The sequence below is a fragment of the Rutidosis leptorrhynchoides genome, chromosome 4 (genome assembly GCF_046630445.1).
Source record: "Rutidosis leptorrhynchoides isolate AG116_Rl617_1_P2 chromosome 4, CSIRO_AGI_Rlap_v1, whole genome shotgun sequence".
NCBI classification, from domain to species: domain Eukaryota; kingdom Viridiplantae; phylum Streptophyta; class Magnoliopsida; order Asterales; family Asteraceae; genus Rutidosis; species Rutidosis leptorrhynchoides.
Window position 1 is genome coordinate 356,997,594 of NC_092336.1, and position 72,089 is coordinate 357,069,682.

The 72,089-nt window shown below is 36.4% G+C and overlaps 1 long non-coding RNA gene across 1 annotated transcript; it reads left to right on the forward strand.

Moving 5' to 3' along the window:
* Positions 1-33,829: 33,829 nt before the first annotated feature.
* LOC139844530 (uncharacterized) lies at positions 33,830-35,942 on the forward strand. The gene is made up of 4 exons (XR_011757997.1): positions 33,830-34,263; positions 34,491-34,606; positions 35,127-35,191; positions 35,319-35,942. It is a non-coding gene; the product is annotated as an uncharacterized lncRNA (long non-coding RNA).
* Positions 35,943-72,089: the final 36,147 nt, after the last annotated feature.

Below are 72,089 nucleotides of genomic sequence, written 5' to 3' on the forward strand. Positions count from 1 at the left end.
GCAGGAGAGTGAGTTCACGCAGGAAGGAGATGAAGGGAGAGATAGATATTATGAATGTATCTTTTACATTTATACTTATATATTTATATATATATAATTCTAATGTTAGTAAATGGAAACACAAACAGCAATATTAATAATATAATATTAATAATTAATATCTCCTAAAGATTTAGAACATGTATGGAATGATTTCATTATAAGAACAGTAAAATTCAATCAGTGATTGGATTCTTAAATCAAACTTTCTGTTACATGTTTCATCAATTGTAGAAATCAATACTTTTAATATTAATATAATTATAAAACTATTAATGGAATCAATTAAAGTGAAATAGTATTTCAATTAGCCACATTAGTGAAAAGTTGCAAGTTGATAAAGATAGATAGATGGATTCGGTACTGATGACAGTAATAAGCATATCACCTATAAACTTACAAATACAGTGATTTTAATAATTAATAATAATAATACAATAATAATTATAATAATATTAAAAATAAAACGTGTGAATTAGATAATAATTCTACCGACAGTTTTCACGGACTGAAGTATCGTACCCGGTTGATACTCAGGGGCGGATAAAAGTATTCAGAAAAATCTCATATTTCTAAATTAACTATATTTATTTATTTTGATCATTATGGTATAAAATTCGATCATTAATTTATTAAATAAAAATTACATCAACTGTCCCTCTCAATTCTGGGTAAAATATAAAAAGTTCTAAAATTTAACAAACAGCTCCTAAATACATTTTTATTAAGACTAAAATTTATAGAACTCATTTTCGTATCACCGTTTATTTTAAAATTACATAAGTTTGAATTTAACTTGCTTAATATCAATCTGAACAACAAACGAGCATTAAAATCAGTTAATATTTATTTTTAATATACTTTATTTATATATAGAGATATATTTTAAATAATAATTATTATAATATCCTATTTTTATTTTATTAATTTTTAATAGCTACAACATATAATACTTCAAATTATATTTTGAATTATTATTTATATATACATACACACATATCTATTTACAATTAATTGTTCGTGAATCGTCGAGAACAGTCGAAGGGTAATTGAATATATGAAACAGTTCAAAATTTCTGAGATTCATCATTACAGACTTTGCTTATCGTGTCGGAAACATATAAAGATTAAGTTTAAATTTGGTCAGAAATTCCCGGGTCATCACACCGCTGTCGCATACTTAAATAAGGACGAGATTTGGAGTCCATGCTTGTATGATATTGTGTAAAAACTGCATTCAAGAAACTTATTTTGTTGTAACATATTTGTATTGTAAACCATTATGTAATGGTCGTGTGTAAACATGATATTTTAGATTATCATTATTTGATAATCTACGTAAAGCTTTTTAAACCTTTATTGATAAAATAAAGGTTATGGTTTGTTTTAAAACGAATGCAGTCTTTGAAAAACGTCTCATATAGAGGTCAAAACCTCGCAACGAAATCAATTAATATGGAACGTTTTTAATCAATAAGAACGGGATATTTCAGTTGGTATCCGAGCGTTGGTCTTACAGAACCAGAATTTTGCATTAGTGTGTCTTATTGAGTTTGTTAGGATGCATTAGTGAGTCTGGACTTCGACCGTGTTTACTTGAAAAATGATTGCTTAACAAATTTTGTTGGAAACTATATATTTTTAACATGTGAATATTATGTGATATATTAATCTCTTAACGCGTTTGATATTATGTGATAGATCTCTACCTCTAGAACAAGTCCCATTGACTCACCTAATAATAATGAAGAGTCAAATGTAAATTGGAATGATTCGTGGACTGATTCACAAGTTCCCGAAGAGGAACCGGAAGAAGAGTCGGAACCGGAAGAAGAATCGGAACCGGAAGAAGAATCGGAACCGGATGAAGAAATAGAACTGGTGGGGGAAATAATAAAACGGTTAAGTAAAAGAAAATCCTCAACCAACCGACCAAGGTTAATTATGGTCAATGGTGTTTCCGCCAAGGAAGCAAAATATTGGGAGGATTACCAATTCTCCGATGAATCGGATTCCGACGAGAATTCCGATGATGTTATAGAAATTACCCCAACTGAATTTAAAAAGGCAAAAGAAAATAATAAGGGAAAGGGCATAAAAATAGAGAAATCTAATTCCAACCCCGATGAACTTTATATGTATCGTCAACCCCCGAAGTCCTTAAGTTGTAACAATGACCCGGGAACCTCTAAACCACCAGGTTTTTCTAAACCAATGTGGAAAACGACGGCTCGTATTAGGGGAACATCATATATCCCTAGAAACTTGGCAAAACGAACCAAAACCGAAGAAGAAGAAACAAACGAGTCAGAATAAGATAGTTGTATTCGTGTGGTGTAATATATGTAATATAGTGTGCTTATGCTTTATGATATATGTAAAAATTGCTTGTATTAATAAGTATTTTTTTTATGAATCTAACTCTTGTCTATTTTACAGTATAAAAACACAAAATGGATAGACAACCCAATATTTTAAGAGACCTACCCGGAGACATGATTGATGAAATCTTGTCTAGAGTCGGTCAGAATTCTTCGGCACAACTATATAAGGCGAGATCAGTTTGTAAGACATTCGAAGAACGTTCCAAGAATGCCTTGGTTTATAAAAGGCTTTCGTTCGAAAGATGGGGGATATCACATTGGGAAATCCATAAGTTACGATGTGTTTACTTTGAAGCATATATTGCAGGGAACCCAAATGCTATTTTACGCAATGGGTTAAGAAATTATTTTGACTCAATATATCCGAATATTGGACTTCGTGATTTAGAAAAAGCGGCTAACATGCAACATAAAGAAGCATGTTATGCTTACGGATTAGTAATGTTCGCTTCTCACCAAAGTGAGAACAAGAACATCGGGCTACAACTATTAAACAAAACGTTCCCACAAGTGACGGAGTCGGTAATTGGGGTAAGAAATGAGGTTTTTAGATTGTTATGGGACTGTTGGACATTACGTAACCCTCGTCCCTTTGACGACGTTACAACACGCTGTCTTATCAACGGCCATAAAGGTTATGTTCCACAAGACCAAGGATGGGAAGTAATCCTAGTAAAACCAGAATGCATGACTTGTTTCTGGACGTATGAATTACGTGTCTTTATTGCCTTTGCTGAACGATTGGTGTACTAACTAGAATTATCTTCACAACCGTCTTGTATCAAATCTATTGTGTGCTATATTTCATGCTATATGTAAAATAAGCGGTATTGTAAGTTTGTAAAATATTGTGTAAAAGTTTGAACGCGAAATATTATTATAATCAGTTTTTCATATAGAATTGTAGTAGTTGAATTGTATATTAGCTACTAAGTATGAACTTAACGGGTAGGTACTACCAGAATTTAAACTTATAAAACGCTAATATGAAGAAAAAGCTTTTATAAATGATTTCATATTATGCTACGAAATACTATTAACTACTCTTAATATTCTGTATGATTAACTTGTTCCATTTGACTATTTTGAAGGAAATGGCACCGACTACTCGACACACCGTGAATATTAATGAAGAGGAATTCCGTACTTTTCTAGCTTCAAACATAGCCGCAGTACAGGCTGCGCTACATACCAACAATAACCTTGGATCCAGCAGTACAGGAAATCATGTAGAATGCACCTACAAAGAATTCACTGCCTGCAAACCTTTGGAATTTGATGGAACCGAAGGACCGATCGGATTGAAACGGTGGACCGAGAAGGTCGAATCGGTGTTTGCCATAAGTAAGTGTACTGAAGAGGACAAAGTGAAGTACGCTACGCATACCTTCACAGGTTCCGCGTTAACATGGTGGAATACCTATCTAGAGCAAGTGGGACAAGACGACGCGCACGCACTACCGTGGTCAGCATTCAAGCACTTGATGAACAAGAAGTACCGTCCCAGAACCGAGGTCAATAAGCTCAAGACAGAACTTAGAGGGTTACGAACCCAAGGATTTGATATTACCACGTACGAAAGACGATTCACAGAATTGTGCCTATTGTGTCCGGGAGGATTCGAAGATGAGGAAGAGAAGATCGATGCGTTTGTGAAAGGATTACCGGAAAGAATCCAAGAAGATATAAGTTCACACGAGCCCGCCTCCATACAACAGGCATGTAGAATGGCTCACAAACTAGTGAACCAGATTAAAGAGAGAATTAAAGAACAGACTGCTGAAGAGGCCAATGTGAAGCAAGTCAAAAGAAAGTGGGAGGAAAACGGTGATAAGAATCACCAATACAACAACAACAGCAATTACAACAATAATCGCACAATTATCCCAACAATCGCAACATCAATCGCAACTACAACAAACTGCCCAACAACAACAACAACAACAACAACAACAACAACAACAACAACAACAGCAACTACAACAATCATCCCAACAACAATAATAACCGCAACAACAACAACAATCAGAAGCAGCTATGCCAAAGGTGTGAAAAGTATCACTCGGGGTTCTGCACCAAATTTTGCAACAAGTGTAAAAGAAATGGTCATAGTGCGGTGAAGTGTGAGGTCTACAGACCAGGGGTTAATAGAACGAAAGGAACAAATGGTGTCGAAACGAGTAATGGCGGAGCAAGTAGTGTCGGAGCAAGTTATACCAATGTAGTTTGTTATAAATGTGGAAAACCGGGCCACATTATTAGAAATTGCCCGAATCAGGAGAACACGAATGGACAAGGCCGCGGAAGAGTTTTCAATATTAATGCGGTAGAGGCACAGGAAGACCCGGAGCTTGTTACGGGTACGTTTCTTATTGACAATAAATCTGCTTATGTTTTATTTGATTCGGGTGCGGATAGAAGCTATATGAGTAGAGATTTTTGTGCTAAATTAAGTTGTCCATTGACGCCTTTGGATAGTAAATTTTTACTCGAATTAGCAAATGGTAAATTAATTTCAGCAGATAATATATGTCGGAATCGAGAAATTAAACTGGTTAGCGAAACATTTAAGATTGATTTGATACCAGTAGAGTTAGGGAGTTTTGATGTGATAATCGGTATGGACTGGTTGAAAGAAGTGAAAGCAGAGATCGTTTGTTACAAAAATGCAATTCGCATTATACGAGAAAAAGGAAAACCCTTAATGGTGTACGGAGAAAAGGGCAACACGAAGCTATATCTTATTAGTAATTTGAAGGCACAAAAACTAATAAGAAAAGGTTGCTATGCTGTTCTAGCACACGTCGAGAAAGTACAAACTGAAGAAAAGAGCATCAATGATGTTCCCATTGCAAAAGAATTTCCCGATGTATTTCCGAAAGAATTACCGGGATTACCCCCACATCGATCCGTTGAATTTCAAATAGATCTTGTACCAGGAGCTGCACCAATAGCTCGTGCTCCTTACAGACTCGCACCCAGCAAGATGAAAGAACTGCAAAGCCAATTACAAGAACTTTTAGAGCGTGGTTTCATTCGACCAAGCACATCACCGTGGGAAGCTCCTGTTTTGTTTGTCAAGAAGAAAGATGGTACATTCAGGTTGTGTATCGACTACCGAGAGTTGAACAAACTTACCATCAAGAACCGCTACCCACTACCGAGAATCGACGACTTATTTGATCAACTACAAGGCTCGTCTGTTTATTCAAAGATTGACTTACGTTCCGGGTATCATCAAATGCGGGTGAAAGAAGATGATATTCCAAAGACTGCTTTCAGAACATGTTACGGTCATTACGAGTTTATGGTCATGCCGTTTGGTTTAACTAATGCACCAGCTGTGTTCATGGACCTTATGAACCGAGTGTGTGGACCATACTTTAACAAGTTTGTCATTGTTTTCATTGATGACATACTTATTTACTCAAAGAATGACCAAGAACACGGTGAACATTTGAGAAAGGTGTTAGAAGTATTGAGGAAGGAAGAATTGTACGCTACGTTTTCAAAGTGTGCATTTTGGTTGGAAGAAGTTCAATTCCTCGGTCACATAGTGAACAAAGAAGCTATTAAGGTGGATCCGGCAAAGATAGAAACTGTTGAAAAGTGGGAAACCCCAAAAACTCCGAAACACATACGCCAGTTTTTAGGACTAGCTGGTTACTACAGAAGGTTCATCCAAGACTTTTCCAGAATAGCAAAACCCTTGACTGCATTAACGCATAAAGGGAAGAAATTTGAATGGAATGATGAACAAGAGAAAGCGTTTCAGTTATTGAAGAAAAAGCTAACTACGGCACCTATATTGTCATTGCCTGAAGGGAATGATGATTTTGTGATTTATTGTGATGCATCAAAGCAAGGTCTCGATTGTGTATTAATGCAACGAACGAAGGTGATTGCTTATGCGTCTAGACAATTGAAGATTCAAGAACAAAATTATACGACGCATGATTTGGAATTAGGCGCGGTTGTTTTTGCATTAAAGACTTGGAGGCACTACTTATATGGGGTCAAAAGTATTATATATACCGACCACAAAAGTCTTCAACACATATTTAATCAGAAACAACTGAATATGAGGCAGCGTAGGTGGATTGAATTGTTGAATGATTACGACTTTGAGATTCGTTACCACCCGGGGAAGGCAAATGTGGTAGCCGATGCCTTGAGCAGGAAGGACAGAGAACCCATTCGAGTAAAATCTATGAATATAATGATTCATAATAACCTTACTACTCAAATAAAGGAGGCGCAACAAGGAGTTTTAAAAGAGGGAAATTTAAAGGATGAAATACCCAAAGGATCGGAGAAGCATCTTAATATTCAGGAAGACGGAACCCGGTATAGGGCTGAAAGGATTTGGGTGCCAAAATTTGGAGATATGAGAGAAATGGTACTTAGAGAAGCTCATAAAACCAGATACTCAATACATCCTGGAAAGGGGAAGATGTACAAGGATCTCAAGAAACATTTTTGGTGGCCGGGTATGAAAGCCGATGTTGCTAAATACGTAGGAGAATGTTTGACGTGTTCTAAGGTCAAAGCTGAGCATCAGAAACCATCAGGTCTACTTCAACAACCCGAAATCCCGGAATGGAAATGGGAAAACATTACCATGGATTTCATCACTAAATTGCCAAGGACTGCAAGTGGTTTTGATACTATTTGGGTAATAGTTGATCGTCTCACCAAATCAGCACACTTCCTGCCAATAAGAGAAGATGACAAGATGGAGAAGTTAGCACGACTGTATTTGAAGGAAGTCGTCTCCAGACATGGAATACCAATCTCTATTATCTCTGATAGGGATGGCAGATTTATTTCAAGATTCTGGCAGACATTACAGCAAGCATTAGGAACTCGTCTAGACATGAGTACTGCCTATCATCCACAAACTGATGGACAGAGTGAAAGGACGATACAAACGCTTAAAGACATGCTACGAGCATGTGTTATTGATTTCGGAAATAGTTGGGATCGACATCTACCGTTAGCAGAATTTTCCTACAACAACAGCTACCATTCAAGCATTGAGATGGCGCCGTTTGAAACACTTTATGGTAGAAAGTGCAGGTCTCCGATTTGTTGGAGTGAAGTGGGGGATAGACAAATTACGGGTCCGGAGATTATACAAGAAACTACCGAGAAGATCATCCAAATTCAACAACGGTTGAAAACCGCCCAAAGTCGACAAAAGAGCTACGCTGACATTAAAAGAAAAGATATAGAATTTGAAATTGGAGAGATGGTCATGCTTAAAGTTGCACCTTGGAAAGGCATTGTTCGATTTGGTAAACGAGGGAAATTAAATCCAAGGTATATTGGACCATTCAAGATTATTGATCGTGTCGGACCAGTAGCTTACCGACTTGAGTTACCTCAACAACTCGCGGCTGTACATAACACTTTCCACGTCTCAAATTTGAAGAAATGTTTTGCTAAAGAAGATCTCACTATTCCGTTAGATGAAATCCAAATCAACGAAAAACTCCAATTCATCGAAGAACCCGTCGAAATAATGGATCGTGAGGTTAAAAGACTTAAGCAAAACAAGATACCAATTGTTAAGGTTCGATGGAATGCTCGTAGAGGACCCGAGTTCACCTGGGAGCATGAAGATCAGATGAAGAAGAAATACCCGCATCTATTTCCAGAAGATTCGTCAACACCTTCAACAGCTTAAAATTTCGGGACGAAATTTATTTAACGGGTAGGTACTGTAGTGACCCGAACTTTTCCATGTTTATATATATTAATTGAGATTTATATTTACATGATTAAATGTTTCCAACATGTTAAGCAATCAAACTTGTTAAGACTTGATTAATTGAAATATGTTTCATATAGACAATTGACCACCCAAGTTGACCGGTGATTCACGAACGTTAAAACTTGTAAAAACTATATGATGACATATATATGGATATATATATAGTTAAAATGATAATATGATAAGTAAACATATCATTAAGTATATTAACAATGAACTACATATGTAAAAACAAGACTACTAACTTAATGATTGTTAAACGAGACATATATGTAACGATTATCGTTGTAAAGACATTTAATGTATATATATCATATTAAGAGATATTCATACATGATAATATCATGATAATATAATAATTTAAAATCTCATTTGATATTATAAACATTGGGTTAACAACATTTAACAAGATCGTTAACCTAAAGGTTTCAAAACAACACTTACATGTAACAACTAACGATGACTTAACGACTCAGTTAAAATGTATATACATGTAGTGTTTTAATATGTATTTATACACTTTTGAAAGATTTCAATACACTTATCAAAATACTTCTACTTAACAAAAATGCTTACAATTACATCCTCGTTCAGTTTCATCAACAATTCTACTCGTATGCACCTGTATTCGTACTCGTACAATACACAGCTTTTAGATGTATGTACTATTGGTATATACACTCCAATGATCAGCTCTTAGCAGCCCATGTGAGTCACCTAACACATGTGGGAACCATCATTTGGAAACTAGTATGAAATATCTCATAAAATTACAAAAATATGAGTAATCATTCATGACTTATTTACATGAAAACAAAATTACATATCCTTTATATCTAATCCATACACCAACGACCAAAAACACCTACAAACACTTTCATTCTTCAATTTTCTTCATCTAATTGATATCTCTCAAGTTCTATCTTCAAGTTCTAAGTGTTCTTCATAAATTCTACAAGTTCTAGTTACATAAAATCAAGAATACTTTCAAGTTTGCTAGCTCACTTCCAATCTTGTAAGGTGATCATCCAACCTCAAGAAATCTTTGTTTCTTACAGTAGGTTATCATTCTAATACAAGGTAATAATCATATTCAAACTTTGGTTCAATTTCTATAACTATAACAATCTTATTTCAAGTGATGATCTTACTTGAACTTGTTTTCGTGTCATGATTCTGCTTCAGGAACTTCGAGCCATCCAAGGATCCGTTGAAGCTAGATCCATTTTTCTCTTTTCCAGTAGGTTTATCCAAGGAACTTAAGGTAGTAATGATGTTCATAACATCATTCGATTCATACATATAAAGCTATCTTATTCGAAGGTTTAAACTTGTAATCACTAGAACATAGTTTAGTTAATTCTAAACTTGTTCGCAAACAAAAGTTAATCCTTCTAACTTGACTTTTAAAATCAACTAAACACATGTTATATATCTATATGATATGCTAACTTAATGATTTAAAACCTGGAAACACGAAAAACACCGTAAAACCGGATTTACGCCGTCGTAGTAACACCGCGGGCTGTTTTGGGTTAGTTAATTAAAAACTATGATAAACTTTGATTTAAAAGTTGTTATTCTGAGAAAATGATTTTTATTATGAACATGAAACTATATCCAAAAATTATGGTTAAACTCAAAGTGGAAGTATGTTTTCTAAAATGGTCATCTAGACGTCGTTCTTTCGACTGAAATGACTACCTTTACAAAAATGACTTGTAACTTATTTTTCCGACTATAAACCTATACTTTTTCTATTTAGATTCATAAAATAGAGTTCAATATGAAACCATAGCAATTTTATTCACTCAAAACGGATTTAAAATGAAGAAGTTATGGGTAAAACAAGATTGGATAATTTTTCTCATTTTAGCTACGTGAAAATTGGTAACAAATCTATTCCAACCATAACTTAATCAACTTGTATTGTATATTATGTAATCTTGAGATACCATAGACACGTATACAATGTTTCGACCTATCATGTCGACACATCTATATATATTTCGGAACAACCATAGACTCTATATGTGAATGTTGGAGTTAGCTATACAGGGTTGAGGTTGATTCCAAAATATATATAGTTTGATTTGTGATCAATACTGAGATACGTATACACTGGGTCGTGGATTGATTCAAGATAATATTTATCGATTTATTTCTGTACATCTAACTGTGGACAACTAGTTGTAGGTTACTAACAAAGACAGCTGACTTAATAAACTTAAAACATCAAAATATATTAAAAGTGTTGTAAATATATTTTGAACATACTTTGATATATATGTATATATTGTTATAGGTTCGTGAATCAACCAGTGGCCAAGTCTTACTTCCCGACGAAGTAAAAATCTGTGAAAATGAGTTATAGTCCCACTTTTAAAATCTAATATTTTTGGGATGAGAATACATGCAGGTTTTATAAATGATTTACAAAATACACACAAGTACGTGAAACTACATTCTATGGTTGAATTATCGAAATCGAATATGCCCCTTTTTAGTAAGTCTGGTAATCTAAGAATTAGGGAACAGACACCCTAATTGACGCGAATCCTAAAGATAGATCTATTGGGCCTAACAAACCCCATCCAAAGTACCGGATGCTTTAGTACTTCGAAATTTATATCATATCCGAAGGGTGCCCCGGAATGATGGGGATATTCTTATATATGCATCTTGTTAATATCGGTTACCAGGTGTTCACCATATGAATGATTTTTATCTCTATGTATGGGATGTGTATTGAAATATGAAATCTTGTGGTCTATTATTATGATTTGATATATATAGGTTAAACCTATAACTCACCAACATTTTTATTGACGTTTTAAGCATGTTTATTCTCAGGTGATTATTAAGAGCTTCCGCTGTCGCATACTTAAATAAGGACGAGATTTGGAGTCCATGCTTGTATGATATTGTGTAAAAATTGCATTCAAGAAACTTATTTTGTTGTAACATATTTGTATTGTAAACCATTATGTAATGGTCGTGTGTAAACAGGATATTTTAGATTATCATTATTTGATAATCTACGTAAAGCTTTTTAAACCTTTATTGATGAAATAAAGGTTATGGTTTGTTTTAAAACGAATGCAGTCTTTGAAAAACGTCTCATATAGAGGTCAAAACCTCGCAACGAAATTAATTAATATGGAACGTTTTTAATCCATAAGAACGGGACATTTCACCTAGTGAGTGAGAATATTCTACATACATATATATGCATAAAATGGACACGCCACACAAGTAATCAAATAACGCATACCAGAGCATCCAAGCATAAAGGCAAGCTAAGCTAAGCATACCGTACGATTACTAAGCAACAAGCTAAGTTAACAACAAATATAAGTTCACTAACGACGATGTGAACAACGCCAATAAGCTACACCCGGAGGGTTAGCTACATCACAACAATACGACAATATATAACAAAGCGTAAACCACCCAAGGTTAACCCCTTAACCCGAATACCGAAAACTAAATACCAAAATGAAGATTGGCCAAACTACACGAGCCTTAGTAAATCTGCATCCACACGAGACTACTATCTTCAATACCACAACAATATCGAGGTTGGCCGAACTACACGAGCCTTAGTGAATCCGAAACCACACGAGATCACTACCTCAATAAGATGACCGAACTACACGCGTCATCGTGAATCCAAACTACACGAGACTCACTTCCGATAGGATGACCGAACTACACGCTTCATCGTGAATCCGCATCCACACGTGACTCACTTCTCCCATCAACCCTTTGCCATTGGGGTTATCCAATTCACAACACGATTCAATATCAACCCTTTGCCATTTGGGGTTAAATAGTCCACATCACAATCACATGTGATAACGTACACACAAAGTGTGCACCTCGTCAAAGGTGGTCAACCAAAACGTACAACCGTGCTAATTGGACACATACACAAGTCCATCAAATCCATCTATATGTGAAGTGAGCTCTATAGCCGAGAATCACTTTACCTGACCCGCACCCATCCTACACATACATATGCACATAGGATATTAACACTCACCTTGTCGCCTTGAAGAATGCTACCGAATAATTCGCCACTCGCCGATGGAATGTAGCTATTCCAATATTACATAACAAACAACACAATTAGGGAGGATTTACAAACCAACCCAAATTGACAACTAGTGCAATCTTGACCCAATTGCACCTCCAAGCACAAACCGCGCCCAAACTAACCGATAATCACTAACACTAGTGACAATGGTCCTAATAAGCCAATTAAACCCGAACACAAGTGTTAAACACTTGTCTTGCCCAAATTGACACCAAAACCCTAATTTTGACCCATTTCAAAATTAGTCAACCAAGACACCTCAAATGATTTCCAATACTTCCATAATCACTAACACTGGTGATTATACACCATTTACTAGCCTTAAACATGGTTAAATCATTAACAAACCCAAAACCCGCCTTCATCACTTATAAACCCAAATCTTGGTGTTAATCTTCAATTAACAACTAAATGGGTTTCATCTATGAATCATACAATCAAAAGCCCCAAATTTAGATGATGAACACGAAAAATGAAATTCGGAGTTAGAGCTTACCGCTAGTATCAAATTGTAGCTAAGAACGAGGAGAACAAAGTTGCCTCTTACACCTTCGATCAAAACCCGAATCTTCCTTTCCAAAATCCCACTTGAATGATTTGAAGTATTTATGTTTTGAGAGAAAAGGTGGAATAAAAATGGAAAAGAAAATGAAATAAATGAATGAGTGGACCAGAATTGGGGCTTAAATCTGCCCCATAAGTGAAATGGCCAAAATGCCCTTGAACCTTATTTAAAATTACAAAAGCCTGGTACCAGTCCGCCCAGAACGGCGCGCCGCAGCCCTCTTCATCGCGCCGCAAAAATACGCGTGTTTTAATGCTTGTTTGTCGAGCCTCCTGAAATTGAAACCAGTGAAATACCGCGCCGCGACAAGCCTTGTCGCGCCGAGACCCAAGGCGTGGTCTGGTGCCTTCCTTACCATGCCTCCTGATCCTGATTTATTGTAATGTTGCGCCGCGACCCACTCCTCCGCACCGCGACCTTTAACTTGGTCTGATCACTTTTTGCATACAAGAATTTTAACGCACGAACATGTCTCAATTCATTCATACACCTATCGTACATACGCGATACACCTATAAATCATGTACGGGGAAAAACGGGGTGTTACAACTCTCCCCCACTTAGATTCGATCACGTCCTCGTGATCCTAATCACTTAACCAAATCGAACCTACACTCAATGGTTCTCAAACAATCGTTCCAATCCGACTTCCAACACATTCCTTATTAACCCGAAGATTAATTCATTAACTAATTACACACTTGCACGCATTTCGAGCCGTGCAATACACGCGACATCCGAAGTCTATAACAATCACTTAGAATACGCGAATCCGCCACGTATCCTTCCAACTCCTCTAGGAAATTCTTATCATAGAGTTACCCTTAACAACTAAATCGTCATTCGCGATTTATCAAGTCCACAAATCCGAGCACTAAAACTTGCTCAATCCCTCCTATCGGGAAAACTCCACCAATCTCGTACCGAGACATCAACCCTTTAGCGTACCATACCAAGTACAATGCTAAAAGTAAATGAAATGCCACATCCTAATCCATCCAATAATGATTCTTGATATACTCCTAACTTTCATATCTGTCATTCTTCTTTTTCATTTACCACTAGAGGATTTTATTTATTTTACTATTACCTTGGGGTTATAGTAATTTTAATTCTCCCGTGCCTTTACGTGGCAATACGTATTGATATGAACGGTTTGTAATTTATGTGTTGTTGTCGAGCTTTATATTTTCTTTTATAATTCGGAGCTCTTTGCCTTTTTATTCTCTTCTCGACTCTAAGTACTACAAGTAATGGTCCAGAATTCGTAGGTATGGAGTTTCGAATGAATATTACTAATGTTCTACTAGAGAGATTGTTATAGCACGATCTTGGTTGGTAAAATTACCAGGATTCAAGGAAAAAGATAGAACTATCAAGTAGATATATTCTTGATATGTTTGGAGATTTGGTAGAATGTAAGAGTCGTGTAAATGGCACATGATGACGGTATATTCTGTGAATCATCACGTTCCATTAGAAACTCAGCATGAATTACTGTAATATAATCACGTTGATCAAGTATCATTATATTATACTAACTCATGCTTCAGTTCCCAACATTACTTCAAAAACATTCATATTTTAAATTCGAATTTTTCAGAATTTAGAGACTAACACAGTTTCTTTTATGTTGTAACACAGATATTGTAAAGAGATAATTGATTTCAGATATGAATAGTTGTGAAAATATCTTCAGAAATATCGAGGATATTTATAATGAAAGGTACGATGATATCTTAGAATGTTTAAGATGTGATGATGATGAAGAATATTATCCACAAAGTTTTTAGAGTAATGAGCAAGGTATTCGTTAACGACTTCAGCAGGTACTGAATCATTTGTATTCTTTGAAGGCAGGTTTAGTCTTTGTGATTTATCCCCAGCCTCTTTCATACTTTGCTCAATCCATTTTCCAGTTCCAAACCTTTTATTTTTCTAAGTTTTACCAACACACTATTCTTTTTCATCAAACTTTTGACTGTTAAAGTCGTTTACAGTTTTTGCTGCTTCATTAGCTTTTCGAGAACTAGTTCATAGTTTGCGATGTTTTTCAGAAACGTCACATTCGAAGTGTGTAAGTTTAGAAGGTAGACGTTATATGTATATATAACTTATTGAAGTAGAAACGCTGCGAGATTCCAAAATACTGATTACTGATTTTCAGTAATTGGTATGACCATTCTTGTTGCAAGATGCGGATGAGTAAAAGATAGGGTTTCAATGAATAAGTATAGTGACTTTTCGGAGAGGCTTAAGTCGATGGTTAATGAAGTTGTTGATAAGTTTACTGCTAATGTGGTGAGATATGAAAGGTTCCCCAGTAATGATGGTGAAAGGGCCACGTATCTATCGAAGTTATAATAAGGCTAGTCCGATTGAAGAGTCAAAGTTGTCTTGCTGGAGCTGTGACAAAACTGGCTATTTTGAAAAGGAATCGTGAGGTTGTTTTTGCTAATAAATGATAAAGAATTCGACGCGGATACGTGTTAAACTATAATCTTGGTTTCGAAAGTTTTTCAGGTACAAGACTTCGGGTAATGTGTGGTTAGATCATCATCTCGATTGTTCATTATTTGAAGTGTCTTTCGAAATTTCGAAGGGTTTTAAATGCAGATTGTCATTGTCAATATCCAAAGGATGAAATCACCATGAATCTCGATTGATTCTCATATCTTTCTGAGTGTTACAAATAAAAGTGATGTTCTATCACAGTTTTGAAGTCAAAGTATAGCTTTGAAAAATGTAAGGATCTAAGAGTGATGGTTTTACTTATATCTCGAGTTGCATTCCTAGATTTCAAAATCAAAATATGTAATTGAATTTGAATGAGTATGGTTGTTTTGATTTCTTATAAAAGAAGGTATACTGTTGTGAAAATAGGGAGTATATTTGATGATTTACTGAATTAGAATCGAAGAATGTAATATATTAATTATGAATTTATATATCTCTCGGGTATTACCTACCCGTTAAAAAAATTTCACAAATAATATTTTGAACAAGAATTTTTCATTACAGTCTTTATGAAAATATATGTATGTATATTTTCTTCAGATGTAATACAGATTTAACGAGTTAATGTGATATTAAACTCATCTGATTTACCGTTAGAACTAGAATACATAATCTCTAAAACATTAGAGATTACATGATCGCCATGAAGAACTAAGATAATTGATGTAGAATGATACGTAGAATGATACGTAGAACGATGATTATACTCGAGGTACATAATGAGATGTTGAGGTGTGAGATGTTGAACTTGGGTTGTTGGTGGTACTGGTATTGATGTTGATGGTACTGTTGGTGTCGTTGATGTTGCTGAAGCTGGTACATTTTGCACCATATTTTTTTTTCAAGGCTACAACTCGGGTGCGAAGCTCGTTGACTTATTACTCCGGGATGATTGTTGGTAGCAACGAGCGAATGAATAAGGTTTAAAATTTTAGATAGAATATAATCGTGACGAGATACTCTGGAAATGAATGTGGAAATGGTGTTTCGAATGGGTTAGTCGGTAAGTGCTTGAGGTTCTTCGTCAAGAGGTGAATTCGGTTGACGAAAAGGATCGCCTTCTTCGCGTCTCCATTGATTAAGTCGACTACGAATCCATCAGATGATTTGGGGATGGCTGATTGGTTAATTCATTCTGGTGACACCGCTTTCGGAGATTAGGTGAATATCCATGTCGGAATAGCTGTCGGAATAACTATCGGAATAGCTATCAAAATCTGAGGAACTCGAACTGGTTAAGGGATTCATCTCGTACGATCAGATGAAGGATTTTTGATAAGAAATAGACTATAGGAGGGAGATTAGTACCCTGCAATACATAATTTACATATGCATATATAATACCAAAATCCCATAAGTTATGGAGGAATCTACGGAAGCTGTCAGGCAAAGGTAACAATAACAGATACGCTAAGATATGAATTTATCTATACACTGTCTATGCAATAGAGGCAATAAGACATGTCTAGACTTTAAGGATGATAAGCAAATAATTTTCGACACTAATGATAAGCAAAACTTTTGACATGCAGACACGGTCGAAGTCCAGACTCACTAATGCATCCTAACGACTTATCAGTTATACACACTAATGCAGACCTGGTTCGCTAAGACCACCGCTCTGATACCAACTGAAGTGACCCGTCCTAATCCATCCGGACGAAGTCCATATCGATTATAAACAATTCATAATAGTTGATTATATCGCGAGGTACTTGACCTCTATATGATACATTTTACAAACATTGCATTCGTTTTAAAAAGACAAACTATCATTTTCATTGAAAGTTGACGACATGCATAACATTTCATAATACATCCAACTATAATTGACTTAATAATGATCTTGATGAACTCGACGACTCGAATGCAACGTCTTTTGAAATATGTCATGAATGACTCCAAATAATATCTCTAAAATGAGCAAATGTACAGCGGAAGATTTTTTTAATACCTGAGAATAAACATGCTTTAAAGTGTCAACCAAAAGGTTGATGAGTTCATTAGTTTAACATAAATAATCATTTCCATCATTTTAATAGACCACAAGATTTCATTTTCAGTTCTCATAAATATACGTCCCATACATAGAGACAAAAATAATCATTCATATGGATTGAACACCTGGTAACCGACATTCACAATATGCATATAAGAATATCCCCATCATTCCGGGATCCTCCTTCGGACATGATATAAATTTCAAAGTACTAAAGCATCCGGTACTTTGGATGGGGCTTGTTGGGCCCAATAGATCTATCTTTAGGATTCACGTCAATTAGGGTGTCTGTTCCCTAATTCTTAGATTACCAGACTATAAAGGGGGCATATTCAGTTTAATAATCTAGCCATAGAATATAATTTCAATTACTTGTGTCTATTTCGTCAAACATTTATAAAAATCGCGCATGTATTCTCAGCCCAAAAAAATAAAGGGTAAAAAGGTAAATGAAACTCACCTAATGTATTTTGTGATAAAAATACATATGACGACATTAGATAAACTGAACAATGCAGGGTTGGCCTTGGATTCACGAACCTATATTAAGTATATATATTAACACATAGAATCATAATTGAGCAAATTTATATATTTTGTTATGATACTTATTTGATATATATATAATTTAAGTAACGTTATAATATTATATTAGTTAGAACATAATATTATGTATTATTAGTATAACTTATAATAAATATATTTTTATAAAAATATCATCTGTTTGTAAAAGTTGATATTTGTAATAATACGAAGTTAAAGATCATGATAGTCATAATAATAATAATAATAATAATAATAATAATAATAATAATAATAATAATGATAATAATAATAATAATAATAATAATAATAATAATAATAATAATAATAATAATAATGTTAGCTTTTATTAATAATAATAAATTAATAATTTTTATTAAAATGTTAACTTCGATGATAGTACCAATTTTTAATAACCTGATAGATTTTAAAAGTAATGATATTTTTAGTATTAATGGTAACAATATTAGTGTTGATAATAATAGTACTTAAAGATCATACTAAAATGGTATTAATATCCATGATACTTATATTAGTATTTGTGATAGCAATAATTGTAATACTTGTAATTGTAAATATGATAATAATAATAATAAAAAAAATGAAAGTTAAAAAGATTATACCCTTTTAAAGTTTCCCCTAAAAAGAATTGCAGCAGACAGGACTCGAACCCACGACCTCCCGCTCACCCGTCAACTTCCATAGCCACTGATCCGTTTCTGTTTATCCTGATATATGCTCAACCCGATACCACTTAAACCGTATTATTTATTTCTTATTTCTACCTCTCTTTCATAATACCCAGGATCGACAGGAAACTAAAATCTAACTTATTAACGAGTTTAATTGTATGAATTAGGAAGTGTAATGAAAACATAGATTATTGGGATGTGGTTGGGCTGTCTTGTTCAAATAGAAAATAAATAAATAAAATGCTGTAGTGGCTTCGAACTCAAGAACACCACCCGAACATCAAAATCAAAATCTAAGATGTTTCAGACCATGATATCTAAATGAAAAAGGTTCTAAATTGATATTAGAAACTATCTGAATCATCAGTTAAACTTAAAACATCAAAACTGTCACGAATTTTAGATGAACAGATTCGTTGTTTTTCAATTCAAACGTTTGACTCACAAATTCGATTTCGATACAATGAATTGAATTTTGAAACTTTGCAGACATTTTAAACGAAATATTTCTAACACAATGGCATTATTACATTTTGAATTTATTTTTGAATTCGAGGATTTTAGAAAAATGGAAGGAAACAGAGATATCGACCTGTATATTTTATAAATTGTTTGAATTTCTGTTCTCTCTCTTCTTGAATTGCTTTAGGTGTTAACTAGAACGTAATATAGATATTAACACAGTGTTAGATTCGTTTGCAGTTGTTTTGTAGCAAAGTGAATCGACAAGGATCATAAATCGTACAAGAAATAAAATAAAATAACTTAAAGTATGATAAGGGTTGTTAACAGATCATATAATTGGATGAATCTGATATAGGATCGATTAGACAGAAGCAAAATTCAATAAAGTCCGATTGTGAAAGGAAACAGAATACTCAGTTATATATTTATTTATGTATACGTATCTGTATAGGACTGTATTTGTATATTAGTATATGTATTTATAAAAAGAAATATCTGTATTTATATATGTACCTCTGTATTTCGTATATCATATGTATATAGCAGTATTCCGTATAACTATATATATCTGTGACTATGTTTGTTTATAAAAATCTGATTTTTAACTAATGTTATTAATTATTTATATCTTAATGATAATAATAAGAATTGCTAATATTAATAACAATAATAATAGAAAATAATAATAGGTTTAATACGAAAAAGATAATACTAATAATATCATTACTTATACTATTAAATTATATATGTCTGTATTATGTATATATGTATAATCTGTACATATCCCAGTATTTTATATCTATATATCTATTTATCTGAAATTTATATATCAATATATATATGTATTTGTTTTCATATTAAGGAAACATATTATTATAAATAACACAAACATTAATATTTAACTTTAATATTAATTTTAATATCAAAACTAGTAATATTTATAATAAAGATGATATTACATCATAATAATACTAGTAAGAATAATGAAACTAACAATCCTAAATAATATAATAATTTAGTAATCAGATTAATAATGATACCTTCAATAATCCTAATACTAATTAAACTTATAATTTTACTAATAACCATAATACTACCAATAATGTATTAACTATATTTTACATTTTTAATTTAATGAATAAATAACATTTTTATAATTTCTACTACTTACATTTATAATTATATATATATATATATATATATATATATATATATATATATATATATATATATATATATATATATATATATATATATATAGTTGTTTACAAGCAAATGTTCGTGAATCGTCGAGCACAGTCAAAGGGTAATTGATTACATGAATATAGATTTCAAAACTTTCAAGACTCAACATTACAGATTTTGCTTATTGTGTCAAGATCATATAAAATTAAGTTTAGATTTGGTCGGAAATTCCCGGGTCATCACAGTAAACACGTCCCAAACTAAAGTCAACCATCTAACCGATGAATACCATATAAAAGTGAAATCTCACGGATAACACTTACCACTTAACATCCCTTGTAGTGCGCAAACACGTCTAATACGCAACTACCACAAACACGTGAGCAAAATACGACTATTGCATCACTATTCACACCAAAATGGTACTTACTACCCCACCATTGGCGTATAAAACAACCAACAGATCACACAACATGGTCCTTACGACCCCACCATTGGCGTATAAAACAACCAATAGATCACACAACATGAAGGCTGGCTGAAAACTACACGCGCCTTAGTGAATCCGCAACCACACGCGACCCACTACCTCCACTGCACAACAATAGGGATTGGCCGAACTACACGCGCCCTAGTGAATCCGAACTACACGAGAATCACTATCCCAAAAGAATGACCGCATCCACACGTGTCATTGTGAATCCGAACTACACGATACTCACTTCCTCAATATAATGACCGCATCCACACGTGTCATTGTGAATCCGAACTATACGAGACTCACTTCCATAATAAGATGACCGAACTACACGTGTCACCGTGAATCCGCATTCACACGTGATCCACTCCCAATTCTCAACACAGGAATGGTACTCGCATTTCCCACCGGTACTCGCATTTCCCGATACTGTTATACCATGCCGATATAACACTACTCCCATCACACACGCTCTTTTGGCCTCGTACAATGAGTAGCGTAACATCGCGCATTGCTATGCCATAGTGAATCCTAACGGATTACACTAACCATCCATTAGTGTACATACACCACGTAATCACTAATCCCTCGGGTGATGTCTTAAACACCGCGACTAACTCACCCCCATGACAATGTGGTGTCTTGAACACCGCGCCAATTCCACTCGTTACGTAGAGTGTGGTGTCGTGAACACCGCGACAATTTCACATTCCACGCTACACAAATAAATACATTATATACGTACACGCATCACTCGTACGTGTACACATCGCCACCACAATCGAGCAAGAACCACCTATTTCGCACATAGGCTCAAGACAATAATTCTTCTAAAAGAGAATCCGACACACACATCCCTTAACCGAGGGATCTCACCTTGCTCGTTAAACACGTACATTATCTCTAAATGAGATTCACCACATTACCACCTCGGTGATAATTTAAATCTAAAACCATAAGTACAATTTATTCCAAATCGTACTTTTACCACAATTGACCAACTCTAGGTCTCGACATAAATCCCGGATCTACTAAGAGTATCATCCGAAATCTCACACTAAAACCTCCTCGTGCGGGAGTGTAACTCCCCCACTTGAAACTACGTCCCATAACCGCACCTTGTACAACCGTACAATGCTACCAAGGGTAGACTTTACTAACAATTGAGATCACACGACCCATCACCACATCTTGCTCCAATCTTGAGCATACGAAGGATTTTTACCAATCCTTAAACACTTCGAACAGAGAGTTCACCACAAGTATACAAACTTTACTCTCGCAGTTAACCAATTTCTATAGTTTGTCAAATTTTCCACCTAGTCACTCATGTACCTAAGGGTTTGTCTAGGGTACCCTAAGTACAATGTAACCGCAACACAATCGGAGTCAAATTCCACGCTAGTAGTTATGAAAGAGGCACCTAACATCGCGTCATGTAGACTCCATTACGAACATACATCGAGACCCAAAACACTCGATCTCAAGGGTTCTATCCACCCATCGAACCCCATGGTTCATTAACTTCAACACGAAAGCGAACACGCTCTAACATCCGAACACCAAAGCCCACACCCATGGCTTGGTAGAAACATTTCTCAACACTAAGGAATGCTTGGTTACACCAAGTCTTACGCCCTTCACCCGGCAATTCAAAACATCACCATAGGGTACTTCCATTAGGAACGTCACCCATAACAATAACATGCACAACACAATGCATTTAACAAATCCAAACTCAACGGCACATAATAAATAATCAAAGGACATATTTATTAAAACAAAATGTACCTTAACGTCTCCTTGCCGCACCCGTCCCCACTAACTCGGGACACTCCGACTTACGATGTCCTTCTTCTTGGCAATTGAAGCACACCATACCATCACCCTTTGGCACCGAACATTCCCAAGACTTGTGACCCCTCACGCCACAATTGTAACACCTAGACGCACTAGAATCTGATATACTCATCCGTGTACCACTCGTGCTCACACTCGGACCCTTAGTCCTCTTACTTGGAGCACCATACGAAACAACTCTTCTCTCACCTGAAGGTTCACCAATCTTTGATCGCGAATACGACTTGAAACCCCTAGCCACCGCGAATAACTCTGCAAACAACTTCGCGTAACCCGGCTAATTTTATTCTTCAAGTCATCATTCAAAGTTCGATAGAAATCCTCCATCAACAAACGATTATTCCCCAAATACTCTGGGCAAAAACGAGCCTTAGCCATAAAGGTCGTCTTGAGAGTATTCAAGTCCATAGAACCCTGTTGCAAATTTCGCAACTCACTATGCAATTCCGACAAGTAAGCGGATGTCCGGAACTCCTCAAAGAATTCCTCCTTAAACCCGTCCCACGATAACGCCATAAACGGCTCACCACCGATAAGATCAATCTTACCATCCAACCAATCCTTCGACCTACCTCGCAACAAACTAGTAGCGAGTCTTGTCTTTTTCTCAGGAGGGCATTCAATAGTACGAAAACACCCTTCGACATCCGAGATCCATGTTGTGCTAACCAAAGGATCTGGTTTCCCATCATACATCGGGGGTTTAGTCCTCATGAAGCTCTTAAGACAACGCTCCATTTCACTACTACTTCAAAATTCGGAATACTTCCTATCCATTTCTTCTCGAAACGCACCCATTTGCTCCGCAACGGCGGCTGCAACTCTAGCGCTAAACTCGACGTCATTCGTCTCGATCTCGTTTCGCGTCGTCATTCTAAAGAATGCAAAACGATTAGTCCACGAACGTATAAAACCACACGCACAACACCGCCCCATCTTGCTCAACACTCGTCTTACATCACTCGTTAGACACGATTTGCACCCGTAATAAGGTTTGCAAGTCCTTATTACGCACACACGCCGTATCAACTCGTTAGTACAACGACCACCTCGCTTGATGATATAAACCAACACAACATAAACAATACACAACGCGATAATATATTAATAGTATCCACATATTAAAATAAACGTTAGTCCACCTACAAACAAGGCACTAACTATAACCCGTTCTGACCCGTTCACCTACAATTCCTGCAATAAATAAGCTCAGACAAAAGTCTAAGTCTAGGCACCTATCTCAAGTCGCCTAAATTCCTTAGACCATGCTCTGATACCACTTGAAATAACCCAACCCGTATTTAAACCGGCCCATAAATTTTTTTTCTTTATAATTCATTAATATCATTAACATTTAGGTCCCAATTATGTTTCCAAAAACATATTTAATACAATAGTAAGTTTAATAACTTTAAAACATTTAATACATGAGTTAAATAACTAACAAAACCGAGCAAGATGATTGGGGATACGCTACCCAATCCTAATAACTCCAAAAGCACATCATCTAAAGCAAACTACGCGAGTCCACTAGTTCTCATGCTTACCCGAGCCACCGCCTCCATGCAAATCTATAAAAAATGTAAACAACGAGAGAGTAAGCTAACGCTTAGTGAGTGAGAATATACTACATACATATATATGCATAAAATGAAAACGCCACACAAGTAATCAAATAACGCATACCGGAGCATCCAAGCATAAAGGCAAGCTAAGCTAAGCATACTGTACGATCAATAAGCAACAAGCTAAGTTAACAACAAATATAAGTTCACTAACGACGATGTGAACAACAGCAATAAGCTACACCCGGAGGGTTAGCTACATCACAACAATACGACAATATATAACAAAGCGTAAACTGCCCTAGGTTAACCCCTTAACCCGAATACCGAAAACCAAATACCAAAATGAAAATTGACCGAACTACACGAGCGTTAGTAAATCCGCATCCACACAAGACTACTATCTTCAATACCACAACAACATCGAGGTTGGCCGAACTACACGAGCCTTAGTGAATCTGAAACCACACGAGATCACTACCTCAATAAGATGACCGAACTACACGCGTCATCGTGAATCCGAACTACACGAGACTCACTTCTGATAAGATGACCGAACTACACGCGTCATCGTGAATCCGCATCTACACATGACTCCCTTCTCCCATAAACCCTTCGCCATTGGGGTTATCCAATTCACAACACGATTCAATATCAACCCTTCGCCATTTGGGGTTAAATAGTCCACATCACAATCACATGTGATAACGTACACACAAAGTGTGCACCTCGTCAAAAATGGTCAACCAAAATGCACAACCGTGCTAATTGGACACATACACAAGTCCATCAAATCCACCTATATGTAAAGTGAGCTCTATATCCGAGAATCACTTCATCCGACCCGCACCCATCCTACACATACATATGCACATAGGATATTAACACTCACCTTGTCGCCTTGAAGAATGCTACCGAATAATTTGCAACTCGCCGATGGAATGTACCTATTCCAATATCACATAACAAACAACACAATTAGGGAGGATTTACAAACCAACCCAAATTGACAACTAGTGCAATCTCGACCCAATTGCACCTCTAAGCACAAACCGCGCCCAAACTAACCGATAATCACTATCACTAGTGACAATGGTCCTAATAAGCCAATTAAACCCGAACACAAGTGTTAAACACTTGTCTTGCCCAAATTGACACCAAAACCCTAATTTTGACCCATTTCAAAATTAGTCAACCAAGACACCTCAAATGATTTCCAATACTTCCATAATCACTAACACTAGTGATTATACACCATTTACTAGCCTTAAACATGGTTAAATCATTAACCAACCCAAAACCCGCCTTCATCACTTATAAACCCGAATCTTGGTGTTAATCTTCAATTAACAACTAAATGGGTTCCATCTATGAATCATGCAATCAAAAGCCCCAAATTTAGATGATGAACATGAAAAATAAAATTCGGAGTTAGAGCTTACCGCTAGTATCAAATTGTAGCTAAGAACGAGGAGAACAAAGTTGCCTCTTACACCTTCGATCAAAACCCGAATCTTTCTTTCCAAAATCCCACTTGAATGATTTGAAGTATTTATGTTTTGAGAGAAAAGGTGGAATAAAAATGGAAAAGAAAATGAAATAAATGAATGAGTGGACCAGAATTGAGGCTTAAATCTGCACCATATGTGAAATGACCAAAATGCCCTTGAACCTTATTTAAAATTACAAAAACCTGGTACCAGTCCGCTCAGAACGCCGCACCGCGGCCCTCTTTGTCGCTCCGCGAGAATACGCGTGTTTTAATGCTTGTTTGTCGAGCCTCCTGAAATTGAAACCAGTGAAATACCGCTCCGCGACGAGCCTTGTCGCGCCGCGACCCAAGGCGTGGTCTGGTGCCTTCCTTACCATGCCTTCTGATCCTGATTTATTTGTAATGTCGCGCCGTGACCCACTCCTCCGCGTCGCGACCTTTAACTTGGTCTGATCACTTTTCGCATACAAGAATTTTAACGCGCGAACATGTCTCAATTCCTTCATATACCTATCGTACATACGCGATACACCTATAAATCATGTACGGGGAAAAACGGGGTGTTACACAAGAGTTGGAGGTTTGTTTTATTAACTGGTTATGAAACAAAACAGTAGCAGCAAAAATAATTGCAGGTTATGAGGATGGTTGTTTCGGTTGCAAATTAGAGAAAAGAAAGAAAAGAAAGCGACGGTGGTGGATAATTGGTGGTGGTTCGATGGGTAGCAGTTTACGGTAGATAGAGGGAGATATAGAGAGATATAAAGTGAGTGAGATGGTAGTCTACAATGAACCAGGAGATAGAAACTTACAAGATGATTCGATGGTTGGGTGGTCTTGACTTCGATTTGGTAACAGAAACAGATGGATACCACAGTAGCCTTGTAGTAATATTAGTTACAAGTGTTAGTTATGGGGTTTCGTTTGAAACATGAACAATAGAATTCGACCAAAAAGATACAAGTGGGTTTTCTTTGGTAATCGAAAGTTGTAGTTAGTAAATGGGTTTTGAAGAGGGTGGTTCAAATGAAGGAGGAAAGTGGCGAGTAGGTTTTTGATGGTGGTACTCGGTTGTGAGGTGGTAGCAATGGGATAAACCAAACAGAAACAAAAGTAGCTAGAAACAGAAAAACATGGTGATGGTTTTGCATAGTAATAGTAACCACAATGATTTCAAACGGGTTTGATTAAAAAATAGCAAAGAAAGAAAAATTTAATCGCGAAGATGGTGGAGGTGGATTGTGGTGGCCGCTTGTGGTGGTGGTGTATTGCCGGAGGTGGTGATGGCTTGGTGGTTACGGTGGTGAGAGGTGAAGTGTGAAAATGGTGAAGGGAGTGTGATCATGTATGCATATAGGTTATATATATATATATATATATATATATATATATATATATATATGTATATATATATATGTATATATATGTATATATATATATATATATGTATATATATGTATATATATGTATATATATATATATATATACATATATATATATATATATACATATATATATATACATATATATATATATATATACATATATATATATATATACATATATATATATATATATATATATATATATATATATATATATATAAAACATAGTAATATATGAGATACGATCTCTATAGAACAAACACAGTCCCCTTTCATAATTCTAGATATCACGGGTGTATTAAACTATTACACTGCCGACAGTTTTAATTACGAAGTACTATTGTGTCAATTGCTAATCAGTTAATATACGAAAGTCTTCAGAAAAAATCCCAATTTTTAAATTAAGTCCATTTATTTATTCTGGTCATTAACTGTTTGAAACCTGATCAAAAATGTTCGTCCATTATATATTTTCAGTTCCAAAATAATATGTACGGAGTATTATAATTTAACTTAAAAAGATAAAAATACTTCTATCAAACCTAAAATCTTCGTGATCAATTTACAGTTCAACCTTTATTTTAAATCTTTCTAAACTCGTTTTAGATCTATATGAACACCAACGAAATGTCAACCGAGTATTACAATTAATTAATAAGTATATACAATAAACTTTTATATCTATATATAGGTTCATTTTAATAATAAATTTTATTATATCTTTTATTATTTTATTTTACAAAATTAATTCTAATAACTAAATAATATAATATTTCAAATTATATTTCGAATTTATATATATATATATATATATATATATATATATATATATATATATATATATATATATATATATATATGTTTATAAATATATATGTATCTATTTATAAATAGTTGTTCGTGAATCGTCGAGAACAGTCGAAGGGTAATTGCATATATGAAAACAGTTCAAAATTTTTGAGACTCAACATTACAGACTTTGCTTATCTTGTCGAAATTATATAAAGATTAAGTTTAAATTTGGTCGGAAATTACCGGGTCGTCACAAACGAACATACGCATCATGATTGCACATCACAATGTTGCGGATTTAAATATGTGCGGCCGCATATACAATGAAGTCCCCCAGTTTAATATGTTAAAGTGATAATTTTTGCATGTCAAACTCATAAAATGTCTTTTACCCGCTTGTCGCAAATATAATAATCGATTTATTTTCCATGGAAACGCACAATTGGTTTCTATAATCATAATTGTGTCATAAAATTGCATGCTGATTGACTAGGCACGTCACTAGCGGTAACTTATTTAACGCGCCAATGCTTCAGTTTTAAAAATACTTATAAGGTCATTAGATTTTGCCACGTGTACGTCCATGATTAAACCATTTAGTTTCCTATAAAAACACACCTAAGTTGGGAAATTCAAAATTTACAAAGACTCTGCTTGTTGGTTTCTTAGTTTTTCCGCCCTTTTTGTGTATTCATCTTCTCCATTTAGTGTTCGTCGATCACCCAATTCAAAGGTTAGTGTATCATCCTTTCTTTTTAATCGTTGTTTTTGCGTAGGTGTTCGTAATTTCATTATATGACGTCGTTACATAGAAATCCCCAAATTGGTACGTCAACCGACGAAGACATAATTTTAAACAAATTAAGAGTTGAAATTTTAAATAATCTGTTACCAATGATCATATTCACCAATTAATGGCGTTGTATCTATCTTTTCGTGATCTTTCACCTATTGCTCCTTCTAGTGATGATCGAGCTCATCGTCCCCATAAGGACAAAGTTGAAATTTATGAGAGTTCGTTCTATCATGGAAATTTTAGGATGCCCGTTTCCGATTTCTTTCTTGGTGTTATAGAGTTGTTTAAAGTGGGAATAGGTCAACTACACCCACATGCTATTAACATAATTATCCTTTTCGAATTGTTCTGTAAAGCTTCTAATAAAATTTTGTTACTGGATGTATTTCATCACTTATTTAAGCTTTCACCTGTTGATGAAAGCTGGTTTACCTTTATTCCTCTCGCCCGGTTTACCGATGCAATAAAATTCGGCATTTCTAGATGGAAAAAAATATTTTTATTTTAGGAGATTTGCCGTAACATGCCTCGAACTCTCATTTGGTAGAATACATTCGCTAATTTTAGCATATGCACCAAGTTAAATTCCGAATCTAAGACACATATTCACTTTGTAAAAATGATAATTTACCCATTCGTCGTTATTCTAATACCCCCTTGTATATGGGTGGTATTTCTACACATTAGCCATGTAAGAACCATATTTCTCACATCGAGGATGCATACTTTTATTTGGTGCATAAATCTTTTTATTTTATGCTAACTAATCATACTTTTATTTGTATCGCAAAGATGACTCTCCAAGATTTTGCCAGAACTGGCGATATTTCTAATATTGTCTGCAAACGCGTACCTACTGAAAGTGCTTCTAGCGGTGGTAACTTTAGCTTTGCTATCGACGATGTTGATGTGCCATTACAATGCATAAAACGAAAGACTACTTATGTTCTTGCAAGTCCTAATGTTAAGCGCCGAAATTCCAAGAAGCAACTTGACAAAGACAATGTTGCTTTTGTTAAAATGGACGAGACTGATAATTCACGTGCTCTCAAAGGTAATTTACATTCCTTTTGTTTTTCTTCTCTTCTTTCTTCCGTTTTTTTTATATTTTTACAACGTATAAATCAATCTGTATTCTTTTCAACATGCTTCTTATCCTTTTTTCAGTTCTAGCATGACCAGTTATTGAAATTGATAAAGAGGATATAGAGGAAGAGGCAAGTTCACTTCGGCACAGGCGTCGCCAGGTTGTACCTGTAACTCCTACCCTTGACACGCTTAATCTTGAGGAACTTCTCAAAACCCCTCCTAATCCAATCAACTCCATGCATATTGACAACTTTACTGCGCATTTGATTGCTTCCAATGATTCCGCTATAGATCAACTTTCGCGTTTGCAAGGGATATATCAATATGATGTTCATGAACACTTTGGTCAACTTAATCCCATAGTTCTTCGTATTGTTGTTATTCAAGAAGGACTTATGTTTGTGGGTTCACTCATTAAACATATTCAACAACCAGTTGTAAATGATGACAATGTGCACATTGCGCGTCATCAAACAGAAATTGCGATGAAGAAAGTTGCTGAGCTTGAAGAAAATGTTCAAAAATTGTCTAGCGAATTTGAAGCGGAGAAAAAGAAAGTTCAAGTTGTGTCCCTTAAAATTCAACCTGTTGAATCCACCAGCAATGAATTACACAGACAAGCGTCGTCCTGCAATGAAAAAGAACGAAAGTTTTTGTATGAATGTGAAAATCTGAAAGCTGAAAACGCACTACTTTCACAAGAACGTGAAGCTGCTCTTGACAGTAAAGAAATTGCTGAAGCTAACTTCTTCAAGTTACAACAACATCTTCCAGATTTTGCAAACAAGGTTCTTCATTGTCGAACCGTAACAGAGAAATTTGGCACATATTTCCGCAGCTAGGGGTCGTGAGCGCTGGAAGTTTTATGAAGCTCTTTCTCAAAGGTACAATTTACCAATGCCACCTCCTGATGATTTGGCAAAATGTATTGGATTTCAATGCAGATCAAATTTTAAACGCTGCGGATGCTAGCATTAAAAGAATTGACATTCCTACTCTTGCGCAACTTAGCGAAAATCCAAATGCTAGTTTTGAAGATATTGTGAAAGCAGAATTATAAAAGCGCATGTGCATTTAAAATATCACTTGATGCAGACAAGCGACCTTAAACTTTCGCACACACTTTTGATAATTGCATTTCAAAACCCTTCATGTTGTTTGTATTTACTTTTGCCACGTATTCCATAATTGTATTTTGGCTATCGCATTCCGCAACTTTTATTTTGCTATCAACATGTTATCACAAATTATGTATCTTTCTTATGTGTATCATCGTTTTAAATTTTAGCAACTCAATGCCTTTTAGTTATTTTTTATGATAGACTTTAATTATAATGTTTATCATGCTTATCATTGTGCACATGACAAGTGTAAACAAAATAATCCACGCCATTTAACTTTAGATACGCTCGCTGTGTTCTATCTTATTACTTCTAATTAAACCAATACTTAGGTGTTCATAAGCTATGTTGGCTTTAATGCGAATAATAAATATTTAAATAGCGCGCTTAATCATAAAATATACGAAATTATCATTAATATTTGAAAATTTGATAATTTCAATTAATCCTTGCGCATAGGATTTACAAAATGACAACTAAAAGCATATTAACACATTTTACCAAAAGATTGACTCTTTTGGAACAACTTCTTCTTTTCCATCTGCAGTACCCGTTTGACTGAAAATTGCGGTCAAACGCATTCCATAGGGGAGAGGAACTTGGCCACCAGCCTCCACTGCATCCTGCATAATATTTGCCATAATGTATCCCATATCAAATGGATTTCATTATTGATCCAGTACATCATTAACGCTAGCTTCCAACTTTGTGACTTTAGAAGTGTGCGGTTGACCCTCCATGCGAGTGCGCATTGGTCGAGAAGTTACATTTTTCTCGAATGACCCTGTACAAGTTCCTTAACTCATATTTCAAATCATTGACCATGATTCTTATATTTTTCTTGCAATTTGCTACATTGTGTGCCTCACAAATGTGACTTTAAATCATCTTGTTCTACGTTATGAAGTTGCTTAGAAACATACTTTAGAGATAATCCTTTTGAATAGTGCTGGATTCCCTCACTTGGTACCCACAAAATATTGTTGAAAGTTTCCAATGGGAGGCAAAATTCTTTCCCATTCAATTGGAACACAACACATCGGGCCGGATCATCTTCGATCCAAAAATCTGTTCTCTGCAAACGAAACTTACAAAAGTTCATAATTTGTTCAGGATATACAAGTTCATCCTGATTGGCTAACGTCAATAGCCTTAAAACTTGTAATTTACTTAATGTGTTTTCTTCATTGATGCTGAAACATTCCGTGACTAAACACACGGATGTCGTCAAATGATCGAGTATATTTTTTTTTTTTTTTTTTTGAAAAGCAAAAATATTATTATTATTATATGGAATATTACAATACAAGTCCCTATATGCTTTTATACAATGCTATAAACGAAACGGATCAGCTGAGAAAATATGGAATAATTATCTGAACTTATGATCGGGGGAGACGTAGACTAGATAACACTACGAGGGACGAACTTGCGTAAAAGAACAACAAGCGGGGAAGGAGGGGACAACCGTGCCGATCAAGCGACTACAAAGTTGACACACTACCAACCCATTTAATCTAACCCACATAGGCTATATAGAATAACGAAACCATCCCGATTTGAATTAAGTTATGTTAACCGACGCCTATGCGGTTTGAAGGAGGTGACACGTAAAATGACGGGTTGAGTAGCCATTGATGCCAATCGATAGGTGTTTTCTTCCGTGAACGATTTGAGATCCAGCTAAAGCTTTGAGATTGGATCTCGGAGATTATCACAGCGGGGTTCCAATCTCGAGTGCAAAAGGATGAGTTTGGAGGCGTTTCGATGTTTTAAGGACCCTACAATCATAACTTGGAAGATTATTCATCTTCAAGTATACAATCACCACGTCCCAAACATGAAGATCCACATGATCAGAACACTCATGCTTCTTAAGAACATATGCCTTTAATGTAAAGACGGAGTTATCACAAATGATAGTGGCTAACCCCTTAATGCGGTGATAACACTTCAATTTATAGTACTTGGAAATTAGTCATGTGTGCCTATTGTAGTGTGCGCTTAGATTAACGAACATACACATCATGATTGCGCATAACAATGTTTCGGATTTAAACATGCGATGTCGCATATACACTCCTTACCCTATAGTTAGCGCCCAAAGTAACCCATTAATGACTACAATCTCTAACCCATTCATGACCACAAATCAACAAAGCTATACATTACAATCAACAAAAGTAGAATAAAAATTTTAGACTCTAAAACTATGCAAATCAACAAAACTATGCGTTACAATTTAGCAAAACAAAAACAAAATGTAATTCATATATTGATTGATCAAAAGCATTACATTGATGCTATACATCCAAATGCAGTACATCGAACTAATAAAAAACAATAAAAAAATAAAAATCTACTTAGTTATTACATAAACATCAAAAACTACAAAAATTAAAACTAAAATCAACTGTGCTCTTCTTAATTTTATTTCAAGATCATTCTTGATCTTATAAATGTCTATGAATAATGTTAACTGAACGTCGACACATAGGTGGGTCTAACCCTGTTAAGAATCTGCAGTTGGACCACTAACAAGAAGAAAACAGGAAAATGAACAATAAACATACACAATTAATATGAATTAAAATAATTAAATCTTGTATATAACCTTAATCGGGCAAGCATAGCAACAACGACTTGGATTTCTTGAAGTCCATGATGTGCAAATCACTGAACGACGGCTAGACCAACAATATTCCATCCATCAATTATAGTCGAATTGGGGTTTTTACCTTCAATTTTAGAAATTAGGGTTTCTGAAAAAACCAGTATCCTTTCCTCACATAAAGCGTGAGGTCCCATCCAATGTGTCAGACCCACCTTCTCCTAAATTTCATCATTACACGTGTACACACTCACTGATTTTCTTTATATATATTTTTTTGAATTACAAAAGAAAGACACGTGTCTCCTATAGAATTCCTATTATGTTCATCTTACTGATTTGCAGTTCAAATACTTTTACGGTACTCTCTCTCTCTTTCAAATACTCACAACCACACCAATTCCACCGTTGATTATGGCCTCCCGCAGCCATAATCGCCGTCGCTGATACTACATAATAATTCCCTACAATTTTACGAACAGAATGATACAATTTTTATATAATAACTCCGGTATAATTAAACTCGCCGGTACATCAGTTTCTTCGAATCGCCAGAAATCATCTGCTGACTGGAATACACATGAAGACGACGTGTGTTTGCAGCGATTTAAGGTTTGGAACGATTTAGGGTTTGGAATGCTTTAGGGTTTGGAACGATTTTGGTTAACACTTCTTAACGGCGGAATGCTTCAATTAAGGAACGATTATCGATCCCTAAAATCAAACAAACGATTATCGATTCCAAGTTTCATCCGGTTACAGGAACAAGAGCGATTAAAACCTATCATAACGATTACTGTACAATCGAAGGTATGTGTTGCTTGTGACCACTTTAGTGCTTTAATTCAATGTTTTTAGGCGATGTTTTGGGTTCTACAATAGGTGGAAAAATCATCGTCCTTTAGTGTTCTATAATCACCACTTTTTTGTATTCCGTTTAATTGATGCAACAATTGTAGAACATATCGTTAACGGTGATTTTTTATGCAGGTATTTCGTTTGATATTTTCTTAACACCTGATTAAATTTTTATGCAGGTAATACAATCGTTAAAATATGTTGATTGTGTATCATATTGAGTTGTACTGTCATCGGATTCAACATGACTTGAATCTGATTTTAACATGACTATCTACGAAAAGAAATTAATTAGGTATGATTTCACTTTATATTCTTTGTTAATGTTATTGTCATACATTGTATTTGTTTTTCCTCTGTTGATTAATGATATATTAACTCTGTCTCTAAATATGACTTTGAACGTTGAATTGGTAAATCCATTAAGTTATTCTTTCCAAGTAACTTCTTTGCTGAATTTTTTGTAGTTGCAGTAAAGCTTTGCTTCGTGAAATAAGTATCTTTCTCTTTTCTTTGTCGTAGTACTTCGTCAAACAATAAATTTGTAGAAAGCGGCTAAAAAGGTGGTTGTGGTGGTGAGACTTTTGAGTAGCTCGAGTGTTGGTCGGGTACATTATTTTAGTCCGATTAAGTATTATGGTATAATGTTTTGCTAACTACCTTTGAACAATTTAAAAGTGTTACATTATAAGATCCATCTCGAGTATGGAATGCACGAATTGAATATAGTTTCCAAGTAAAATGATATGTAATCGGTTATTGAATTATTTAGTTGTTAGTTTATTAATAGCATGTTGTTGGATTTCATGGTGAAGGTGGTCGATAGCATTGGCAGGTGGTGTTGCACCCTTTTGAAACTCTTGGTTACACCGAATGATAAGTAAGCTTTTTTCTATGATTTTTATTTTATTTATTTATTTATTTTTTATTTTTACCTTTTGCCTATAATTCATGAGCATGAAAAATACACTTGATATGTTTGATTGGTGAGTTTCTCATAACTGCAGGGACTTTATGGAATCGATAAGAAAATTCATGTTTTCAGCATATATCAATTTTTGACGAGTACCCATATTTGGGCGACTTCGACACGTATGACCAATTGGGTGTCAATGCAGGTAACGGTTAATTTAGATATATAATGTTCTATTAAGTCTTTGTTTGCAAGTTTTGGTATACTGAAAATGATTTTTTAACTTATTTTGAGTTAAGGTGGAAATTATGACCCACTTAGGTCGTAATAGCCTATTTTGATCCATAAGCTTATTTTCGAGAATCCGAAGTTACAAACACGTCCATTAAACCATTTTAGATTTATGGCTTGCATCCCCATACATAAGTTTCTTGAGCCAAACAGTTCACTGAAACTAAAAGGTTGATTTTTCAATCACCAAGGTAAACAACTCAATCCTATCAAAGACATCTAGGTGTGTTTGACTCCTATATGAATTATCAAATACAACAAAAAACGTTGTCTTCAAAGAAGTGTTGCAGCACCTATAGGCAAGTTTGTATCAACTAATTCTTTATATTTACATATACAATTTTTATGTTGTGCACTATTTTTAAAACTACTTATTTTGATAATGTCACTTGATAATGTTATGTCATTGGTAATGTCACTTGTGATACCTACTTTATCATGCCTTTAATTGATATAACATAAACGTTTTCAGTTTGTTTGATTAAGAGTCGCCGTGCAACGCACGGGCTCTTAAAGGCTAGTTTTAAATAGGGGATGAAATGAATCTTCTATCTTACTAATCCGGTAAGATAAATCCACGTGGCGCCTCCATATTCATTCTCAGCAATTCTAATTTTCTCAGAATTTTGAGTTAAATAATTCGGTAATTATGAATGAGTGACACGCGTCCTCTCTAATCGTCCGCTTAATTATCTTCAAAAGGGGTTTCTTCAAAATTAGGGTTCCGATTTACAGATCTATACTATCCTGCAACTATTTCTAACAGATCAATTGCATCAATCAGGGTTCCAAAAATAGCATTAATTAATCAGCAACTTCTTAATCCAATACGATACAAAATCGTACAATCTGTTCATGCGATTGATAATCATCATCATCCAATCCGTCAGTATCATCATCATCTTCATCCTGTTTATTGTTGAATAATCCATTATTTTGGAATGGATCCTACGATTCTCGATTGACATTCGTCAAAATCATCATCATCTTCATCATAGCCTCAATCGATTAAGAGATGGAATCGAATCCAGGAGGCATGATGATGAAGAACGGATAAATAATTTTATGGTTCGATAATGGAATGGTCCAACAATGATGATGAAGAACGGAGATTTAACGATTTTCTCTTGATTAAGGTGAGTTTCTTTGATTTAATTTATCTTTTTATTTTTTCAATTTAATTTAATATTTACTTTAATTCTATTACGAATGTAATTTAGAAATTAATGATAACGCTTTTTCAATAATAACGCTTTTTAAATTTCAAATTTTTGGTTACACTTTGTTTGGTAACTTTTGTGGTATGATTTGCATTTGTCTATTGCTTTAAGAAAGTTTTGTTCTCAATTATATCAGTTTGGTACAATGTTGCTGGTGATATATGCTTGAGCAAAATGATAGCCCTGTGAGAAGAAATCAAAGGTGTGTATATGTTTTTTGAATACATGTTTTTAATGTATTATTTGGTTCACCTCTTTATTTTGAATGTTCTTAGGTTCATTCATAACTTCATAAGTAACTTTTGTGGTATGGTAAACGTTTTCCTGTTTCTTTTGTTTTTTACATTATTATTGGTAGTTTAATTTAGTATGCGTCTGTTCGTATTCGTATTCCAAAGTCTGTCGGGTTTTTAAGTTTTTTGTTTTTGTTCTTACTTGCAGATATCATGGAGATGAGTTGTTCTGCACAATCTGCACTGGACATAAGTATTCCAGTTGTGATGATCTTAAAACTTGCATGATTGCTATGATTGCTTGATTTCTTAATTCTTTCAGTTTTCAATGTTTATTTAAGAAGTGATGATAACATTAGTTGAGCAAAATATTTGTTCAATCTATTTTCTATTAAAACGGACATCTAAAATTTAAATTTATTGTACCAAATGCAGGCTCATTTTGATTGAATGGGGAGACGGTGATTGGTTCTATTTACTTGCTTTTGTTCGTCTTGAATTGCTTTGTCGCCATCTTTGATCATCACAGTCTCTTCGTGGCATGTGTCTGTAGTCCTTTGACTGTTTGTAGACGAGTGAAGTAAAGGTAGATGATTTGGTATATAACTTTCTTTGTTTTTTGTGTTGCTTTCGTTAGATGTTATTGTTCTTATTTTCGATTTTTATGCACGCCTTTGTTGTTAGTTACCTAATATGTTGTTACAGCTGCAACTCGCATAGGATTTCATATTCTTCTTTGTTTAGAGGTAATGTTTTAACTTTAACATTTTTTGTGGTTCGTTGCCATTTTTAGAAATTTTGTACTTTTGATATTATGGTTTGGTTTTACTTCGTATGGGTGAAATTAGTAATTAAATAATGTAGGGTATGCTACCTTGGTTATGAAGTTTAAGAAAACATTTCAATAACCATTGACGAATATGGGTCAAAATTGGATTATTGTGTCTGAATTTTCAATACACATTGACGGATATGGGTTAAAATTGGATTATTGTGTCTCAATTGTGCAGTATGTTATACATTACTTTACTTTATAACTATTAAAAGAGGTAACACATGCCATAGTTTCCTCAACTATATTGAATGCTTATACTATGTGTGTGTTTATTAGCTAATTTTATTTTTGTAGGTCAGCTTAAAGTATCATTTGTGGGATACAACTGATATTTGCAGATGTTACAACTGATATTTGCAGATGATAGTTGCATATGAGCAGATGAGCAGGTACCCTGTAACTCACAAGTGTTTACATTTCATTCGTGGGATCAATTTACTTTCTTCTACTTTATTTATTATCTATAAATATTAATTCAACATACCAGTTGGCTAATATTATCAATATGTTCAAGAATGTAATAGGGGTGAATAAAGTAAATAAATAATCAGTTGACTAAACTACCCTTTTATGTGCTTAGATATTTCACGTTTTTTTCATGATTACATTATGATAGGTATTTGATTTTGTGCAGATTAAGAATCATAAATTCTCAAACATTGTGGTTCAAGATACATGTATGACATGCTTCGTTTTATGGACTCGAGATTCATTCATAGATAGGTGTGGTGCACGTCATTACATATCATATTTTGGTATACATGAGATTAACTGTGTATTTGCCTATGCATGGCTTGACATTGATTCTAGGGTAATCGCTTCCCTGGAGCAGTTGAGGTTGCTAAAAAGAAAGCATATGCTCTAAATCGCAATATGAATTTCTATCACAACCATTAGATGACTTCATATGAACCAATACAAGTCTACTCATCTGCAGCTGCTCTTACTCCACGTCCAACAATACGTAATCCTCTATGTTTACGGTTATATTACTATGTTTCGATATAGGTGGCAAAATGAGTAAGGAAGGATTGCGATAGTGGGTTAAAACCTATAACTTTTTAGTATGAGTCAAACTGTTTCAAATAATGAACACTTTAAGATGACTTCCTACACATTATAACTATTTAGTATGGGTTGATTATCATTTTATAATCTTCATTGTTAGTTACAGTGTACGGAAACAATACAATAAGAAGAAGAGTATGAAAGGGGTAAGTGCTTAACTAAAATATGATCTAGATATGCATAGTGCAGTATTTTATTATGGCTCGATCCGTCAATTATTGGTGCAATAGCAGATAACATTACATAAGGTCAGGTTATTCCACCACATTTTTAATTAAAATATGATCTAGATAAGGTCAGGTTATTCCTCGAATTTGTTTTAGATTGTAATTTGTATGTTTTCCGATTAATGATTTTTACTCAGGAAAAAAAAACAAGCAGATGTTTACAAATGGGTCGATTATGAGTTAACCTATTCCGTCAACACCAAATTCTTCCAAAACTGACGGGTCTCATAACATGTAGCATCCATCTATCCCTGAAGTTCCGATTTCTGAGTAGGCTCATCACGGGTTTTAGTATCTAAGCTATCTGTGTCCTCAGCAATGCATCCTCAGCAGACTTGAGAAGGTATACATGACATTTTCTAATGTTATTTTTTTCTTATTTTGTTATGCAGGGGTGTATCACTTAAAAAAAGACTCATGAATTTTCGAAACATTTCGGCAGGAAGTAGAGTCAAAACATCTACTAGCAAAGAGTGATCCCAAAGAAATCCAGAACATATTTTCTATGAAAAAATATATCAGAGGTGGTCAATACACAAAGACATTGTGAGTCTTGAATTTCTTTGTCTTCAAAAACACTCTCTAAATGTTGCTCAAGTTCATTAATAATTCAAAATTATTTTATAGATTCGGGGAGATGGCTAAGATTTATCAGGTTGCAAAGGTGTTGTATGATATGTTGAGGACAGTGGTGGTTCATGTTATAAAAGTTGAAGATGAGGTAAGCGGTTGTTTATTTAAGATGGTATGATATTCGACATACAAAATCACGAAATTCTTCGGCATGTCGACTCTAAGATACGCTAAAGTTGTAGAGGAGAATCAAGAGCAATATGAGCATTTGTTTGCTCCCTTTGGTATATTTAATAATGATTTATCCCTCCTACAGTCTCAGATCAAAGCGGCTCTTAGGGCTGTCCGTAATGTTGATAAACTTCCACTTCTAGAAAGCCCGAGGAGATAGGAAAATCTAATAGTGATATACTCGAGTGGTTATATCATGAGTTTTTGGATTTCAAGGAACACGTGTTTCATGACATATCAATTTGAGAGATTATACTTTGTACAGCTTCTATAATTCGAAGCTTTTTTATTTCAATTTGAATGTTATATATTCTTTAAAAATATTATTAGTAGTGTGTTTATGGCCTTTTTTGCCCATTCCATTTTTACAATGAAGGAAGCAAATGTTGCGAATCAACGTGAACCATTTAATATTGCTACTTGAAAATACTAATACAAAGTCAAAGACTCTTGAAGATTATGACCAGGTAAAACTTCCACCAGAACCCAATATGTTAGTAACAGTTACATTGTTGCAATGCATGTCAAATAATGCAAGTGAATGTGGTCAAATATCCAATATGGTATTAGTTCTTTTAATATATGTATTGGATTGGATGATATTCATAAAGGTGTGAAATGAGTAATAGTTGAAAAAATGTATTTAGAATAAACGATTTGCAATTGGATGCTTTGTGATTCAATAGAAAAGTTATTCACAAAATATATGAAAACGAAGAACGTGTGTTTTACCGAAGTCCAACACGCCCATTTTACAACCTTTAACTATCAAGCTTGAAGAAGGTACCTAATATATTCAATACATTTACAACCTTTAATAACGTTTACGAAAATTAATATTTTCAATACATTGCTTTCAATACAAATATTATAAATAATTAAGGGTTTCTTCATTGTTGGTAAAACAACATGAAATTCTTCAAACAAAAATCTTAAGCAGATTATGTTTATTTCATGCACAAAATTAATTGTGATATTTTCTTGATCATACTGTTAATTACTATATAAATTTTTCAGATGAGTACCCGTATAACGCACGGGCTCATAAATCTAGTGAATAATATGTGGGTTAGGTTATTAAAAGGTCTTTATCTAAAAATAAATAAATAAATTAGGGTTAAACTGTGACAATCATACAATGACCATATTGCCCATCATGTTTTCAGCATGTGGTAAACTTAACGGCTTCGAATTAATGAGTTGTTAAGCTTGATACCATTCTTGTACAATTTTAAAAACTTGGGACCAACCATGATTAAATAAATCTTAAGGTCCCAACTTCATTTTAGGTACAAACTTCGGGGACCAATCATGATATTTTTTCTTATCATTTTAGTAAACAATATCCACAATTATAAAATGTACAAATTATCAAACACAATTTTACAAATTAAAAGCGTTTTTGGTCTTACCTTTACACCACAATATAACGCCAATCAATTGGCATAAAATTTTGGCGCCCGATTAATGTGGTGGTGCATATCTTAACTAAATATATATTCACTCTCTTTGAGCCTGTCTGTACTAGGTGTTGGTGTGAGTACTCTTGTTGGGCCAAGCCCGATCCTGTGTCACTGAGTCTGGCCTTGACAAAAGGGATTGTGTGCGTGAAACAATCAATTATATTGACAATTCAGCAAAATGCTTAACGGCTCGCTTTCGTAATATGAAAAAGATAGATTAAGAAAGTGTAGGATAGAAATCTTTTTTAATTACTTTCAGGGGGGAAAAAAATAATTGAATCGCAACAAATTCTGTAACATATAACCTCAAGGTTTTGGTGTATTGGTGATGACCTGACAAGAGAAAAACCACCGGCCCCTAAAGAGAGAAATACACTATATCACAAATTGTTACAATGATATAGACGACTCTCTTAAGCCAACTACACTCTCCAAAATATTTAACTAATACAACTCTCAAACAAGGGTAAGAAAGAAAGAAATAATCAAATACTTAAAGTGTATTGATTGGTGCAATTTGAAAGTAATTCCATGGCCTCCTTTTATAGCCAAGGAGTTCACCTCCAACTTCAGTCTTCTACCAATGTGGGACAAACTCCATTTTTCCTTCAAATCAAAATATAACTAACAAATCTCCACCTTTTGGATAGAAGAAAATAATCATGCTTCCACATTGCAAAGATAACCGATGTAGACGCTTCCTCGATGACAACTTCAAGATCCTCATCTTCATGCCGTTGACATTATCTCCCAAGAGACAAAACTTGCATCTTTACCGAACATTATCTAAACCGACAATCATTGTCATCACAGATAATCATAACTCTTAACAAGAATTATCATACTCCACCATTAAGAGTATAGCACTTAGAATATCACATTCCAAGCATTTCACCTCGGCACATGTTGTTGAACAACCAGCTGAAACTTTATGGTGCAACTTCCTGTTTGGCTTTTCGTGAAAGTTTCATCAGCTACAACATCAGTTTCCACCACACAACCTGCATCAATGCCAAACCAATGCCCATGTGCAATTGTGGAACCGCTAACGATGAGGACACACCATGAGGATGGTGTGACTTCAGAGGAATTCGTCACTCTCCGTAACAACGGAGACAATGTTAGCGTCTTTGGAGCCATTTGCCGGATTAGCTCCACCTGGACAATTAACCCTTACATGCCCAGTCTTCCCGCACCTTCAGCATACCAGATTCTTCCCAGAGTTTCTCTTTCGCCTATCCGAACACAACACTATCGTATCTCCTGATGACGAGACCCCGTTACCTTCCAGTCTTTTCTCCTCGGATAGGAGCTTGCTAGTAACGTCTTCAAACTTCAGAGTTTCTTTTCCATACATCAAAATAGGTTTCATGTGTTCATAAGACGATGACAAAGATAATATCAACCTCAAAGCTTTATCTTCATCATCCACTTTAACTCCAATAGCTTCAAGTTCTGAAACAATACCATTAAGAATACTTAGATGATCTGAAATCTTTGAACCCCCATCCATACGCAGAGTATGAAATTGTTCTTTAAGACACAACCGATTTGAGATGCCCTTGCCCTGGTACAACTGCTCTAGTTTAACCCAAAGCTCCTTTGCCGTTGATAACCCGTGCACATTTGCAAGCACGTTCTTTGCAAGACACAAACGAATCGCACTTGCCGCCCTCAAATCCATATCATCCCATTCTTCTTCATCGAACTTCTTGCTAGAATCACTGCCGGGAACAAGGGTGGGTTTACCCTTCAAAGCCTTGTGTAAACCGGACTGAATCAACACATCCTTGACTTGAACCTGCCACAAGCCAAAATTGATCCTCTCATCAAATTTCTCTACATCAAACCTCATCGGACTGAACTTCGACATCGTATCCGTATCATACGAACAACACTTTCTCTGATTTTGCTCACGTTTTAACTGGCCGACAGATGTAGTGGAGTGGCGCACAGGATCCTTTAAATCGGAAAATCCAACACCCGGTCCACTACAAATTCTAGACACCACTTACTCTGAATCAGAAAAAATATTGGCTAACCAGATACCCTATACGATCAATAGAACTCGTTTCTGATGTGGACGATCCACTCCCGTGGTAACCACAGAGCATACTCCGACTCCTATAACCGAGACCCCCAGTCAAACCTGACACTCTGATACCAGTTGTTGGGAAATTACGGTCTCACTAATTCCCACCACCCAGCCCAACAATAATAGTAAAGAAATAAAAACAATACACAACACAAGATTTAACGTGGAAACTCCAAAACAGGAGAAAAACCACCGGCCCCCAAAGAGAGAAATACACTATATCACAAATTATTACAATGATATAGACGACTCTCTTAAGCCAACTACACTCTCTAAGATATTTAACTAATACAACTCTCAAACAAGGGTAAGAAAGAAAGAAATAATCAAATACTTAAAGTGTATTGATTGGTGCAATTTGGAAGTAATCCCATGGCCTCCTTTTATAGCCAAGGAGTTCACCTCCAACTTCACTCTTCTACCAATGTGGGACAAAACTCTATTTTTCCTTCTAACCAAAATATAACTAACAGAAGACAGTATTAATAAGATTATTCATCATCAAATTTAAAAAAAGAAGACGGGTTTGATGAATAATATTCACCCTCAGATTCAATACCAATTAAAAGATTTTCAGATCTTTAACCTTAATCCATGATTTTATCCATTCGTGATTCGTGTTTCTAATTCCATTTTGAATTTATCGTGGTAATCGAATTGGGTGAGGTTGTGATGCCCCGTACAAAACCATCGTGTACGAATCATCAACAACAGGATCATTACAAGGTCAAATACTATATGATGTTTCAAAATAAGTTTGCATTCATAAAATGAAGTGACGTTTTAATCAACGTCAAATGTTTAACAACCAAAAGTATGCTTCTACGAATAGCAAGCAATAATAGTACGTGACCCATAAGTCGTTACAAATACATCATTTCAAAAGTAACATTTTTTTAATGCAAATTAAACGTTTCATGCGGTGACATCTCTAATAAGCGCAGCGGAAGTCTACAAAGCATAGCAACTACAGCGGAAGCAATCAAACCTTAAACATCTGAGAAAAACATGCTTAAAAACGTCAATACAAAGGTTGGTGAGCTATAGTTTAAGTATAACAGTAATGTAAGGTAGGCCACGAGATTTCAGTGCTTCAAACAGCGTTTCAAAACAGTATGAAAAGTATATGTATAACCGTGGGCACTTGGTAACTAACTTAACGTAAATAACACCCCCTAAAAGTACACTTGGCGAGTGCGTAAGTTTATTAAGTATTAAACACCCATTAAATGCTAGCGCTACTAGCCCGAGTGGGGATGTCAAACCCTATGGATCCATATCTAAGATTCGCGTTCACCGGTTCAAAGACCAATGACTAAACGTTACCGAGCTAAGGGGAAAGTTTATGCCGTTGTATAACCCACACATATATAAAGTTGAAGTACTCGTGCCTAGTGTGTAAAATGTAAAATGCGCATGTATTCTCAGTTCCCAAAATAGTTAAAGTAAAAAAGGAATGCTATAACTCACAGTGGAAAGTAGTAAAAGTCGATACGCGGGAATAGTAAGCAAGTGGTTGGTCCGAAAGGTCCTCTACCTAAGTCAAAAGTTACTAAGTCAGTAAATCGTTCCCAAAGGTTTAAAAGTATGTAAATTAGGTCTTAAGTACCATCATCATTCATCATTAAACAAAAAGTGTAAAGTAAGTTTTAAGTCAAGACTAGGGTTTGAAATAAAGGCTGACTTCGTTCAGTCGCCACGACCTCTATACAAACTGAAATAAGGTGAGACCAGTGGAAATGGCTCCGTATGTGAGTCCCCTAGGTACTGACCAATTTACAGAACCAAACTCATCTTCGTTTGACCGTGGTGACGGTTTAAGTACGAGTAGGTCAGAAATTTCAGCACAACGTTAATAGGGTGTAGTGACTTTCGGGAGGCCATAGATCCTAAACCATAACTCGGATTAAGACGAGGTCTAAACGGAAAATCATCTACTCGAACCGAACTAACTGAAAATCAACTTTCCAGTAGGCCAGGTACTCTGATCAGTTCCAGAAAAAGTAAGTAAACGTGTTCCGGTGGGTTCTTGGTGCTTGATGCTCATCACGGTTCTCATCCTTGATGCGTATAGCTTCAAGTGTACAACTCGTTGATGGGTTTGCATTATCTTAACCAAGTTTTGACCATCATAACACTATTTTAAGTCTAAGATATGTAGCACAACTCACTTAGGAGTTGTATGTAGTTTGATGAACCAAAGTTACATCAAGATCTTAGATCTGACACATACATGAGTTCTACTAGTAATATTAAGCTACAAACTTGAAAGTAAACTAAATAAACAAGATCTTAAGTTGTAGAACTTAGATCTTAGATAGATCTTAAAGATCCTAGACTAGAAAGTCTAGATCTAGTGTTCTTAAGTTAGATCCTAAGTTATAGAACTTGGATCTTCACTTTAATGAAACCATAAGTTATGAAACTTAGATTTTCAACTTGTAAAATGTATGTAAGCTTGTAAGCTCTTATTTATAACAAAATTAGAAGACCATAAGCTATATAAACTTAGATCCAACATAAATGTTTGAAGTTATAACTAGAAATTTATACTTCCATGTTCTTGAACTTACAAAGTTAACTTTTAGTTTCAAGAAATATGAGATCAAGATTAACTAGTAATACTTGACCAAATTTACAACATCACAACTTTAAAGTACTTACAAAAGAAAGAAATAAACTAAATTTACAAGTAATAAGTTAATGGTTGTTCATACTTAGAAATATTCAAGCCAAGGCTTTGATCTTTAAGAAAGTAAACCTTAAGTTTACAAACATGAACACAAGTATGATAATGAAACTTATGAACTTAAATCTTTAAACATTTAAGTGTAGAACCATAAACTAGAAAGTTTAGATTCTTGTTCTTGGTTCTTTACAAACAAAAGATGAAAGTAACCAAGATTACATGAAGATACAAGTTAGAGAACTTGATCCTTAACAACAACAAACAACTACAAGTAATTTAAACAACAACAAAGAACAAGTAAATGGATGATGATGGTGGCGGTTTGTTAAAGGAAAAAGAAGAAAAAGTAGTTCATATTACTTACAAGGTTGAGAGGAAAAAAAAGATGAGAGAAAGAGTGCAAGTAAGTGTGTGTGTGTGTGTGTGTGTGTGTGTGTGTGTGTATGTGTGAAATGAAAGGAAACTAGTGAATAAGTAGCAAAACAAAATTGAAAAATGAACTCCTTCCTCCCCCATGTGAGCCGTCGGTTTTCATGGCCAAGAGAGGAAAGGTCAAGCTTCTACTTTCAAACATGGGGAGGTGGTGAGATCTCAAATTGGTATTAAAGTTAAATGGTATGGGAAAGTGGTGTAAGTATACATGTAACTAGATTCCATTCACTAATTTATCTTGGTTAAGCCTTAATAAATTACTAGTAACAATATGGGCTCCTAATTAATCCATTAAGAGAAGTAGGATGGGCTTCCAAGTCCATGTTCATTAATAAATGCCCAAGTCCAAGTAAGTAACAAATTAAAATAAAAGCCCAAGTAATTAACTACTAACATTAGTTAATTAAAAAATGATTAATAATAATTAATCATGAACGTAAATAATATTCGAAATATTATTCGTGTAAAGTACGTATGTCACAAAGACAAGTCGGGCCATGAAAAGTTAAATACGGTAACAAGTAACACGTATAAGAACACGTTTATTAAAACACAAGCATTAATAATAAATATTAATAAATAAACGTTGGAAAATCCAGGGTCGTTACATTACCCACCTGTTAAAGAAAACTTCGTCCCGAAATTTTAAGCTGAGGTAGATGGAGGAGTCGGGAAAAGGTGAGGATACTTCTGCATCATTTGATCCTCTCGCTCCCAGGTAAACTCAGGTCCTCATTTGGCATTCCATCCTACTCGGACGATCGGAATCTTGTTGTGTTTCAAAGTTTTGACCTCACGGTCCATAATTTCGACAGGCTCTTCCACGAAGTGGAGTTTGTCATCAATCGTAAGTTCCTCCAATGGTATGACATGTTCCGGTTCAGCAAGACACTTCTTCAAATTTGATATGTGAAAAGTAGGATGAACTGAGCTCAATTGAGTTGGAAGATCCAAACGGTAAGCAACGGGTCCAACACGTTCCAATATTTCAAAAGGACCAATGTATTACGGATTGAGCTTCCCACGTTTTCCAAAATGGATCACACCTTTCCAAGGCGCGACCTTCAACATTACACGGTCACCCACGTTGAATTCAAAGTCTTTACGTTTAAGGTCTGCATAACTCTTTTGGCGATCACGGGCCATCTTGAGTCTCGCTTGAATTTGGACAATCTTATCAGTTGTCTCATGGACTATCTACCGGTCCGGTGATTTGCGTTTTGCCTACTTCGGCCCAACAAATAGGAGATCAGCACTTCCGTTCATACAACGCTTCAAAAGGTGCGGCATTAATACTCGAATGATAACTGTTGTTATAAGAGAATTTGGCTAGCGGCAAATGCCTTTCCCAGGCCTTCCCAAAATCAATAACACATGCACGCAACATTTCCTCCAAAGTCTGAATCGTGCGTTCACTTTGTCCGTCGGTCTGTGGGTGATACGCAGTACTCATGTCGAGACGAGTTCCCAAGGCTTCTTGCAACGAACGCCAAAATCTGGAAGCAAAACGGGGATCGCGATCTGAGATGATCGATAAGGGCACACCATGACGAGATACAACCTCTTTTATGTATAGTTGAGCGAGTCTCTCCATCGTATCAGTTTCCTTCATGGCTAAGAAGTGTGCAGATTTAGTGAGACGGTCAACGATAACCCAGATGGTATCGTATCCGCCCACCGTCTTTGGTAACTTCGTAATGAAATCCATTGTTATCCTTTCCCACTTCCATTGCGGGATTTCCGATTATTGAAGCAACCCAGAAGGCTTCTGATGTTCGGCCTTAACTTTCGAGCATGTAAAACACTTCCCAACATAAGTTGCAACGCCCTTCTTAAGATTAGGCCACCAGTACTGTTCCTTGAGATCGTGGTACATTTTACCGGCTCCTGGATGAATCGAATATCTTGACTTGTGGGCTTCATCTAGTAAAAGGTTCCGTATATCTCCATAACGGGGTACCCAAATTCTTCCGGCATAGCATCGGAGTCCAGTCTCCTTAACTTCAAATCGAGGAACGAGAATGTTCAAGTATTCATGAGATATATTCTCCTCCTTGAGAGCCTCATCTTGGGCTGCTCGGATCTGGCTATTGAGGTTCGGATTAATGGTGATGTTCAGTGCCCGAACACGAAGAGGTGCCATCCTCTCCTTTCGGCTCAAAGCGTCATCTACAACATTGGCCTTGCCAGGGTGATAACGAAGTTCACAATCATAGTCGTTCAGTGTCTCGATCCATCGTCGCTGTCTCATATTCAGTTGCTTCTGATCAAAGATGTGCTGGAGGCTTTTATGATCGGTGAAAATAGTGCTCTTAGTTCCATAAAGATAGTGTCTCCACAGTTTTAATGCAAAGACAACTGCTCCAAGCTCGAGATTGTGCATTGTGTAATTTCGCTCGTGAATCTTCAGTTGTCGGGAGGCGTAAGCGATAACCTTTGTGCGTTGCATCAGTACAAACCAAAACCATTTTTCGAAGCATCACAATAAACGAAGAAATCGTCACTGCCTTCAGGAAGTGATAAGATAGGTGCAGTGGTTAACTTCTTTTTCAAGGTTTGAAATGCTGATTCCTGTTCGGGTTCCCAAATGAACTTCTTCTCTTTGTGAGTCAGCACGGTCAAAGGATGCGCAATCAGAGAAAAACCTTCAATAAATCTTCGGTAGTAACCGGCGAGGCCTAAAAATTGGCGGATATGAGTCAGAGTAGTGGGGGTTTCCCACTTGCTGATAGCTTCAATCTTTGCGGGATCAACTTTGATACCTTGATCACTCACAACGTGACCCAAAAATTGGACTTCCTTCAACCAAAACTCACATGTGATGCCCCGTACAAAACCATCGTGTATGAATCATCAACAACAGGATCATTACAAGGTTAAGTACTACATGCTGTAATAAAAGAAGTTGCATTCACGATAAAAAGGTGACGTCATAATCGACATCGAATGTTTTACACCAACAGTATGCTTCTACGAATAGCAAGCATGAATAAATGTATGTGACCCTTAGGTCATTATAAAACATAGTTTCAAATGTATTAGAGTTTGAATGCAGGATAAACAGTTCATGCGGTGATAAGACTAGAGCAGCGGGTGTCTACGGCAAGACTAGCACGACAGCGGAAGCAAATAACCTTAAGCACCTGAGAAAAACATGCTTAAAAACGTCAACACAAAGGTTGGTGAGCTATAGTTTAAGTATAACAGTATGTAAGGTAGGCCACGAGATTTCAGTGCTACAAAGAGTGTTTCAAAACAGTATGATAAAGTATATGTTAACCGTGGGCACTTGGTAACTAACTTAACGTTTATACCCCCTGAAAGTACACTTGGCAAGTGTGTATGTCTACAAAGTATTAAAAACTCATTATATGCTAGCGCGACTAGCCCGAGTGGGGATGTCAAACCCTATGGATCCATATCTAAGATTCGCGTTCACGGTTCAAAAACCAATGATTAAATGTTATCGAGCTAAAGGGAATGTTTATGCTGTTGTATAACCCACACATATATAAGTTTAAGTACTCGTGCCTAGTATGTAAAACGTAAAATCCACATGTATTCTCAGTTCCCAAAATAAGTTAAAGTAAAAAGGGAATGCTATAACTCACAATGATAAAGTAGCGGTAAAGTATGACTCGGAAAGTAAGCAAGTAATGAAGGTTGTCCAAACGGGTCCTCAACCTAAGTCAAATAGTACTAAGTTAGTAAATTGTCCGAATAGGTTTAAAAGTATGTAAATAAGGTCTTAAGGGTCATCATCATTCATCATCAAACAAAAGGTGTAAAGTAGGTTTCGTTTATGAAAGTAGTTTAAAACAAAGGCTGATTTCAATCAGTCACCACGGCCTCTACCCTTACTGAATTAAGGTGAGACCAGTGGCCATGGCTCCGTATATGAGTCCTTTAAGTGTGGTAAAATTTATAGAAGCAAACTCGTCTTCGTTTGACCGTGGTGACGGTCTAAGTGCGAGTAGGTCAGAAATTTCTACACAACGTTAAAAGGACATAGTGACGATCGGAGGGCCATAAATCCTAAACCGTAACTCGGATTAAGACGAGTCCTATATGAAAAATTATCTAATCGAAAAGATATATCTGAAAATCAAGGTTACAGTAGCCCAGGTGTAGTGATCTGTTACAGAACCCAGAAAACACTAGGCAGAAGACAGTAAACAGAAAAATAGTGGGTTCCGGTGGTCTTGGTGCTCGATGCTTATCACGGTTCTCATCCTTGATGCATATAGCTTCAAGTGTACAACTCGTTGATCTATTTGCATCATTTTCACCAAGGTTTGACCATCATAACCCAAGTGTGAGTCTAAGACATGAAGCACAACTCACTTAAGTGTTGCAAGTGTTTTGATGAACCAAAGTTACATCAAAGTCTTAGATTCAACGCATACATGAAATGTAAAAGTAATATTAAGCAAGTTTGACTTATCAAGACACTAGTGTAAGTCTAAGATGTATATCACAACTCACTTAAGAGTTGTATGAAGTTTGATGAACCAAAGTTGCATCAAAGTGTTAGATTTAACACCTACATGAGTTATAAAAGTAATATTAAGTTATGAACTTGAAAGTATACTTATGTAAACAAGATCTTAAGTTGTAGAACAATGTTCTTAGTTAGATCTTGAAGATCTAAGACTCAAAAGTCTAGATCTAACATAAGTGTACCAAGTTATAATTAAAGAAAGCTTACTTACATGTTCTTGAACTTTCAAAGTTAATTTTTAGGTCAAGATTAATGAGATCAAGGTTAACTAGTAACACTTGACCAATAACAACCAACAACATGAAAATAAAGTGCAAGTAAATGAAGTAAATAAGCTAAGTAAACAAGTAACTTGTTCATGGTTGTTCATACTTTAAAGATTCAAACCAAAGTTTGATCTTTAAGAAAGTAAACTTGAAGTTTACTTCATGAATCACAAGTATGATTTTAATCAACACATGAACTTGCAATCTTTTAAGAAAGTATATGTAGAACATAACTAGTAAGTTTATGTTCTTGAGTGTTCTTGTGATACAAGATAAAAGAAGAATGAAACTAATGAGTTTGATTCTTGTACATGTAAGTAAGTAACAACAACTAGTAACTACAAGTAATCAAACATTAAACAAGAACAAGTATTGATGATGATGAGATGCATTAGGTTCGGTTTTTTTAAGAGAAAAAGAAGAAGAGAAAGCCTTGAAAGAACTCACACTTTAGAGAGCAAATGAGAGAAAAGTTGTAAGTGTTTGTGTGTGTGTGTTTGAATGAAAGAGTATGAGTGCATAAGTTAGCAAAAATTGAAAGTAAAAGCCACCCCTTATGGCCCTTAGGCCTACGGTTTTACAGCAGAAAAAAGAGGAAGGCAAATGTTCCTTGGTCACTTGTATGTAAAGCTTGAAAAAGTGTGGTTAATAGAGGTATGTGCATGGGGATTATGGTAACTAGATTCCTTCAAGTATTAAACTAAGTAGTTTCCATCTAATTTGATACTTACAAGTGTATAAAATGGGCTAGTTAATCCAACAAGGTGTAGGGTGGGCTCTTTAAGTCCATGTACAAATATAAAGCCCAAGTTCAAGTAGTTTAACAAATAAATCCAATTAAAGCCCAAGTAACTAACTAATCACCATAGGTAATTAAAATAATTAATAAAATTAATCATGAATGTAAATAATACTTGAAAATATTATTCGTGCAAGTTTCGTGTGTCACAAAGATGTTTCGGGCAATTAAAGTCAAGTACGTTTAGTCATGGCAACATGTAAATGTAATAACATACATTTGTTTAATCACACGTATTAATAATAATAATTATTAAAAAATAAACGTTGGAAAATCCAGGGTCGTTACATTACCCACCTGTTAAAGAAAATTTCGTCCCTAAATTTAAGCTGAGGTAGGTGGAGGAGTCGGGAAAAGGTGAGGATACTTCCGCATCATTTGATCCTCTCGTTCCCAAGTAAACTCAGGTCCTCGTTTGGCATTCCACCGTACTCGGACGATCGGAATCTTGTTGCGTTTCAAAGTTTTGATCTCACGATCCATAATTTCAACAGGTTCCTCCACAAAGTGGAGTTTGTCGTCAATCGTAAGTTCTTCAAGTGGTATGATAAGTTCTGGTACAGTGAGACACTTCTTTAAGTTTGACACGTGGAAGGTAGGATGAACTGAGCTCAATTATGCTGGTAGATCCAAACGGTAAGCAACGGGTCCAACACGTTCCAAGATTTCAAAAGGACCAATGTATCGTGGGTTTAACTTTCCACGTTTTCCAAAGCGGATCACACATTTCCAAGGTGCAACCTTCAACATTACACGATCACCAACGTTGAATTCAAAGTCTTTACGTTTAAGATCGGCATAACTCTTTTGACGATCGCGGGCAGTCTTAATTCTAGCTTGAATCTGAGCAATCTTTTCCGTTGTTTCATGGACTACCTCGGGTCCGGTGATTTGCTTTTCACCTACTTCGGCCCAACAAATAGGAGATCGGCACTTACGGCCATACAATGCTTCAAAAGGTGCAGCATTAATGCTAGAGTGATAACTGTTGTTGTAAGAAAATTCGGCGAGTGGCAAATGCCTTTCCCAAGCCTTTCCGAAATCAATGACACATGCACGCAACATGTCTTCCAACGTCTGAATCGTTCGTTCACTTTTCCCGTCGGTCTGTGGATGATAAGCAGTACTCATGTCGAGACGGGTTCCCATGGCTTCTTGCAAAGAACGCCAGAATCTAGAAGCAAAACGGGGATCGCCATCTGAGATGATCGATAAAGGTACAACATAACGAGATACAACCTCCTTGATGTATAGTTGAGCAAGTCTCTCCATTGTATCCGTTTCCTTCATTGCTAGAAAGTGTGCAGATTTGGTAAGACGGTCAACGATAACCCAGATGGTATCATATCCGCCCACCGTCTTAGGTAGCTTGGTGATAAAATCCATCGTTATCCTTTCCCACTTCCATTGTGGGATTTCCGGTTGTTGAAGTAAACCAGAAGGTCTCTGATGCTCGGCTTTAACTTTCGAGCAAGTTAAACACTTCCCAACATAAGTTGCAACGTCTTTCTTAAGATTCGGCCACCAATACTATTCTTTAAGGTCGTGGTACATCTTTCCCGCTCCAGGATGAATCGAATATCTCGATTTGTGTGCTTCATCAAGTATAAGGTTCCGTAGATCTCCATAACAAGGTACCTAAATTCTTCCGGCATAACATCGGAGTCCAGACTCCCTAACCTCGAATCGAGAGATAAGTATGTTCAAATGTTTGTGAGATATATTCTCCTCCTTGAGAGCCTCATCTTGGGCTACTCTGACCTGGCTGTTGAGGTTTGAATGGATGGTGATGTTCAGAGCCCTAACACGAAGAGGTGCCGTCCTCTCCTTTCGGCTTAAAGTGTCAGCTACAACATTGGCCTTGCCAGGATGATAGCGAAGTTCACAATCATAGTCGTTGAGCGTCTCGATCCATCGACGCTGTCTCATATTCAGTTGCTTCTGATCGAAGATGTGCTGGAGACTCTTGTGGTCGGTGAAAATAGTACTCTTAGTTCCATACAAATAGTGTCTCCACAATTTAAGCGCAAAGATAACGGCTTCAAGTTCAAGATCGTGAGTAGTGTAATTCCGTTCATGAATCTTCAATTGGCGGGAGGCATAGGCAATAACTTTTGATCGTTGCATCAGTACACAACCAAAACCACTTTTCGATGCATCACAATAAACAACAAAGTCGTCACTGCCCTCAGGAAGTGATAGGATAGGTGCGGTGGTTAACTTCTTCTTCAAAGTTTGGAATGCTGATTCGTATGCGGGTTCCCAAATGAACTTCTTGCCCTTGTGAGTCAGCGCGGTCAAGGGACGCGCAATCAGAGAAAATCCTTCAATGAACCTTCGGTAGTAACCGACGAGACCTAGGAATTGGCGAATATGAGTTGGAGTAGTGGGGGTCTCCCACTTGCTGATGGCGTCAATCTTGGCGGGATCAACTTTGATACCCTGGTCGCTCACAACATAACCCAGAAATTGAACTTCCTTCAACCAAAATTCACACTTGGAGAATTTGGCGTAAAGTTGCTCTTGTCTCAAGAGTTCAAGTACTAGTCGGAGGTGTTGCTCATGCTCTTCTTTGCTCTTAGAGTAGATGAGTGTAACATCCCGCGTTTTTCCGTTAAATTTATTTTTAACACTATCTTTTTTTTTTAATAATATCTTTCGTTATTTAAATTCCTAGTTTCCGTTGACTAGCATTCATAATATTTCCGTTATTTAAGTATAACATCACTCGTTTACTCGAGCGTTTTTAAAATATTCGTTTGGCGAATTCACGCACCCGCTTTGAAACTTGAGGGACCGAGGTTGCCAAGTGGGCAAACTAGTTGACTAGGCCAACTAGTCAACCCACCTCATCCACCCATTCATCTCCACCCACCTTCTCATCTCTTTCTCCTCTTTCTCTCTTCATACTTCCATTTTTGGAACTTAAACAACCAACTCACAAAATCATCATCTAAATCCGGATCAAGAGGCAAACATCAAAACAAATTACATATTCGTGATCCTCTCTTCATCCTCTACATTTTGGTACCAATTTCATCTCGTTTGGGTAACTTTCTAAAAACTCTATATTTCTCTAAATTCGTGTTTTTAACTTGAAATGGTGTTAGTTAGTGTCTATGGCTCGTGTGTAACATGAATATATATTTTGTTTGCTCGATTTGTTGTTTTGAGTAACTAGTTTGAACATTTGAAATGGGTTTGCTTAATCTTTGATTTTGGATGAGTTAATGTTGTTAAATTGTTAAAGTTCATGTTTTAATTGTGTTACTAGTATCACTAGCTTCGTTTTGATGCGTAGGTTGATTAAGAAAACTTCAAAAACATGATTATTGATTTTTGTGAATTTTGGTTAGGGTTTGATAGACTTTGAAATGAACTTTTGATGCGTTGAATGCTTGTTAATGTTGTTAGTAAGTGTTTAGATGCAATGTATGCTTAATTACCTTCGAAACGGCATATCGTATGTGTAAATTGGATTCCCGAATCATAAAATACGTTTTACGAACTTGAAACTTTGAAAATAAACCTTTCTTGATCAATTGACGAGTTTTCGGTTATTGTAATTGATGTTTTTGCTTGGTTAAAGGTAGTTAATTGTATTCCTTGTCAAAAGACCTTTCCAATGATATAAGATGCGTATTCTAAGTGTTTACGGTTTGCGTTTTGTGCTAAATTGAATTTTGGATCAAGACTTGAACTTTTGAAACTGACCAGGTACCAGGCCACGCCTAATGTCGCGGCGCGACACCTCTGGCCGCGGCGCGGCAATAGCCGTGTTTGGGTTCTGACCTACTTTGTCAAATTTCGAAAAATGTTTGCTATGCTACGCACCTCCGATTCACATGTAACTTGTTCTAACATGCTTATATATGAATAAAAATCTCAGAAAAATAGTTCGGGACCCGACCCGAACGTGTTGACTTTTTGTTGACCTTGACCGACCAAAGTTTGACTTTTTGTCAAACTTAACCAAACGTTTATGCAATCGTTCTAATCTTCTTTTATACTTGATTCTTGCACGAAACTTGACAACGTGATTCACATGCTATATTTAATCGAGTCGTAACGAGCCATAGGACTAATTGAACACATTTCACCCGACCTTGTGTCGTAACCGGTTAATTGATACAACTTACTTGTTTAGGTCAAGGCTAAGCAACTATCATGCACATGTTTACTTTGTGAAGTACTTTTATACTCGTGCACTCGAGGTGAGATCATAGTCCCATCTTTCAAACAACTTTTATGCTTTAAACTATGGGATGAGAAACATATACGTATCATGCTTTTACACTTTGAACACAAGTACGAAAACGAACATTCCACGTACGGGTTTGAACAAAAAGCCTCAATTCAATTATCATTAGTTACACTTGCAGGGTGTAAACGTGAACTTATATTATGTGATCACATGGGCTTGACGAGCCTCATTCGGACGGTTCGCTACAGTTAGCAGATGAAATATATTTTCGGGTCTAGTGTATGTTCTAACACTACGCAAAGGGTGCAAAATAGTTAAGTTTGATAATTGGGTGCCCGCGAAACAAATAACAACTTTGGAATGCAAATGATTTTGATAATCATCTTATATTAAATCTTGTGGTTCAAATACAACGCTTACTAAAACACCTATGATTTCACCAACGTTTTTCGTTGACAGTTTTCTATATGTTTCTCAGGTTCATACTTGGCTACTTGATACATGCTTCCGCACACTTTGATTACTTGCTTGGAGTCAAGCATACATACATACATACGCTAGTGATAGCACCTTTGGATTCAAACTTTTGTCTACATACTTTCGCTATTTATAGCAAACCGTGATTTTCAACTAATTATGTCGCAAGTTATTTCAATTATACTTTATACTCTTGTAAACTTAAACTTGTCGTCGAACGGTTTTGTAAACTAAACCTTGTAAGCATGATACGTTTCAAATGAACGCGACATAATTTTGGTCAAACGAGTCTCATATAGGGACTACGACCACGTAACGGGACCTAAGTAGTCGGCGCCGTCAATGACGATTTGGTCGGGTCGCTACAGATGGTATCAGAGCGTTGGTTGTAGGGAACTAGGATATGCATTAGTGTGTCTGACAGAGTCGTTAGGACGCATTAGTGAATCTAGACTACAACCGGATAGTTAATCATTGCATTCTGACTTGCATTTGCTATAGATAGCACTTACTTGACTACTTGTGCATTATACTTGAATCATTCTTTGGTGAACCTCTTAATGGTACCAAGTTTTCATCATACGAATCTGTACTCTGCCACTTTCTAGTAACACATGTAAATTCAAGATTCATACACGTAAGAATGACGACGACTTCATTAGTCACACTTGTTCGGGAACTCTGTCTCCCAGATTGTTATTCGCCACCGTTTCAACTTACTATCGGTGTCACACCGGTGTTCCTTACTATCTACCATATCGTGTTACTACCATCACTACTCCAGGTGAGTATCGTCATCAATAATTAACACTACGGTTGTGTACTATTCGTTATCATGATTCGTTACACTTCTCGCACCGAAATACATTATCGTTTGACTTAAACCGCATTGACGTGAACCATCATTTATACACTTCCCTCGGGGAACGCTTCTTCAGAGTTGCACAAATTCTTGCGATTAAATACGAGTCACGTTGGTGATGTCGCTATGCTTTGTTCATATTAAAACTTCATGATTACACGAACCTGAATCTATGGAGTGATGTGGGGATGGAGGTATGAGTTAGCGTAATATAACGACACTCGATCAATGTGGTTATATTATGGTAAGTCATACCAAAGTTCTAATGACACGTGATGGTGGTTGGACTCGATCAACCTAATCACCACCATGTGCCATGTACATGACTTCACCTTTCTTGTTAGGTATCCGAAAACTCCGAGAATATTGATAACAACCGTACCAAGGACACACCTTCGATTATTGTCGAACCATATTCATGCTTCCGAATGAATGACAAATTCTTTCGACTCCAAACATATGTTACACGTGTATAGTATCTCGTTTTCTTACAGTTTTATCGACGAACTACAATATGCTTGTTATGCTCATATCGAGGCGGAAACTTCTTCCGCATTACACTCGTACTTTCGTATAAAGAAACCTTCTATCTAAATTCTCAATGGAGAGAGAGACTCTTCTCACTATACTAGCATTCGCCACGAGGGTGAATAGTCCTAACGAACATTTTTAGAAACCGATAAATCTTCCGCGGCGCGAAATTCTTGAGAAACAGAAACTTGTTCCAACAAACGTTTTCACGTCCTAACGAACTCTTTCAAATATACCTTAAAGAAATGTACCTCGTTTCGGATCGAGATTCTCATTTCACTTCTAGATTTCGGAGTGCCTTACAAAAAGCCTCGGGACCACGTTTAAACATGAGTACCGCGTATCATCCACAAACTGACAGACCAAGCAAACACATGATTCAAACCTTGGAAACCATAATACGAGTTGTGTTATCAACTTCAAATTTACTTGAGAAAAGTTTTTGCCTTTAACCAAATTCTCTTACAACGATGGTTATCATTCAAGTCTTAACGTCACACCTTTTGAAATCTTATATGACCGGAAACGTCATTCTCCTTTTGTAGAACCAAGTAAATGATAATCAAGTCACCGAACCTAGACTCATTCATGGAGTAACCGATAAAATCGTTCCAATCCGAGAAAGGCTCGAGACGGCTCGTAGTCGCTAAAGGAGCTATGCCAATGTTAGACGTAAACCTTTCGAATTCCATGTGGGAAACCGCGTAACGTTAAAAGTCGCACCTTGAAAAGGTGTAGTCCGTTCGGAAATGTAGAAAGCTAAACCCGCGATATTTTTAGTCCTTTTTTTTTAAATCTTCGGGCGTGTTGTGCCCGTTGCATACCGCTTCAAACTTCTGACTCAAACAAATTCCGTTCATCCTACATTCTGCGTATCAAACTTAAGGGCGTGTCTCGTGAAACAAGAACTTGTTATCCTCTTCGATGAACTTACTATCAACGATAAACTTCACTTCCTAGGAGAACCGGTTGAAACTATAAATCGTGAAGCCAAACTTTAAACCAACGTAAAATCTCGACCGTCAAAGTCCGTTGAAATGCCCAAGGAAGTACCCTCACTTATTCGTAGAATTTGCAACGCAAGGTTTCGAAGAAGAAACAACAACTACTACTTCCAACTAAATTTCGGGACGAAATTTCTTTTAAGGTGTAGGTAATGTAACATCCCGCGTTTTTCCGTTAAATTTATTTTTAACACTATCTTTTTTTTTTAATAATATCTTTCGTTATTTAAATTCCTAGTTTCCGTTGACTAGCATTCATAATATTTCTGTTATTTAAGTATAACATCACTCGTTTACTCGAGCGTTTTTAAAATATTCGTTTGGCGAATTCACGCACCCGCTTTGAAACTTGAGGGACCGAGGTTGCCAAGTGGGCAAACTAGTTGACTAGGCCAACTAGTCAACCCACCTCATCCACCCATTCATCTCCACCCACCTTCTCATCTCTTTCTCCTCTTTCTCTCTTCATACTTCCATTTTTGGAACTTAAACAACCAACTCACAAAATCATCATCTAAATCCGGGTCAAGAGGCAAACATCAAAACAAATTACATATTCGTGATCCTCTCTTCATCCTCTACATTTTGGTACCAATTTCATCTCGTTTGGGTAACTTTCTAAAAACTCTATATTTCTCTAAATTCGTGTTTTTAACTTGAAATGGTGTTAGTTAGTGTCTATGGCTCGTGTGTAACATGAATATATATTTTATTTGCTCGATTTGTTGTTTTGAGTAACTAGTTTGAACATTTGAAATGGGTTTGCTTAATCTTTGATTTTGGATGAGTTAATGTTGTTAAATTGTTAAAGTTCATGTTTTAATTGTGTTACTAGTATCACTAGCTTCGTTTTGATGCGTAGGTTGATTAAGAAAACTTCAAAAATATGATTATTGATTTTTGTGAATTTTGGTTAGGGTTTGATAGACTTTGAAATGAACTTTTGATGCGTTGAATGCTTGTTAATGTTGTTAGTAAGTGTTTAGATGCAATGTATGCTTAATTACCTTCGAAACGGCATATCGTATGTGTAAATTGGATTCCCGAATCATAAAATACGTTTTACGAACTTGAAACTTTGAAAATAAACCTTTCTTGATCAATTGACGAGTTTTCGGTTATTGTAATTGATGTTTTTACTTGGTGAAAGGTAGTTAATTGTATTCCTTGTCAAAAGACCTTTCCAATGATATAATATGCGTATTCTAAGTGTTTACGGTTTGCGTTTTGTGCTAAATTGAATTTTGGATCAAGACTTGAACTTTTGAAACTGACCAGGTACCAGGCCACGCCTAATGTCGCGGCGCGACACCTCTGGCCGCGGCGCGGCAATAGCCGTGTTTGGGTTCTGACCTACTTTGTCAAATTTCGAAAAATGTTTGCTATGCTACGCACCTCCGATTCACATGTAACTTGTTCTAACATGCTTATATATGAATAAAAATCTCAGAAAAATAGTTCGGGACCCGACCCGAACGTGTTGACTTTTTGTTGACCTTGACCGACCAAAGTTTGACTTTTTGTCAAACTTAACCAAACGTTTATGCAATCGTTCTAATCTTCTTTTATACTTGATTCTTGCACGAAACTTGACAACGTGATTCACATGCTATATTTAATCGAGTCGTAACGAGCCATAGGACTAATTGAACACATTTCACCCGACCTTGTGTCGTAACCGGTTAATTGATACAACTTACTTGTTTAGGTCAAGGCTAAGCAACTATCATGCACATGTTTACTTTGTGAAGTACTTTTATACTCGTGCACTCGAGGTGAGATCATAGTCCCATCTTTCAAACAACTTTTATGCTTTAAACTATGGGATGAGAAACATATACGTATCATGCTTTTACACTTTGAACACAAGTACGAAAACGAACATTCCACGTACGGGTTTGAACAAAAAGCCTCAATTCAATTATCATTAGTTACACTTGCAGGGTGTAAACGTGAACTTATATTATGTGATCACATGGGCTTGACGAGCCTCATTCGGACGGTTCGCTACCGTTAGCGGATGAAATATATTTTCGGGTCTAGTGTATGTTCTAACACTACGCAAAGGGTGCAAAACAGTTAAGTTTGATAATTGGGTGCCCGCGAAACAAATAACAACTTTGGAATGCAAATGATTTTGATAATCATCATATATTAAATCTTGTGGTTCAAATACAACGCTTACTAAAACACCTATGATTTCACCAACGTTTTTCGTTGACAGTTTTCTATATGTTTCTCAGGTTCATACTTGGCTACTTGATACATGCTTCCGCACACTTTGATTACTTGCTTGGAGTCAAGCATACATACATACATACATACGCTAGTGATAGCACCTTTGGATTCAAACTTTTGTCTACATACTTTCGCTATTTATAGCAAACCGTGATTTTCAACTAATTATGTCGCAAGTTATTTCAATTATACTTTATACTCTTGTAAACTTAAACTTGTCGTCGAACGGTTTTGTAAACTAAACCTTGTAAGCATGATACGTTTCAAATGAACGCGACATAATTTTGGTCAAACGAGTCTCATATAGGGACTACGGCCACGTAACGGGACCTAAGTAGTCGGCGCCGTCAATGACAATTTGGTCGGGTCGCTACAATGAGGATATCATCTATGAAGACGATAACAAATTTATCCAAGTACGGATTGCAGACACGATTCATGAGGTCCATGAACACGGCAGGTGCATTTGTCAAACCGAATGGCATCACGAGAAACTCATAATGACCATAACGGGTCCTGAATGCAGTTTTCATCACGTCACTTTCCTTCACCCTCAAATGGTGATAACCGGATCGTAAATCGATCTTTGAGTAAACGCTCGATCCTTGTAGTTGATCAAAAAGATCATCAATTCGTGGAAGAGGATACCGATTCTTGATAGTCAATTTGTTGAGCTCACGGTAGTCGATACATATACGGAAGGATCCATCCTTCTTCTTCACAAACAACACAGGTGCGCCCCAAGGCGAGAAACTTATTTGGATAAATCCACGGTCAAGTAGTTCTTGTAGTTGGCTTTGTAATTCTTGCATCTCGAAAGGTGTGAGTCTATAAGGTGCGCAAGCTACAGGTGCAGCTCCTGGCACTAAATCGATCTGAAACTCTATGGCTCTCGGCCGCGGTAATCCAGGTAATTCTTCAGGGAAGACATCAGAAAATTCGTTCACAATTCGAACGTCGTTCACATTCTTCACCTCGGTTTCTACCGTTTTCACATGCGCTAGGACAGCAAGACATCCCTTCTTCATAATCTTTTGCGCTTTCATGCAACTAATGAGGTTCAGCTTCGAGGTACATCTCTCTCCGTAGATAACCAGTGGCTCACCGTCTCCTTGTGGTATACGAAGAGCTTTATCTCCACAGATAATATCGGCCCTTATCTTGCTCAACCAATCCATACCGACTATCACGTCAAAACTTCCCAGTTTGATAGGTATCAAGTCAATTTCGAAATCTGCACCAGCTATGTTGATAATAGCTCCACGACTAATATGGTCAACCTTTTCAAGTTTTTCATTGGCGACCTCGACAAGCATACTTTCTTTTAACGGGAGTAATGACCAATTAATCTTATCGCAAAATGTCTACATACATAACTTCTATCTGCACTAGTATCAAACAAGACAGAAGCTAAAAGATTGTTGATTTTGAATATACCTGTCACCAAGTCGGGGTTTTCGCTTGCGTCCCTTGCATTAACATTGAAAGCTCTAGCGCGGGGTGGTCCGCCATCTTTTCGCTTATTTGGACACGCATTTCTGAAATGGCCCGTCTGCCCGCATTCATAACATTTCTTCGGCCCGTTGGTGTTTGGCTTCCCATTCAAAGTGGTGACCTTACAGTCTTTTCCAACATGCCCAGACCGTTGGCACTTCTCGCAGACAACATTGCAATACCCAGTGTGGTGTTTGTAACACCTCTTGCATTGAGGTAGGGTTCCCTTGTAGTTTGGGTTGGAGTTGGTGTTGTTGTTGGGGTTGGGGTTTCCACCATTGTTGTTTCCTCTGAAACCCTCATGTCGTTTCACCGGGTTCTGTTCATAGTTTCTTCCCCTGTTGTTGTTGTTGTTGTTGTGGTTATCCCATTTGCGCTTCTCGCTAGTACCCACTTCAGACTTAGTTTTCTTCGGTTCATCAATGGTTATTTGATTCATTAAAGTATGCGCCATGCGCATCGCTTCGGGAACATTTGGTGGTTTGGACGAGGTGACATTTCCCTTAATGCTCTTAGGGAGTCCCCAGAAGTACCTTTCCATTCGCTTGAATTCTGGGGTGACCATTGTCGGACACATCAGGACTAGTTCCAAAAATCTCCTGTTGTAACCATCAAGGTCGTTCCCAATGGCCTTTAACTGCATGAATTCCATTTCCATCTTTTGGATTTCGGTTCTTGGACAATACTCCTCAATCATGGCACACTTAAATTCCTTCCATGGCGTAGCATACGCCTCATCAATGCCTTGTGCCTATGCCATTGTGTTCCACCATGTGAGCGCGCCGTCAGATAGCGTGCAAGAAGCAAATTTGGTTTTGTTGTCCTCTGAACAGTTGCTAACTCGGAATACTAATTCAAGTTTCTCGAACCATCTGGTGAGACCAACCGGTCCCTCAGTGCCACTGAAGTTATGTGGTTTACAGCTCTGGAATTCCTTGTAAGTACACCCATTTCGAATGGGCTGCATAACCGGTGGTGGTGGCGGTGGCGGTGGAGCTTGGGGTTGCATTTCCGCAATGGCTGCGGCTACACGTTCTTAGATCATCTCTTCAATTTGAGCAGCAGTAGGTATGGATCGACCGTTAGCCATGGTGTTCTAAATAAAAATTTTGACTCAAGTCAAAATCCAGTATGTAAATAGTAATGATACAGTATACAACAACCAACATGGAATCAACACATCACATGTTATTAAATAACGCATCTAGGTACAAATACCACAGAATCATCGTACAGTAATGCAAATAGAACATCGTGCAAGAATTAAATAACGCAAAGTTCCATTCATTAATAATAATAAGTTTCATACATCTGAATAAGTTCGTACAATACATAAGTGAAACATAAAACTACAACTAGATTACATAATGAAATCTAAATACAAAAGTCCTACGGTGAAGGTGGGTGAAGGATGTCCATAACCTGAGAAATCTGCTCCTCAAGCTCAGCTACCCGAGCTCGGAGGATCTCCACCTCCCTTGTCAATTCCTTGACTGTGGGAGATGGTGGGGCAGGCGGTGAGGTGGTGCCGGTAGTGCAGGTGGTGCCGGTGGTGCAGGTGGTGCCGGTGGTGCGGGTGGTGCTGGTGGTGCGGGTGGTGCAGACCTCACGAAATGAGGTGCAGACGTTCCGGCTCCAGAAATAGTCAGTACGTAACGGGGTGTCTTACGCACTTGTGGGTCGGCAGGGTACGGCACAAGCCGCTTACGAGCAGTAACCCTACGACGTCGACCAAACGCGTCAGTGAAGGCTCGTCCTCCGTTGATCCCCCGAATGATGGTACCGTCGAAGCGATACCGCTTCTTCGGCGGGGTGGAGGGTGGCTGAATAGGTACATCAGCAGGGTCCTCATCATCACTGGAGTCGTCTGAGGAAGAGTCATCTGATGAAGAATCGGCGGATGATGAGTCATCCGAATCATGTGGTGGTGGCACTGGTTGCTGAACTGGCAGTCCGCGGGTGGCCATCATCTGTCTGTATCTGAATGGCGGAATCGACACTAAATGTCCATTAGGAGCGCGTCGGCACGGCATGCGCATATGGTTACGGAATGGCCCTTCTCCGAACTCCGCGGGAATCACAACACCACCGATGCGGGGCTGTGGCTCCGAGGATCCGGGAGCAGACGGAGCTGGAATCTCCATAGGGTCCACGTGTCCGTCAATAGTAGCCACTGGTGCAGGCGGCTGGCTGCTAGTCCCGGAAGATGAAGCGCCGGGGTCACTCGTGCGTATCGGGATCGGTGGATCGGCAACGGTGGTAGGTAGGGTAGCTGAAGAGTCTAAACTGCCCAAAACGATAGCAGGTGGTACATCCGACATCTGAACAAGGAAAAATAAATTTTCCATGTCAGTAATTCATAAAGCAAGCACGTATTAGGCCAACAGTTTAAATCATGTATAACAATAAGTAGCATGGCAATAATAACGAATCGTACAGAAGTAGCATGCAATCGAAAGCAAGTAATATCATACAGTAGTGAAATCATGTAATATCATACGGCATATAGCAGTAAAAGTAAGCAGCAGCATGCAGTAAGTTCAGCAGAAACACGTAAACTAGCAAGTTGTAGATTAGTCCTATTAGTGAATCCTAGTCGGGTCGATCTTAGACTCACTAATGCAACCTAATTCCCTACAACCAATGCTCTGATACCAAATGTGATGCCCCGTACAAAACCATCGTGTATGAATCATCAACAACAGGATCATTACAAGGTTAAGTACTACATGCTGTAATAAAAGAAATTGCATTCACGATAAAAAGGTGACGTCATAATCGACATCGAATGTTTTACACCAACAGTATGCTTCTACGAATAGCAAGCATGAATAAATGTATGTAACCCTTAGGTCATTACAAAACATAGTTTCAAATGTATTAGAGTTTGAATGCAAGATAAACAGTTCATGCGGTGATAACACTAGAGCAGCGGGTGTCAACGGCAAGACTAGCACAACAGCGGAAGCAAATAACCTTCAATACCTGAGAAAAACATGCTTAAAAACGTCAACACAAAGGTTGGTGAGCTATAGTTTAAGTATAACAGTATGTAAGGTAGGCCACGAGATTTCAGTGCTACAAAGAGCGTTTCAAAACAGTATGATAAAGTATATGTTAACCGTGGGCACTTGGTAACTAACTTAACGTTTATACCCCCTGAAAGTACACTTGGCAAGTGCGTATGTCTACGAAGTATTAAACACTCGTTAAATGCTAGCGCGACTAGCCCGAGTGGGGATGTAAAACCCTATGGATCCATATCTAAGATTCGCGTTCACGGTTCAAAAACCAATGATTAAACGTTACCGAGCTAAAGGGAATGTTTATGCCGTTGTATAACCCACACATATATAAGTTTAAGTACTCATTCCTAGTATGTAAAACATAAAATCCGCATGTATTCTCAGTTCCCAAAATAAGTTAAAGTAAAAAGGGAATGCTATAACTCACAATGATAAAGTAGCGGTAAAGTATGACTCGGAAAGTAAGCAAGTAATGAAGGTTGTCCAAATGGGTCCTCAACCTAAGTCAAATAGTACTAAGTCAGTAAATTGTCTGAATAGGTTTAAAAGTATGTAAATAAGGTCTTAAGGGTCATCATCATTCATCATCAAATAAAAGGTGTAAAGTAGGTTTCGTTTATGAAAGTAGTTTAAAACAAAGGCTGACTTCGATCAGTCACCACGGCTTCTACCCTTACTGAATTAAGGTGAGACCAGTGGCCATGGCTCCGTATATGAGTCCTTTAACTTTAGTAAAATTTATAGAATCAAACCCGTCTTCTTTTGACCGTGGCGACGATCTAAGTCCGATTAGGTCTGAAATTTCTGCACAACGTTAAAAGGACATAGTGACGATCGGAGGGCCATAAATCCTAAACCGTAACTCGGATTAAGACGAGTCCTATATGAAAAATTATCTACTCGAAAAGATTTCTCTGGAAATAAAGGTTACAGTAGCCCAGGTGTACTGGTCTGTTACAGAACCCAGAAAACAGTAGGCAGAAGACAGTAAACAGAAAAATAGTGTGTTCCGGTGGTCTTGGTGCTCGATGCTTATCACGGTTCTCATCCTTGATGCATATAGCTTCAAGTGTACAACTCGTTGATGTGTTTGCATCATTTTCACCAAGGTTTGACCATCATAACCCAAGTGTGAGTCTAAGACATGAAGCACAACTCACTTAAGTGTTGCAAGTGTTTTGATGAACCAAAGTTACATCAAAGTCTTAGATTCAACGCATACATGAAATGTAAAAGTAATATTAAGCAAGTTTGACTTATCAAGACACTAGTGTAAGTCTAAGATGTATATCACAACTCACTTAAGAGTTGTATGAAGTTTGATGAACCAAAGTTGCATCAAAGTCTTAGATTTAACACCTACATGAGTTATAAAAGTAATATTAAGTTATGAACTTGAAAGTAGACTTATGTAAACAAGATCTTAAGTTGTAGAACAATGTTCTTAGTTAGATCTTGAAGATCTAAGACTCAAAAGTCTAGATCTAACATAAGTGTACCAAGTTATAATTAAAGAAAGCTTACTTACATGTTCTTGAACTTTCAAAGTTAACTTTTAGGTCAAGATTAATGAGATCAAGGTTAACTAGTAACACTTGACCAATAACAACCAACAACATGAAAATAAAGTGCAAGTAAATGAAGTAAATAAGCTAAGTAAACAAGTAACTTGTTCATGGTTGTTCATACTTTAAAGATTCAAACCAAAGTTTGATCTTTAAGAAAGTAAACTTGAAGTTTACTTCATGAATCACAAGTATGATTTTAATCAACACATGAATTTGCAATCTTTTAAGAAAGTATATGTAGAACATAACTAGTAAGTTTGTGTTCTTGAGTGTTCTTGTGATACAAGATAAAAGAAGAATGAAACTAATGAGTTTGATTCTTGTACATGTAAGTAAGTAACAACAACTAGTAACTACAAGTAATCAAACATTAAACAAGAACAAGTATTGATGATGATGAGATGCATTAGGTTCGGTTTTGTCAAGAGAAAAAGAAGAAGAGAAAGCCTTGAAAGAACTCACACTTTAGAGAGCAAATGAGAGAAAAGTTGTAAGTGTTTGTGTGTGTGTTTGAATGAAAGAGTATGAGTGCATAAGTTAGCAAAAATTGAAAGCAAAAGCCACCCCTTATGGCCCTTAGGCCTACAGTTTTACAGCAAAAAAAAAGAGGAAGGCAAATGTTCCTTGGTCACTTGTATGTAAAGCTTGAAAAAGTGTGGTTAATAGAGGTATGTGCATGGGGATTATGGTAACTAGATTCCTTCAAGTATTAAACTAAGTAGTTTCCATCTAATTTGATACTTACAAGTGTATAAAATGGGCTAGTTAATCCAACAAGGTGTAGGGTGGGCTCTTTAAGTCCATGTACAAATATAAAGCCCAAGTTCAAGTAGTTTAACAAATAAATCCAATTAAAGCCCAAGTAACTAACTAATCACCATAGTTAATTAAAATGATTAATAAAATTAATCATGAATGTAAATAATACTTGAAAATATTATTCGTGCAAGTTTCGTGTGTCACAAAGACGTTTCGGGAAATTAAAGTCAATTACGTTTAGTCATGGCAACATGTAAATGTAATAACATACATTTGTTTAATCACGCGTATTAATAATAATAATTATTAATAAATAAACGTTGGAAAATCCAGGGTCGTTACATCACACTTGGAGGATTTTGCATAAAGTTGCTCTTGTCTCAAGAGTTCCAACACTAGACGAAGATGTTGCTCATGTTCTTCTTCGCTTTTGGAGTAGATGAGGATATCATCTATGAAGATGATAACGAACTTATCCAGGTATGGCTTGCATACACGATTCATGAGATCCATAAACACGGCAGGTGCGTTGGTTAATCCGAATGGCATCACGAGAAACTCATAATAACCATAATGGGTCCTGAATGCAGTCTTTATCACATCGCTCTCTTTCACCCTCAACTGGTGATAACCGGATCGCAAATCGATCTAAGAGTAAACGATCGATCCTTGTAGTTGATCAAAAAGATTGTCAATTCGGGGAAGAGGATACCGATTCTTGATCATCAATTTGTTGAGTTCACGGTAGTCGATACACATGCGGAATGATCTGTCCTTCTTCTTCACAAACAAAATAGATGCACCCCATGGCGAGAAACTTGGTTGGATAAATCCACGGTCTCGCAGTTCTTATAATTGGCTCTGCAACTCTTGCATTTTGGAAGGTGCGAGTTGATAAGGTGCACGAGCTACAGGTGCAGCTCCTGGCACTAAATCTATCTGAAACTCTACTGATCTCGGTGGCGGTAATCCAGGCAACTCTTCCGAAAAGACATCGAAAATTCGTTCACAATTCGTACGTCATCCACACTCTTCTCCTCGGTTTCTAACGTTTTCACATGTGCCAAAACAGCAAGACGTCCTTTCTTCATGATCTTTTGCGCTTTCATGCAACTAATGAGATTCAGTTTCGAGCTACATCTCTCTCCGTAAATAATCAGTGGCTCAACATCTCAGTGCGGTATACGAAGAGCTTTATCTCCACAGATAATGTCAGCCCTTATCTTGGTCAACCAGTCCATACCGACAATAACATCAAAGCTTCCCAACTTAATAGGTATCAAGTCAATCTCGAAATCCACACCAGCTATATTGATAATAGCTCCTCGGCTAATTTGGTCAACTTTCTCAAGTTTTCCATTGGCTACCTCTACAAGCATACTCTCCTTTAAAGGAACTAACGACCAATTTATCTTAGAGTAAAAGTGTCTACATACATAACTTCTATCGGCACCAGTATCAAATAGGATAGAAGCTAATAGATTGTTGATAGTGAATATACCTGTGACCAAGTTGGGGTTCTCACGGGCATCCCTTGCGTTTACATTGACAGCTCTGCCACGCGGTGGTCCGCCGTCCTTTCGCTTGTTGGGACACTCATTTCTGAAGTGGACCGTTTGTCCGCATTCATAGCACTTCCTCGAACCAGTAGGGTTCGGCTTTCCAGTCATGGTGTTGATCTTGCAGTCCTTGCCAATATGCCCGATCCTTTTGCACTTTTCACAGACAACATTACAGTACCCGGTATGGTGCTTGTAGCACCTCTTGCACTGTGGTAGACTACCCTTGTAGTTGGGGTTCGAGTTGGTGTTCGGATTGGGGTTCCTCCCATCGTTGTGCCTCTTAGCGGGGGTTTGATCATGGGCTCTCCCTTTGTTGTTGTCCCACTTACTGTGATGACCCGTCCTTATCCACCTGGACGAAGTCATCAACATCTGGTCCCATTGCGATGATCGACTCCAAGTAATTTCCTTAAAATGAGCAAATGCACAGCGGAAGATTTCTTTCATACCTGAGAATAAACATGCTTAAAAGTGTCAACCAAAAGGTTGGTGAGTTCATAGATTTATCATAACAATCAGTTTAATCTACTAATAGACCACAAGATTTCCGTTTATAAATATATGTACACTCGCAAGTGTATAAAAGTATTCTATAAGTTGTAGGCACCCGGTAACAAGCCTTAACGTTCATGTTTTACCCTCTGAAGTACACCAGATCAGGTGTGTTTAATATAACCTCGAAGTACTAAAGCATCCTATAGTCAGGATGGGGTTTGTCAGGCCTAATAGATCTATCTTTAGGATTCGCGCCTACCGTACATAGACAAGTAGTTTAATGTTACCAAGCTAAGGGTATATTTCTGGTTTAAACCCACATAGAATTAGTTTTAGTACTTGTGCCTATTTCGTAAAACATTTATAAAACAGCGCATGTATTCTCAGCCCAAAAATATATATAAAAAGGGAGTAATGAAACTCACATAATGTATTTTGTAGTAAAAATACATATGACTATATTGAACAACTGAACAATGCAGGGTTGGCCTCGCATTCACGAACCTATATCATTTATATATATGTTAACACATATACTGGTAATCGAACAAATTTATATATTATTAGTGATTCAATTGTTATTTTAATTAGGTGTTTCATTAATAACCTAATTAGTTATATTCATTAATATTTATTATAAAAGTATTAATAAAATTATGTTATATGTAGTAAATATGATTTTATATATCTAATAATTATTTGATAAAGTAATATTGATACTAGTATTAACAATAATAATAATAATAATAAAAATATAAAATTAGTGATATTAGAGTCAACATAATAATAATTATAGTAAAAATAATGATTTTAATGATAATTTTTCTAATAATGATATTAATAATAATAATGATCATAATAACTAATAAATAATACTAATAATAATCCTAATCATGTTAAAAATAATAATACATACATTAACAATAACAATTATAATTACAATCTTAATAATAATAAAACTAATAATAATGATAATAATAAAAATAACAAGAATGTAAAACTACCTTTAAAGGATAAAAAGTTAATAAATTGCCCCGGCCGGGACTCGAACCCGCGACCTCACGTTACCCCGCTAGCCCCTTTAACCAATCCGCTACTTCTAATTTTCTGCTTGTATACGAATCCGATTATATATAAACCGTGTTTATTTTGGCCCAACTAGTTGTCTAGCCCGGTTAATAGAAATCAGCCCAACAGGACAGCCCAACACGAAACTCATCTATAGCTCGATCAGAAAAGGTTTGTCCAGTAGAATAAATTAATTTGATTGTGGGGTTATAGGGAGGATAAGTGTCGGCCACTAGAGAAAGTAAATTAAATAGCAGCCACGTTCTTCTTCATTGTTTATATTCAGTATCGATCGTTTCATCATCATCATAATATTCGCTAGTCACCATCATCATAACCACAACAGTCGATCAGTATCATGAGGAATAAGTAGCAGCCGCAGGTGGATCTTGATTGATACAAAACCATAAACGTATAGCAGCAACCCTTCGTTTAATACCATCATAATCGTTATCACTGTATCGTTCATTATTTTCACTCATTGTATCATACGTATCATCCATACTTAAATCCATTATTTATCATCTCCTTTATGGGTTTGTGGGTCGGTTCACGAAATATAAACAAGAAATATAAAAATATAACACAAGTGGTGATTTTGAGAGGAGAGAGAGAGAAAAGGAAGACAGTGGTGGCGGTTGTAGAAGAGTGTTC